Source organism: Schistocerca gregaria, chromosome 8 (assembly GCF_023897955.1).
Source record: "Schistocerca gregaria isolate iqSchGreg1 chromosome 8, iqSchGreg1.2, whole genome shotgun sequence".
Taxonomy (NCBI): domain Eukaryota; kingdom Metazoa; phylum Arthropoda; class Insecta; order Orthoptera; family Acrididae; genus Schistocerca; species Schistocerca gregaria.
Window position 1 is genome coordinate 219,186,313 of NC_064927.1, and position 72,089 is coordinate 219,258,401.

Genomic DNA, 72,089 nt, shown 5'->3' on the forward strand with positions numbered 1-72,089 from the left:
GTTGTTAAATTCAACTGAAATTTCACTAGCTATTTGGTAGAACTGCAGATGTGTATTAATTTTAAATTATAATGCAATAACAGGCAAAGCAGAAGCCCAGGAAGCGTATAAAGCCACAACGGTCATGGCTGAAGACAAAGATGATATAAATTATATTTGAAAGTAGGCTGATATAGAATGCATGTTATAGGCAAGCAATATCCATGAACAATGCAAAAGTCGTGCAAAAAACCGAAAGTCATCAGGGCAGAAGCAAAGCTGGAACTGAATATACATGACATGAATCAAAAGGCTACATTTGAGATGGCATGGACTTCAGAAAGAAACCAAATGTATATAGGAAGCTGAAGGGTTATTACAGAATAATTCGAACAGCATACCAAGAATTCTCAGAACAAACGGCTAGATATAAGTAAAGATTGTATTGAAATTCAGTTTTGCACAATAATAGTTCTATATCAAGAACAAACATTATCTATGGAACATAGTACTTCATAAAGGAACACATAAGATACAATTAAGTACAGGTTGTGCGTAGCACTGAAAACGTTGATTGGACAACAGCAATACAGTTTACAGAGTAGGCCGAGCATTCATTTGTTATCACTGAAATAATACTGTTTCTTTGGCGGCTCACCAGGGTGTGACCCAGGTGGCCTCTACAAGTGCATCTGTGAACTGCATGGATGTACAATCTCTGAATTTGCGCACATCATGAGTGAAGGTACATCAGACAGAAGAGGGTGAATTCAGCATGCGGGGTGCTTGCCGAATGTACCTGTAAGTTAAGATTTGTTCCAGCACAATAAAACCAATATCTTACTCTAGTGACTATGTGATTCATGGGTTACATAACTGTACTGTGTTACTAAAACTGTATAAATAAGCTAAAAGCAACCTGAAAAAAACTCTAAATGTCCAATATATTTATGTTCTCATTTTTAGTTATTTTATTCCAAAACAGAAATTCTGAATATTACAGTTAATTAACATATTAACACCACAAGGTATTTTGGAGAAACTTTTCTGCATAAAATACTCTCAGATGTTAACAATGACTCGGAACTGAGAAGTAACTGAAGTGGAGTGCAATAGGAAATAATACTACATGTGGAAAATCAGAGTTAAAAAAATACATTTATTTTTTTTAAAGCAAACTAATCAAATTAATAACTGCAAGCACAACTCAGCTGTTTTATTATGTTCTTCGACATTCTGTGAAGTTAATATCTCTTGGATGACAGTTCATATTTACAAAAGAACTAGTGTATCAAAACAAGTGCAATGTTTGTTGTTAACAGTAGGAGTGAAACATTTACAAGCATCATATCTTCATGATACACCTATACACACTAACAAGAGCAATTTTTTATACTTTATCTCAGTATAGCCACAAATGACAGTGGCCATACAATCACAGTATACAAATAACCAATTCAGATTATCTCTCTGATGCAGTCGCATAACAAATTTTAAATTCTATTGTGTCTTTATATCAGGATCAAGTCATCTGTAGCGAACACCCAAGCTCTATCTGTGTGTCAGTAACTGAATGTGACACTGAACCAAGACTGGAAACAAGCAGTAAAAGTGGGAAAAGCCCTCAAATTCCCTACACTTGAAACCATATCTTCCATTAGTGCGATCCATAGAAGTTGCCATGGGATATGAATCAAGTCACAGCACACTGAAATTCTATTTGACCATATTCAGTTTCTAGAAACACAAGATACCCTTGTACTTAGTGTTTAAATATCTTCAACTAATAATGGATCAGACAGTCCAAAGCACATTATACACAGGCAGCATGAAACCACTAGAAAAGAAAAAATCCTTACAATACACAGTTTATGATTGTGTTTCCTTTGTAAGGAGCTTTTGTATCAAAAATAAACTGGTAGTCACTATGACAAACTAAACACAAGAATTCCCAAAAGAAAGTGCAGGGTTCAGTGCACCTGTAGATATACTGATAAAAATATTACCGGAGGTCATCTTTTGCCTGTAGCTGTAGTACCTGCAGAAGCACATTGGCCTTCCGCTGAAGAACAAAATGTACACAGAACAAAATTAATAGAAATGAATTTAAAAGATCTATCACCTTAGCAAGTCACTAAAAACAAAAACAACACTCATGCACACACTCAATTATACTCTCTCTCTCTCTCGCGCGCGCGCACTCACACTCTCTCTCTCTCTCTCTCTCTCTCACACACACACACACACACACACACACACACACACACACACACACACACTTATTTCTCCAAAATTTCACTGATAGATTATGAACAATGGACAATAAATGTACAATATACAAAGATATATTGATAGGCAGGGACTAAAAGAGGCACAAGCGATTCCAGCACAGCACCAGTCTCCTGCACTACTCAAACTTGTCGCAGACGAGCCAAGCGCTGAGTTAGTTCATCCTGCTCCTGAGACACTTGTGTCGATGCCCCAACAGAGCCTAACTGACCCTCTGGCAGTTCCATGTTCAATTCCAACCTGTATAGAAGAAAAATCATAAATTCTTTCAGCACCATAAAGACCAATTGTCGTCATATATGCTAATAAAAACCTGCTATTACAATTTTTTTTATTGACAACTTACCCAATAACTTTCACATAACATGACAGCAAAAAATGAGAATACTATAAAATTACAACCATGATAACTAATATTTCTCATGTAGACATACAGTTGAAAATGTAAATTGCACAATGATGGTTTTATAGCATTTGTAAGCTTGGAGAAGTACAAGGTGTGCTCAAAACGAAACCAACTTTTGAAATAGCGCACCAACCAGCAGAGAGAGTGAGGTGCAGCTACTGAGCACACCTAGTAGCAGGTTGACAGCAAACTGCCATTGGCCTCGTGTCATTCGGACAATTAGCAAGCGAACCACAGCCTCTGAAGTAAGCACGTGTACAGCCTGCTCACTGAATTAGGGCAACGAAGGAGCTTGAAGAACAACATGTATGTGTGTGTGTGTGTGTGTGTGTGTGTGTGTGTGTGTGTGTGTGTGTGTGTGTGTGTGAGAGAGAGAGAGAGAGAGAGAGAGAGAGAGAGAGAGAGAGAGAGAGAGTGTAATTCTGCTACAAACTTGGGAAAACTTTCACAGAGATATTTCAAATGTTTACTTAGCCAAGCATATGGGGAGAACTGTACGAGTTGCACATAGTGCTACGAGTTGTTTAAATGTTTTCAACAGGGCAGAATGTTCCCCTGTGATGACTCCAAGTCTGGACGTCCTTTCACATCAACATATGATCAGCGCAGGATCATGCCAGCAAATTTTGAGTCAGTGCCAAATTTGTACCGCATTTGTTGACTGAAGATCAGAAACAGACCCGTGTTGAAATGTGTGAAGAACTGCTTGCTGCTGTTAATGACAGCAAAAACTTTCTTAAAAACATCATAACAGACAATGAGATGTGGGTGTATGGCTATGATGCTGAAATGAAGATGCAGTCATCGCAGTGGGTGGGCAGAGGGTCACCTCGTCAAAAAATTGCATGCACGAGTCAGTCAAAGATCAAGATAGTGATGTTTGTGTTTTTTGACTACAAAGGCATTATCCGTCATAAATCTGTGCCATGTGGTCAGACTGTAAACAAGAAAGTCTACCAGGGAATCCTAGAGCGCATGCGGGATGCTGTGCACAAGAAGAGACCTGAATTGTGGGAAAACCAGAGTTGGATATTGCTTCATGGCGACGTGCCGACTTATGCGTCACTCCTTGTCTGCAGCTATCTAGCGAAACACCACATTCCCATTGTGCCCCATCCACAGTATTCTCCGGATCTAGCCCAAGCAGACGTTTTCCTGTTTCCCAAACCGAAAAATATGTTGAAGGACATTGTTTCCAAACCATAGAGGAGATACAGGACAATGTGATGAGAAACCTGTGCATTATACCACAAATGTGTTCTAGGAGGCGTTCCAAAACTTGAAGAAATGATGGGAACAGTGTATTTCCACTGGAGGAGACTATTTTGAAGGGACAGTGCTTAAAATGTATAATAAGCAATAATCCTGTACAGCTAAAGTTCGGTTTCTTTTGAACACATCTCTTATTTTGGCAATCCCTTCAAAATTCTGAAACTATCAGGGATAAAACACACGGAACAAAAGGTTATCTATAACTTTTACATAAACCATAAACCTAATAATATGAAAAGGAAGCAACACTCAAGGAAATGAGACAGGGCACTAGCTTCTTCCTGAAGTTCAACATGCATAATGAGCTAAATGTGAAGTAAATCAAGGAAAAATTCGGTAAGAGAGTTAAAAACCAGGGAGAAGGAATTACAACTCTGAGGTTTTGTCAAGAGATAAGGGATGAAAGCAGCTGAACAAAGCACAAAGAGTCTTGGAAAAAGGCTGTAAGATGAACATCGGTGAAAGTAAAACGAGGTAATGTAATGTAGTTGAATTAAATCAGGAGATGCTGAGAAAATGGGTTTTGAAAATGAAACCTTAAAAGTAGTAGATGGATTTTGTTATTTGGGCAGCAACATTACTAATGGTGGCTGAAGCACAGAGGCTGTAATCCGCACACTGGCAACTGCATAAAAAGCATTTCTGAAAATGAGAAACTTATTAACACCAAATATAAATTTAAGTGTTAGCAAATCTTTCCTCAACTTTGTGCAGTGGTGAAACATGGACGATAAACAAGTAAGAGAAGATGCTTTGGAAATGTGGTATTTCAGAATAATGCTAAAGATCACATGGGTGTACCAAATATCTAATGAAGAAGTACTTAAATTGGGGGAAATTTAAACCTGTTGCATAATTTGACTAAAAGAAAGAAACAGTTGTAGGACACATCCTGAAGTATCAAAGAATTGTCAGTTTTGCAATTGAGGGAAGTGTGGAAGGTAATGACTGTATAGGGGACAAGGTAAAAACTGTATAGGGAGACCAAGAGATGAAATCAGTAAGCAGGTTCAAATGGCTGTAGGTGTCGATAGTTACACAGAAATGAAGATATTTTCATAGGATTGACTGGTGCAGAGGGCTCCATCAAACTTGTCTTTTACACTGAAGCCCACCACCACCACCACCACCACCACCACCACCACCACCACCACCAACAACAACAACAACAACAACAAATTGCTGGTGAATTATCTGTCAGAAGCACACAAACTAACTTTGCGACATATGACAGGCATAATCCCCCCCCCGACATTGGCTGTTACTATTTTGCAGTAAATTCTTCACAGTGAAGAAGCAACATTAAATCTTTTCTTGAGTGTTGAGTACTATTTACCTTGATTTTTCTTGCTGCGATATTGGTAACAGAGTGAAGTATAAGTCTTTCAGAAATAGTCATTGTTACCACTACAAAATTGGAAAGTAGTAATACCTTCAAGACTGACATAAATGAAATACAACAGTCCATGTAAATTTGGTACATACTTGTAAAAGGAACTGTTTCCATATACAAGCAATATAAGGATGATATTCTTTCTTACAGTGACATAGTTCAAGAATGACACTTGCAGTGATAAATGCCACTTTAAGGGGGTGAACAATGCTTGAAATGGAAATAGGATTATTCTCAGATATTGCCAGCCTCTACATCTGTATGTGCATGTGGAACAATATATTTGGGGACAATGCAACAAGTCTTCAGTGAGAGACAGTAGCCATGGTCACTTAAAAGGGCATGCCAGAAAGAAGTTATTGTTCTGGTGCAGTAACAGAGTCTCTTTGGAGCACAACGTGCTACCCTGGAAGTGTGCCAAGATCCCTGGAGCTTTTATAAAAGATTATAAAGAAAAGAAAATGAGCATGAAAATAACGGACTATCATATATATGTGAATAATCCACACCATTGATTAATCTGCACACCATAATTTCATTGGGGAATATTTGCTTTAATTTATGTTTTGTTTACAAAAAAATTATTCTAACATAATGATTATATTCGTCATCACTTGTGAAAGAAGTGATTCTCACTGCTATCTTCCCACAGAGTGTCTTACTCAGTTTTGTCCAGAGAATTTCCGATACCACACTTGGTATCAGTGGTATCAGAAATAGGTCCCATGCACATTTCAGCCTCACAAATCTGTAACAAATTTGGTCGCTTCATTTTTCCACTCAGCGTGAACTTGTGGCTTTCATCGGCCATCCATTGTGCATGTTGCTGTTTAAGTGCAGAGTCGAATGGCCGACTTATACACACATCTAGTAGTTGCAGAATAGATGTTGGGCTTTCACAGATAATGACCAAGTCAGTTATTCCTTTTTGCAACTTGTCTCGCACATATTCAGTTGTATACTGCAGAAGATGTCCAAGATCAACATATTACATAAATTCAGTAATGCACCTGGACGACACTGCCAAACATGCATCACATAATTAACCACAAGGTCATTGCCCATCCACCATTTGGGATTCACACTCACCAATGTCTTTCACTGTATTTTCAGAATATTTTTTCTTTTAAAAATCACTTGAGGTGGCAGCTTTTGTCCATCGCCAGTTACACATAACATCACTGTACAACTTTGCTTCTTATTCCTACCAGTTTGTACCATGACACTTGATTCTCCTTTCCTGTTCATGGTGCTCTTGAGTGGCATTTCAAAATATACTGGTGTTTGATCCATGTTACCAATTTGTGATGATGTATAGGAATGTTCACAGTGCAAATTTATCACATACTGATGACAATACACTATTATTTCCTCATAATCGCATGGATGCGATTGAGCCATAGTATTTTTCCTCCAGAAGCCTAATCCATTTCGATTGAAAAATCTCGATAGCCACCGCTGACCAGCTTTGAAACTAGTGATGCATAGTTCTTTTGCTAAAGCTAATGCTTTGAATTGGCATATTTGACTAGTTACTCCACATCCATATTTTTGCTTCTCATAAACATAATCGAACAGCCTTTTCTTGAAGTCCAGACGTTTCATTTCTTGGTCGGAAAATGCATGACAATCACCATTCGCTTCTTGAATTTTTTAATACAACGTTAGCTCACATTGCACTTTCTTTCCACAGCCTGGTGTGCAATGTTCTCTGCTTTGTTAATAATTTCAAAGTTTTTCTTTATCTGTGTATGAATGGGAACAAGAACTTGTAGCCATAATTAAGAAGTTAACACTTGGTTAATACTTCATTTCTAACAGGCCACTGACACATCACAGACCGACGCCACAACACTATTTTATAACAGGCTCTATTGTTGGAGTCTGAGCACTACCAACGTTGTTACAATTAAATCTGGGAAAAATATGCATGGATTACTTGTGTATATGTGGTAGTTTGGTCTGTTGACCTGAAAGTAGTAGTGCTGTAGCCCTGCATATGTTGTATTTGTCCTCTGAGTAATTAATATATGAAACATTAGACACAAGCACTGGTGCCTGCCAGTTATTTAAAGAGAAGTATGTGAGATGTTATTAGATGTAGTGTATGGTCAGTGTTACAGTTTTATTTAAGCAACAAGATCATCACCAGAGAAGAAGTTCAAGTATTCATCATAGGAAGTTGTTCAACCAAGTAAGTTTAAATAGTCCAATGTTAAAAGTAAATACATTGTTATATATGCACCTGACCAAGTAACACTGTATATACTTTTTATAGTTTATTGGGAACTCACAGGTACCATTCAAAAATGTGCAAGGCAACCAGATTTAAGAACTGAAGCATTAGTATAATATGAATCAATGTGGACATTATGATCACTTTAAAATTCAGGTACAAATGGCTACTTAAAAAGAAAAGCTGATTAACACTTTAGCATCTCGATGGAACAAACATTACATTAATTATAAAAATATAAAAGTTACAACATAGTTAATGTAATAGTGCTGAAACACACAAAAACACGCTCACACGCTCTCTCTCTCTCTCTCTCTCTCTCTCTCTCTCTCTCTCTCTCTCTCTCTCTCTATAACCAAGCCCCCGTCCCCCCACCCCCTCGTGTCTAAGTACAGTTCTGTACTTTATCAACTGTTGAAGTATTCATGTTATTGTTATGGTCTCTGGAGTCCAGAATGCATCACTTCAAGATATCACAAACTTGTGTATGAAAGTTGCTCCTTGGTATATTCAGGAGACAAAGCCACACATTACCAAACCATGTAAGTCTATGAATAATATGCTTCTTGCCTCCTCCCTCCCCTCACTGCCATTCAATGTAGGGTCCCAGGACTTACAGGAAGTAATTATATCTGTTTTGCACAATATTTTCTTAAAGACCTTCTTCATCTTTTCCTCCTCTTAAAGGAGGGCTACATTGTGGCAAGTGGCACATCATATGATAATATACCTGCCATTTCTTACTCACCCCATTCCTTCTCTAACCTGCATCCAAAGCTGTTTTGCAAGACCTTTTCAGGAAATTGGAATTTGCCCGCACGCACAATGCCTACTGTGACTGTGTTAAAATTTACAATATTGCCAGTTAAGAAGTCAGATGCATTACCTACTACACATATTATGCACACCCCTTTCAAAGAGCACACAACCTTACAAATGAAGTTCTGTGAAATACCAACAAATATCTGCACAGAAGTGCCCAAACTACTGGAAGCATATTAGCAAACATCTTTAGATATAACATCATAACTCTGTTTACTCAAAGGAAAATTGTATAAACTGATATGGACACACACACACACACACACACACACACACACACACACACACACACACACACAAATTATTATTATTATTGCTGCTGCTCGGTCATGCAAGTATGGCACATACACTTCACAAACTACTTGACAATCAAACAAAAATTGTATGACATCCAGAATCGTGCCCTTAAAACAAATCTACTAGTGCTGAGCACTGATACATCAATAAAGTGGAAAAGCACAAAATTAGAATTCAAATAGAACCTTACACTTCCTAGCACTCCCTCATTAACAAAACTTTACAGCTTTTATATGCTCAAAAAGATATATAACAAATATTATTATTATTATAACATCAGGAAAGCAGGCAGATTTAATTTATCACTTGTTTTGAACAAATCAGAGATAATGGGAAGATATAGCAAAATACTGATCTTCCCTGATCACTGTCAGCTTGTAAAAAAGGAGGAGACAATAATAACAACAACATCATCATCACCTCCTCCACCTTCTTCAATTATTATTATTATTGTTAATAACAACAACAACAACAACAACAACATTAATTCCCCATTAAGGAGAGCACTACAATACAATCAACTTTCATCCAATTTTTTTCTGTGTGTCTCTTTTGTTCTTTCCAAAAAAAACTCTCATGTATTCACTGTGTTTCTTCTTTCTCTCTTCTGCCCAATTCTTTCCTGTTTTCTTCTCTTTGGGCATTTGCCAAAATTTCTGTTTTCTGATGTTTTCTCAGTTTTTTCCCCTCTTGAGGTCTCCCATGATTTTCTTTACCCAGTTGGTTTTCAATGTACTATGTGACACTAAGTTAAAAATTTTCTTGGTCAATCTACTTCCGTTCACCTACTTTCGTTCATCCTATGTATGTGTGTGTAGAATTTTGCCCTTCTTTTGCTGATAATGGTTGTAATCATCTGTGTGTTCGTACAGTTCTTTTGTTGGTCTCTCTCTATCCAGATCAGCTCTTTCTGAACTGGCCCATACATCTTTCTCAGTATTTTCTTCTCTTATTTTTCCATTTCCTTGGTTTTTGTTCTTTCCTTGATTACTGTTGTATCTCTGACATATAACACCTCTGGTAAGGCTACTGTACTGAAGTAGTTTTGTAATCCTCTCTTCACTGGATGTTGAAGTGAGTCCTGTTTTCTGTATAATCTCTCCCAGGTATTTGAAACTATCTGCTTGTGTTATCCCCCTTCACAAGAGAGGAGGAAAAACATATGCTAATAACTACAGAGGAATTTCACTAATGCCTGTGACAAACAAAATTCTATCAAAAGCCCTATTAAACCAGCTAGAGCCTCAAACAGAGCAACAGGTAGGAGAATACCAAGGTTGGTTCAGGAAGGAAAGATCATGCAGTGAACAGATGTGGCACCTGAGAACGATACAACAAGAAAGTTCAGGAATACCAAAATAACATTTGTTGACTTCAAGAAGGCCTACATCTACATAGACAGAGAAACATTCTTCAACACACTGGAACAAATGAAGGTGGACAACAAAAACCAGAGAGTTAATCCAGGAAACATTAACAAATGCAGTATACAAAATGAAGTTTACAGGAGAGATCTCTGAACCATTCAAAATCAAGAAAACAGTGAGGCACAGGGAGGGCCTATCACTCATTCTATTTAACTTGGTTTGGAGAAAATAATCACGACATGAGACAAAGGAATCAATGGGGTAAAGATGGGGAGAGACAAGAACCATCAACATAAAATGTCTGGCCTTTGCCAATTATACAGTCATCATACCAGATACCAGAAAAGAAGCCAAGGAAGTTCTAAAGACACTACATGGAATCTCTGTGGAAGCAGGATTACAAATTTCACGAAAAACACATTACATGGACACGAAATCCAAAGACACCCACCCACTGGTAACAAAGTAAGAAAAGGTAACTCAAATAATAATAATTATTATTGTTGTTATTGTTATTGTTGTCTTCAAGGTAAGCAATAGCAAGAAAATTCATTAACCAATAGATATGACAGCAAATATTGGGAACTCATTTCTATTGTTTTGAAACCACCTGTCTTGCCTTTAGTAACATGAAAATTGACTTCCATAAAGCAAATACTGGTCTTTGTACATTGCATACTAACTGGGCCATATCAAACAATTAAAAACATATTAACATCAAAGAATGAAATTATTATGATCGTAGGAATATTCCATTATTTTCAACCACTCACGTTACACTTCACCACTTAAAACAATTTTAGTATGAATTACTTCCTTCACTGCAGTATGCTCCAATAATTAGGTAAAAATACATACCCTGCCTCATCAGCAACCTGCTGCATCAGGTTCTCGACATCACTCTGTGGCACTGTTGTGGTGGTTGTCTGTGACATGGCATTTTCCATATACGAACTTTGAACATCCAGGTCTTCAAACTGACTCTCAAATTTGTCCATAAGGCCTGATATCTTTTCTAAATTCATACTATTCATGGCAGCATCCATTGCTTTGACGACTCCTGCCATTGACTGAGTAACCTGCAAAAAGAAGAAGTGTGATTCCATTTCAACTGTAGATGAACACAGCGAAATTCACAAACTGCACAAAGCAGAAAATTTATGTCCTCTTACAAACAAGCATAAAAAAGAGAAACAAAGATGATGCGACTTACCAAAGAAAAGCGCTGGCAGGTCGATAGACACACAAACAAACACAAACATACAAACAAAATTCAAGCCTTCGCAACCAATGGTTGCTTCTTCAGGAAAGAAGGAAGGAGAGGGAAAGACGAAAGGATGTGGGTTTTAAGGGAGAGGGTAAGGAGTCATTCCAATCCCGGGAGCGGAAAGACTTACCTTAGGGGGAAAAAAGGACAGGTGATACAAGTGCGTGCGCACACGCGCACACGCACACACAAACACACACACACACACACACACACACACACACACACACACACACACACACACACATATCCATCCGCACATACACAGACACAAGTAGACATTTGTAAAGGCAAAGAGTTTGGGCAGAGATGTCAGTCAAGGCGGAAGTACAGAGGCAAAGAAGTTGTTGAAAGGCAGGTGAGGTATGAGCGGCGGCAATTTGAAATTAGCGGAGGTTGAGGCCTGGTGGATATCGAGAAGAGAGGATGTACTGAAGGGCAAGTTCCCATCTCCGGAGTTCTGACAGGTTGGTGTTAGTGGGAAGTATCCAGATAACTCTGATGGTGTAACACTGCGCCAAGATGTGCTGGCCGTGCACCAAGTCATGTTTAGCCACAGGGTGATCCTCATTACCAACAAACACTTCTCCCTGTGTCCATTCATGCGAATGGACAGTTTGTTACTGGTCATTCCCACATAGAAAGCTTCACAGTGTAAGCAGGTCAGTTGGTAAATAATCACGTGGGTGCTTTCACACGTGGCTCTGCCTTTAATTGTGTACACCTTCCGGTTTACAGGACTGGAGTAGGTGGTGGTGGTGGTGGTGGTGGTGGTGGTGGTGGGAGGGTGCATGGGACAGGTTTTACACCGGGGGGCAGTTACAAGGGTAGGAGCCAGAGGGTAGGGAAGGTGGTTTGGGGATTTCATAGGAATGAACTAAGAGGTTACGAAGGTTAGGTGGACGTCGGAAAGACACTCTTGGCGGAGTGGGGAGGATTTCATGAAGGATGGATCTCATTTCAGGGCAGGATTTGAGGAAGTCTTATCCTTACTGGAGAGCCACATTCAGAGTCTGATCCACTCCCGGAAAGTATCCTGTCACAAGTGGGGCACTTTTGTGGTTCTTCTGTGGGAGGTTCTGTTTGAGGGGATGAGGAAGTGGCTCTGGTTATTTGCTTCTGTACCAGGTCGGGAGAGTAGTTGCGGGATGCGAAAGCTGTTTTCAGGGTGTTTGTGTAATGGTTTAGGATTCCAGACTGGAGCAGATTTGTTTGCCACAAAGACCTAGGCTGTAGGGAAGGGACCGTTTGATGTGGAATGGGTGGCAGCTGTCACTTTGTATTCACCTTCTCCTTTTTACCGTAATCTACTATACAATTTTATCCCACCTATATATACTCAGTAATACTTAACCCACTTCCAAAACTCAACCAAAAAAATTTTTTTTCCTCCACTTTCAACACTACCACTACTATAAAATCAACCGTTTCTAGTTCACAAACAGTTCCATTCACTTATTAAACAACCATTTCGGCTAGTTCTAATAATTTTCGCTTTATTTCCATTTCCGTTTTTCCCACGTCACTGATCATTTTTAGCCGCTTCCCACAGGTTTTAACATCATAATTTCTTCGTCAGACAATTGTTAACCTCATTTTCTTAATCCGCCACCACAAAATCACTCCTTTAATACATTTACACGTAGTTTTTTTTTCGAAATTTTCCTGAATTTCTTCATCCTTTAATGTGTTTTGGCGGCAACACAACTACCTAACCCTTATACACATCGTTGTCTACCAACCCAAGTTCACCACAGGATCAACATAGCCCAGCTTTAACCAACACTTTTTCACCTTTTTTCACACCATATCTCCAGTTGCTTTCTAGTTCATCTTTATCTCTCCCCATATATTTTTATTTTCATTTTCATTTCAGCCTCATGTTACACTTCCCACTTTCTAATACCATGTCACCCTCACAACACCCCCACAATGACCTCATTGAGTTTTATTTACATTCCCTCCGCAAACATGCCTTCGCCCTAGCCAGATTACGCTCTCATATTTTATTTTCTCAGGCTTGTCTGACATTTGGTATTACCCCCAAAGGCCTCACACTTAAAGTTCACATCTCCGGCTGCAACCCTTCTTTCCATCAGTCCCTATACCAGTTCCAAACTGAACAATCCATTGCCCTCACCCACCTCATCCTTCACCTACACATCAACTCAACCAATGAACACACCCGTCAACTCCTATCCTTAATAAAAGTCCTCAATCTTTCCTCTCCCACATCCACATCTGTTCAGAGCATCCTCCTACAGGCCAACTGCAAATTAGAACAGCATGCCACCCTCCACTTCAAAAAACTATCCAATCTCCTGGTTTCCCACCTCCGGAAAGGCAACTCACCCTTCACAACATTTCGAGCAAACCTCAACCTCCTCTCATTGCACACAAACCCAGTCTCTCCCATCTACTCAATCTCCCACTTCCAGCTCCACTCCCTCCAAAACCTCAAAATTCCAGTCAACCACAAAACACTAATTCAGTAGTTAACCTTTCCTCCAAACCTCTCTCCCAATCCGAAACCTCTGTCCTATCCAAAGGCCTCACCTTCAGCCCCACTCCCAGATTCAACCAAACAGCCCTCGTCAAAGATTTACTGTCCCACACTCGTATTCTCTGCTGGAAATATCACTTTGCCACGAAGAGAAATGAACGTAATCCTACTCCTAATGAACCAACTCCCCAAGACACTATCCAAATTGAACCCTGCCTGGAACAGTTCCGTCCTCCATCACAGTGGGACGCACCTCCTCTTCCTCAAAATCACCCTCTCAAAACCTTCCAGGAATTTCTGACTTCCAGCCTTGCTTCTCAATCCTTCTTAAAAAACCTTAATCCTACTCCCAACATCACCACTGCTGAAGCCCAAGCTATCTGTGATCTGAAGGCTGACCGATCCATTGTCATTCTTCCAGCGGGCAAGGGTTCCACGACCGTGGTACCTGATCGTCGGGAGTATGTGGCTGAGGGACTGCATCAGCTTTCAGACAACACCACATACAAAGTTTGCCAAGGTAATCCCATTGCTGATGTCCAGGCGGAGCTTCAAAGAATCCTCAGAACCTTAGGCCCCCTACAAAACCTTTCACCTGACTCCACCAACCTCCTGACCCCACCGACACCCCGTACTCCTATCTTCTACCTTCTTCCTAAAATTCACAAACCCAATCATCCCGGCCGCCCCATTGTAGCTGGTTACCAAGCCCCGACAGAACGTATCTCTGCCCCCGTAGATCAACACCTTCAACCCATTACATGCAGTCTCCCATCCTTCATCAAAGACACCAACCACTTTCTCGAACGCCTGGAATCCTTACCCAATCTGTTACCCCCGGAAACCATCCTTGTTACCACTGATGCCACTTCCTTATACACAAATATTCTGCACATCCAGGGCCTCGCTGCGTTGGAGCACTTCCTTTCACGCCGATCACTGCTACCCTACCTAAAACCTCTTTCCTCATTACCTTAGCCAGCTTCATCCTGACCCACAACTACTTCACTTTCGAAGGCCAGACATACCAACAATTAAAGAGAAGAGCCATGGGTACCAGGATGGCCCCCTCCTACACCAACCTATTCATGGGTCGCTTAGAGGAAGCCTTCTTGGTTACCCAAGCCTGCCAACCCAAAGTTTGGTACAGATTTATTGATGACATCTTCATGATCTGGACTTACAGTGAAGAACAACTCCAGAATTTCCTCTCCAACCTCAACTCCTTTGGTTCCATCAGATTCACATGGTCCTACTCCAAAACCCATGCCACTTTCCTTGACGTTGACCTCCATCTGTCCAATGGCCAGCTTCACACATCCATCCACATCAAACAAACCAACAAGCAACAGTACCTCCATTATGACAGCTGCCACCCATTCCACATCAAACGGTCCCTCCCCTACAGCCTAGGACTTCGTGGCAAACAAATCTGCTCCAGTCCGGAATCCCTGAACCATTACACCAACAACCTGAAAACAGCTTTCGCATCCTGCAACTACCCTCCCGACCTGGTACAGAAGCAAATAACCAGAGCCACTTCCACATCCCCTCAAACCCAGAACCTCCCACAGAAGAACCACAAAAGTGCCCCACTTGTGACAGGATACTTTCTGGGACTGGATCAGACTTTGAATGTGGCTCTCCAGCAGAGATACGACTTCCTAAAATTCTGCCCTGAAATGAGATCCATCCTTCATTAAATCCTCCCCACTCCACCAACAGTATCTTTCCACCATCCACCTAACCTTCGTAACCTCTTAGTTCATCCGTATGAAATCCCCAAACCACCTTCCCTACCCTCTGCCTCCTACCCTTGTAACTGCCCCCCCCCCCCCCCCCCCCGGTGTAAAACCTGTCCCATGCACCCTCCCACCACCACCACCACCACCACCACCTACTCCAGTCCTGTAACCCAGAAGGTGTAAACGATCGAAGGCAGAGCCATGTGTGAAAGCACCCACGTGATTTACCAACGGACCTGCCTACACTGTGAAGCTTTCTATGTGGGAATGACCAGCAACAAACTGTCCATTCGCATGAATGGACACAGGCAGACAGTGTTTGTTGGTAATGAGGATCACCCTGTGGCTAAACATGCCTTGGTGCATGGCCAGCACATCTTGGCACAGTGTTACACCATCCGAGTTATCTGGATACTTCCCACTAACACCAACCTGTCAGAACTCCGGAGATGGGAACTTGCCCTTCAGTATATCCTCTCTTCTCGTTATCCGCCAGGCCTCAACCTCCGCTAATTTCAAGTTGCCGCCGCTCATACCTCACCTGCCTTTCAACAACATCTTTGCCTCTGTACTTCCGCCTCGACTGACATCTCTGCCCAAACTCTTTGCGTTTACAAATGTCTGCCTGTGACTGTGTATGTGCGAATGGATATGTATCTGTGTGTGCGCGAGTGTATACCTGTCCTTTTTTCCCCCTAAAGTAAGTCTTTCCGCTCCCGGGATTGGAATGACTCCTTACCCTCTCCCTTAAAACCCACATCCTTTCGTCTATCCCTCTCCTTCCCTCTTTCCTGATGAAGCATCCATTGGTTGCGAAAGCTTGAATTTTGTGTGTATGTTTGGGTATCTATCAACCTGCCAGCACTTTCGTTTGGTAAGTCACATCGTCTTTATTTTTAGATATATTTTTCCCACGTGGAATGTTTGCCTCTATGTATATATATTTCAAAGAATATCCCAAGAAAGCCTAACTAGTTGGAATCTGAGTAATGTACCATTCTTGCAGCAAATAGTACACTCATGCTTCATTTTAAAAAAAGCCATTAAGGTCCTGTACTCACACGCTGTATGGGGATTCCTCAAAATTTGGAACCCTCTGTACATATCAATTGCTGTGCTGCAACAGTCTTAACCTTCAGTTGGCACTGTGGGATCTCCCCAAACTTGATTTTGTTGTTGCGCACTTGGAGCATGAGCTAACCACATTCACTGGCCACATGACTGAGTACCATTTCCATCAGTTGCCAGCCAACTGTGAAAGAGAGCATGTCACTGACCAGTATACATAAATGTAGTTGTTTCAAAAAAATCGGAGACGAGATCATTGTGGAGTCAGTGTGGATCCCACAGTACCTTGTATGGAACTGCTCTTTGAAATGGGGACTGGATTGGGGGGAAACTAATGTTCACAGGCATTTAACCTATCACTGCAAACATGCATTCTCTTCTGGTTGACATTTTCTCTTTCACAGAAAAATGGAGTGCATTTATAAGGACAAAGACAGTAGAAAAGAGCTACAAAGGCAGCAATTAGAAGAACTGTGTGGTAGAGCTGATGATCCTGAAGAGTTGTACAGTGAAGTAGAAGACAATGTTAAAATTCATGATGACAACCAAGATGATCAATTCGATGTTCTGCCTGAGGACGAAATCTCACTCCCAGAACATTTTCCATCATCTCAGCCTTCTCGTCATCCTCTGACAACGAATGCAGAACTTTCAATTTGGTGAAAGAGCAAACAACTATTTGGACAGATAAACTCTATAGCACTAATGGTTATTATCCACCTCCATGGAGCTAAAGGAGATGCTTAAGTTGCTATCACCAAGGTGGACTTTTTCACTTTTTATAGGTGATGCAATGGCTGAGACTATTGTCCTTTACACTAATAAACAGATAACCTGCATGGAATCTACATATGAACCTGGACCATCTGTCAGAGGGCTCACAATTACTACTGAACTGAAAGCTTTGATTGGTTTGTTGTTATTCCCAGGAATGCTGAATAATTCAAATCTAAATGTTTATGCCTTGTACAGTCGGAACTTAAGCAGTTAAAAAAAAAAAAAAAAAAAGGGGGGGGGCATTTGGCCAGGAAATGGTGAACCACCGAAGGTTGATGACAATGGGCATTAAGTGGTGGGGGCTCACCACTTAAACGGCAATGGATAAAAAACCAGTGCCCTATACGTAACCTAGCTAAAATGATCTCCTCACAATGATTGGAGGTCAGCCAAGTTGCTGTGAGAGGTTTAATTCCCCAGAGCTTGTTCCCGTGAACAGGAGACCAGTGGTGATAAACATGTGACACCATCTGTCGAGAGACAGAAACACAGAGATCATGCCAAGGAACAGAAGAGCTAGCAGGGCAAGTTAGAAGGACTACAGCCTTGGCAGCAGTGTCAGCAGCTTCATTTCCCATCACACCAATATGACCAGGAACCCACATGAATATCGTAGTGGCTCCCTCAACAGTGAGCAAATGGAAGCTTTCTTGAACCCACTTCAGTAAGTGATCGACTGTGTACAGCACACAGAGGCTCTGAAGGACACTCAGAAAATAGAGCATATGAAAAATTAAAAAGTTTGTGTCACCAGATGTACTGAGTGGCCTGATAGAGGGCGAAGGGTGCTGCTGTAAAAATTGTGCAGTGTTCTGGAAGCCAATTCTGAAAATGGTCAATGTGAATGCTGAAAACACACCTAACGCCACAGTCAGCCTTAGAGCCATCAGTGTACATGAAGGTGCCATCGCTAAGTTGGGTGTAAAGGTTGAGAAACTTACAGTGATGCATCAAACCTGGATTACTGACCTTACAAAGCAAATGAAGTCCAAGATAAACACCGGCCGCTGCACGAAGGCAAGGCAGCGAAGGGTTCACACCCATTGGGAACATGGCAAGTAGCATGAAGCTAAGCTGCTGCAAACAGTAGATAAAGCAAACTCCAGGACACAACAAAGAAGGAGGGTGCATCCCAAACTGCAGTCAAGGGAGGTATCGAAAAAGAGGACATGGATGGGTGGCCGGGCATGGCAGACAAACGGCATGTACATCTGCTGAGGAAGACATCACACCAGTACAACACTGGTATTTCGGCAGCTTCTGCATAGAAATTCTCAACTGGGCTAGTGTAAGTGACACCAGTGGCCAAACGTTTTCCAGCATGGTGGATTATTTTGACATGCATATCGATGAATGAAACGCCCATGGTCTAGTTTTAAACAGAATAGGGATCAGTACAAACACAGGAAGGTTGGCCAATCGGCACCCCAGGAAGTCCCGCATAGGACACGTAGGACACTAAAGGACTGGGTGCTGCTTGCGGCCAGGTGAGACACATGGAAGAACAAAGAAAATTTCCTATCAAGCATGAGCCCCACAAATTTGTAGTTTCAGCAAGCACAAGAGCAACAGGCCAAAAATTTAAGGACAGTGGAAGAAACTCATTGCACACAGAAATTCTTAAAAACGGTTTTGCCAGTGGAAATGTGAAAGCTGTTGTAGATGCTCCATTAGTAAAGATGATTAAGACATCACTGAAGATGCCACTCAAGGAGACGAGTCCATGGAGATCCGCAGCAGATTGCAAAGCTTTCGATGGAAAGGGAGCCAGAGATGCCTGGTAGGAGACAGTCCTTAACAGGGTTTATGGCTATAGCAAAGTTGACGACATTCAAGACAGATAGTTGAGGCACCCTATTCTCCTGGATAAAAAATTTTTTTTTTTGTTTTTGGGCGCAAAAATACTATGGTCAAAATGCCCATTCTGTGGCTTAGGGAAGGGTAAAAAACCGAATATTAAATCAGCTGCAACGGGAGCGAAACTCAAAGAGGAGGGAAACTAAAAACGGAAGGATATCTTAGAAAACCACTACTGAAGGGGGAGTTGTATTCCCACAAAGAGCTTCAAATGACCGATGTCATCTCACTGACACTGACAAACTCAAGGACGCGATCGGCTGAGCGCATGTCATCTGCTAAAAGGGAAGATATATCAGGTGACTACAGTAAATGGGCACATAGTGGATTAAAATAAGGGCACTGAAGTAAAGGGTGTCTCACCCTTCACAGCTGAGAGCAGTGGGGGAAAAAGCAGGTCAGGATCACCACTTAAAAGATGTCGATGGCTAAAAAGATAGTGCCCCATTGTAGTGCTTTGAGAATTTTGGAGCAAATTCTAGAACCACCCAACCTTCCACTGTTTCGAACACTCGATATTTTAGAGGTAAGTGGGAGAAATGAATACACCCTACTGTGCATCACCTATTTGTATATGCAGGTCAAAAACAGTTACGAGAAAAAGACTGTGTTGACTGTAAAGAGACTAATGAACAACTGAATATAGATTTCTATGTATATTCACGTCTTGGACTTGCTAGAGGCAAGACGTAGTTCACATTTTGTGAGAAGAGGAATGGTTATTAAGCCAACTCTCTCATAAATGTTATTTAATTGGTCTCTGGAAGTTATATATTTAAGTGAACATGAAGAAACTTCTTGTGTTTTGAGTCAACTACATCGTTAATCGACAGTATGTTGACAGTAAAGCTTGTATATGTGATCATCAGATTACGGAAATAAAAAAATATTTTTTGCCACACATGTCAAAAAATGTTAGAACGTGGCGCCCCAATGACAGGACCCAAAGAAAAAAGGTATATCAAGACAGAAACGGGAAGAAGATATTAGGTGTTGCCATAGCAACCAGGCCTAACAAGATACAAGAACTGTTTCCAGTAATAGTATTGAGTCCAATGAATCAATGGAAGAAAGTTGAGCATGCAATACAGTAAAAGATGTGTGGGGGGGGGGGGGGGGGGGGGGGACAGAGAAAACCTCAACCTTTCGACTACGAAGATTGCATGTGGAGAGTAAGCCATCTTCACACACATAAATCGCGCTGACGCTGACACAGTAACCAGCCACTGATACCGACTGCACCAGCTGCTGCTCACTGGTGCTGACTCTACATCTCCTTGCCGACAACAATGCTGTACACTGGTGCTGATTGCACATTGGCTCACCAACGCAGCTAGAACTCTAGGCCGGGTGAGTGAAAAATGATAATTATTTGGTAAAGCTGAGAGAACTGTTGAATGATAAACTGTTAGTATAGTTATTATACTCAGAGGTGAATTTTTTTTTTTTTTTTAATATCACCAGAGCTAAGAGATGGATTAAGATCAACAACTAGCAGAACCAGTCACAGCTATTAAAGCGACTAGGGAAATGCCAGACTCGTCTGAATTAGTGAATTTAATTAAAGCCTAGCGAGCAGATTCTGTAGCTGTAAACGCTCAAATTGGTGCTTTAAAAAAAGAGATAGGCTCAGTACATTCTAGATTAGATGCTAAGTTAGATGACCAGAAGGCTGATTCAGCCACTCTAAGTGAAAAATTTGGTGCTCAGAGAGAAATCTTAAGCAGTTAAAGTGAAACCTTGAACAGTCAAGCAGCAAATATAGTTTTATTAAAGACTGAATTTGACACTTTAAATAATAAGGCAGAAAATCTGAAATTAGATTTAAAGAGTGAACTCGCTAGGTCTTTGAATACGCGCGTTAATAAACTATTTACTGAATTTAACCAGAAACAGGATGAGCAACTTCAAGATTTAACTAAAAAATTAGAATTTGACATTTAAGATAAATATAATAATATAGAATCTGAATTTAGTGAAAAATTAAAATTTTGTAAAAATGTATGTAATGTTAAATTTATTTCCGTAAGACAGGAAATGAATACTTTGAAAGAGATCACAGATTGACCTATGGAAGTAATGTCGATTATTCAATTGAAAATCCCAGGTGTTATTACACGCGTTGTTAGTTCGCAAGTAGATAATATAGAACGAAGTTTTAAAGGAAAAATAGCCAACTTTGACACTGTAAATGTAAGTAGTTTGGCGGAACCATCTGAACTAATAAAAGATCGAGAAGTTAGCGAGAGTATAATCTCCAGAAACTTTTCAACGGTTGCTTTTTCCGAACTTAATGATGCTACTAGGTCTACAACTTTGCTTCTGCCATTTTTTCTCAAAGTTCGGGTTTTATTGTGAAAAACTTACAAAAAAAATTATGATTCATAGTATTGCCCATCGCTGACCACTACATTCTTCCATCTTTCAGATAGCATACAAATCCCGCGGTGCAAGAACTGGGTGTCTTTTGTGGGGATCCATGAATCTATTCAGTTTTGCACTTGTTCATATGATCAAACGTGCGGATCAGACAGACTGTATGCCACTGATCAAAAATAGATGGTAGAGAGAGAGAGAGAGAGAGAGAGAGAGAGAGAGAGAGAGAGAGAGAGAGCAACGTTTGTAGAATACGGCGGGAGAGATAGGACTTCTCATTTCAACATTTCCATGCATATTTTGACAGGTGTTGCGACGTGGGGGTTGAGCACTGACCTGCTGCAAAATTACCTTTGGGTGTCTATCGCTGTATTGTGGTTGTTTGTGTTTCAATGCTGGGCTCAAACACATCAATCACTTCGATAATGATGTCCTGTGACTGTCTTCTTCTTTTTCAGTAGCTACGAAATCGTTTTGTCTTTCCCTGCCATGCCGGTCTTCGACATCAAAATCACCGTTCTTAAGGAGTTGAAAACATTCTCTGCATGTTCTTCCACTAATAGATTCCTCATCATGACCAACCACGTGAACCCCACTTGCTGCAACTGCTGTCTATTGCAAAACAGCGGTAGCAAAGTTGCAGACCTAATACAACATTATGGACGACGTGTGCAAAGAATTCACACTTGTCCATGACAAAGTAGAAAATAGAATAACTTAACCTAATGTTGTGTTTCCTAGCAAAGTGGTAATTGTTTTGCTGTGGAGGGGGGGGGGGGGGGGGGGGGGACCTTCACACAAAATTTATGAGTAGTAATGGTCTACACTTGCTCAAGTGAGGTTAATTTCAGATCCATGGGATCCTGGTGGAGTCACATCTGCCTCCCAGGGACGTTAACATTCTGTGTTAATGGGCGGAGTGACAACCACCGGATCCCAAATTATTTTCGGTGTTTCTTCTATACCTATACTATTTTTCCTGCACCAAATTCCCTTCAAATCTTAAACTATTCTGTAATCTATTCTTGAATTCTTAAACTATCCAATAATTTGAGCTTATAAAAAATCAGATATGACAGAAAAATAATAGACAAGAGAATCACGTATAAAATAAAGTGTAAAGTGATTAACTAAAGAACTATTCGATCGTAGGGTATAATTGTCTATTTTTATAGAATATTTTATGCCTTTTATGAGATATAATGTATAGGGGAGGTTTTGTATTAGTTTTGGAAGGGGTGGGTAGTGTAAGTACAAGCATGACTAACACCAGACACACACCACGCCCTTTCAGACAATCCTCGCAGACATATGTGACTGATTCTTCACCATTTGCCGTTCCATATAAGTTGCTAAGATTTTCTTCAGGTCAGAATGTCCGTTCTGTAGGAGACGATTATTATCATACCTCTTCTGGCTTCTCACTCAAGTACCGACAAACTAGGGATCCTGGGGAAGGGGGATGGGAAGGGTTTCCTTCCTGTCTTTGGGGCTATCCTCTTTCTTCTTCGATCTTAGCAACCATTTCTATTTTTTTCCTTTCTTACTTCTCATCTGAGTACAGGTCTATCTTTCCCTCTTTCCATAAGCATATACTTCTATCGCTGAAGTCATCCTTATTTTCTATGGTTTTCAATAACCTTCAACTTACTTGATATAAGTAGGTTGAATAATCAGGCTACACAAACACAGTTTCCACATACACACACCATAACATGAAGACGCAAACAACGAAAGTCCAGACTAAAAGGATGTGAGAACCGTCAAGTGTTGTAGGTGGAAAGAACGTGCATAGAGAAATATGCACTCATGGTTGTTCATTGTGAAGGTTCTACATCGTCTAGGTACTTGGGGGGAGGGGGGGGGGGGAGAAACTATCATGTTGATAAGGAGCATAACTAATGAGCATAAGTCAGGGAGCAGCTAATTGTCATAATTATCCAGGAATGTCAGTCTAACAAATATTCTGACGACTTGTAGGATAGTGGGACTCTTATAACCTAAGTAAGTACATTGTATATTAAACAATGTATGTAGGCATGAAGTAGATGCTGGAAACACAGAAGTTGATAATTAAAGGAGGACTCTAGGGTATAAAAGAGAAGTATGAAAAAGCGAGTGTGAAGGGTGAAGTAAGTTTTAGCTTTTGTTATAGTGTGCATAAAGATGTATACTAGGGCAATGAACCATGAGGCCTACTCAAGAAGGATAAGGGGGGACGCACCCAGCATGTATTGAATGAGAAGGGCAGAAAGGCATACCTTATTTTCCGTGGTTTTCAATAAACTTCAACCTGTGTGGATAGAGGCACCAAGATGGGGGCTTGACCTGTACTATACTGAAATAGGAATTAAAAAAGGGGCGCACCTACCAAAACAGAAGGAGAAACAGTACTCTTAGGATAAACCTGTATGTGAGGTATAGGTACTGTTTCTAGAGGGGAAAGGGCAGTATCGTGACAAAAGTCACAAAATTTTGCAAAAATTATTCTGGTAGCATTACTATGTTTTCTGAGTGTCAACAGGAAAACCTTTATTTTTCCCAGTTCCTCCAGACAACAAAAAGTTTATAAATAATAAGACCACTGCATGATAAAGAAGTAGTACAAAGACTTGGAATAAAGAATAAAGTATTTAAGTGTCATGAACACGTGGAGTTTGCAACTGTAATTTGAGACAGAGTCCTAACAAATCCTAACTATTAGATAAAATTACCAGATCACGATGGAATATTCGGGGTTGATGTTAAAATAGAGTGAGAGTAGAAAAAATGAAAGATTAGCTAAAATTTCTTCTAAATCAGTACAAAGATCTATGTTGTAATGTATATTGTTAGAATTGTATGTGATATAAATTTACATAATGACTGTATAAAATATTGCGTGTTTGATTTAAGGGGGAGAATATATAGTGCTTAGAAAGTGCTTTGAGAATTTCAGAGTAAATTCTAGAACCACTCGGCCTTCCACCGTTTCGAACACCCGATATTTTAGAGGTGGGGGGTGGGGGGGGGGGGGGGGGAGAAATGAATATGCCCCACTGTGCATCGCCCATTCGTGTGTGTAGGCCAAAAAACAGTTACGAGAAAAAGATGGACCCCGCGGCCAAACGGCAGCAGACAAGCACCTACTGTATGGTCCACAGAGAAGAACAAGAAAAGTTTATATAGTATCCTGTGCTCTTTAGTGTCTGTGTTGATTGTAAAAAGACTAATGAACAACTGAATATAGATTTCTATGTACATTATATTAAAAACAAAGATTCCAAGACTTACCAAGCGGGAAAGCGCTGGTAGACAGGCACAATAAAATAACACACACACACACACACACACACACACACACACACACACACACACACACACAAAATTTCGAGCTCTCACAACCGGCAGCTGCTTCGTCAGAAAATAGGGAAGGAAAAGGAAAGATGAAAGGATGTAGATTTTAAGGGAGAGGGTAAGGAGTCATTGCAATCCCGGGAGCGGACAGACTTACCTTAGGGGTAAAAAGGATAGGTATATACTCGCGCACGCACACGCGTGTGTGTGTGTGTGTGTGTGTGTGTGTGTGTGTGTGTGTGTGTGTGCGCGCGTGCGAGTATATACCTATCCTTTTTCCCCCTAAGGCAAGTCTTTCCGCTCCCGGGATTGGAATGACTCCTTACCCTCTCCCTTAAAACCCACATCCTTTCATCTTTCCTTTTCCTTCCCTCTTTCCTGACGAAGCAGCCGCCGGTTGCGAAAGCTCGAAATTTTGTGTGTGTGTGTGTTTGTGTGTTATTGTATTGTGCCTGTCTACCGGCGCTTTCCCACTTGGTAAGCCTTCGAATCTTTGTTTTTAATATATTTTTCCCATGTGGAAGTTTCTTTCTATTTTATTTCTATGTACATTCACATATTGGACTTGCTTGAGACTAGAGACTTTTAACTTACTTCATGTCTTCGCTGTGAATGAAACAAGACACACGTTTGATGTTTATAAATTATTTGGTTATCAAACCAATGATATTTGAATATGTGTAAATGAGTCTGATGTTTAAGGACTAAGTTAGCTTGCCGAAGTTGTTGTTAGTAGAAGTTGGAAATATAAAGTGATTGAACTTCTATGAGTATCCAAATTGTTTCAAGGATAGAGAAGTAGTTTAATAAATTCCTTTTTAACCAGCTATAGTCTTCGGAGAAGCAGCTTTTGGGAGATCGACATAGCTGATTACCCAGAGAAGAGGATCGGCTACACACAATGTACAAGTTAACTGACTTGAGAGATGTGTGAGCCTTGCAACCCAATACCACACTGCCTCTTGTCGTCCGAAAAACGTTAGACTATCCAGAGTCTAGTTAAAATTACCTCCTCTCGATGATGAGACCATGAGGAAGAGAACCAAGCACAGGGAAGAGGTTTTACATCCCGTAATTTATTATCTGGGAGTGTAGACCAATGTGTGTGCCATAAAAAAGCAACACGACAACATAAAATGCTCTGTAACCAACTAAGGGAACCATGAGAGCACTGGCCAAGGAAGAGAGACTGCAGCCTTGGCCGCTATATCAGCTGCCTCAATTCCAGGGATACAAACATGCCCTACAGCCAGAGGAATGCCACAGAGACGCCCCTGAAGTGGAGCAAGTGGAGGCTGTCCTGACTCCGGTGGACCAGAGGGTAGACGGGATAAAGAGCTTAGAGGTTGAGAAGAGAGCTGAGCGAATCTGAGCATATAATATACTGTAGCCACTTATGGCTATAGATATATTGGACAGCCTGGAGAGCAGATGAAAGCTCCGCAGTAAAAACCGAACACTGGTCAGGAGGCCGAAATCTATTAGGGGTGTCGCCAACAATATAGGCACTCCCAACACCAAATGTGGTGTTTGAACCGCCAGTGTAAATAAATGTGGCATCCTCTATTTGGCCCACAAATCAGCAACTGTCTGACAATAAACTATGGGGGCGGGGGTTACTACCCTTTGGGAGCTGACAAAGGTCAAAGAGAAGGCAGGTCTAGGAACGAAGCCAAGGTGGCGCCGTACCCTCATTTGTCAATAAAGTTTTAGCAAAGTGGAAGGAAAGAGAACATAACAGTTGACGGAAGCGGACTCCCGGTGCTAATAGAGAGGAACGGCAGCCTGCATACCCTAAATCCAAGGAGGCGTCGAAAAGAAGGTTGTGCGTCGGATGGGCAGGCATGGAAGACTAGCATAACAACTCAGTAGGACAGCTCACCGATTGGACAGCGGAAGTTCAGCAATCTCAGTGCAAAGGCTCTCCATGGAGCTGATGTAAAAAGCTCCAGATGCTAAATGCAGTCCACAGTGGTGGACAGAGTTGAGATGCCAAAGAATAGATGGCTGTGCAGAGGAGTAAACTATGCTTCCATAGTCTAATTTTGAGCACACTAAGGCACAATATAGGCACAGGAGAACCACTCTGTCCACTCCCCAGCACGAGGTACCACTCAGAACACGGAGAGTGTTGACAGATCACAGACAGCGAGACAAAAGATATGAAACGTGGGAAGTCCAGCACAGTTTTCTGTCAAACATAAGTCCCAAGAAACTGGCAACATCCGAAACAGAAGGTCAACAGGACCTATGTATAGGGAAAGCGGAAGAAACTCCAGACAATGCCAAAAATTTACGCATATGGTCTTACTGGGGGAAGATCTGAACTGGTTTCAATACTCCTTGAGTGGAAGCTATCGAGACATCCTTGAATACATCATTCAAGAAGGCTGGTCCATTGGTGGGCATTGAAGTTCCCAGCCAGCTAACAGGAGGGGTGGAGGGGGGGAGCTAAGCGAGGAGATGAAGGAGATTGGCTGTTGCCTTTGGTATGGACAATAGACTGTATACAATACAAAGAGAGAAGATGTATCCAGACAAGGAAAGACGTACGGTGACAATGTGGAAGGAACTGTTTAAGGGGTTGGGTGATAATGGACAGTATCATGGAGAAGAATCTTAAGTCCCCCGTGTGCCGGAGTGCCATCAACAGAGGGGAGATCAAACAGGACAGATTGGAAATGAGGGAAGGCAAAATGATCATACAGATGTAGCTTTGATTCCTGAAGACAGAAGACGACCGGAGTGTAGGATCGTAAGAGGATCGACACTTAATCCCAATTAGAGCAAATTCTGCAGAAATTCCAATGGATAATTGACCTAGGGTGGACAGAAAAGGTAAAAACTCTCACCATGGTTACCATCAACTCAACGACCACTGAGAGCCGGCGGCTGATGGTATGGGATGGTATTCAGCCAAAGGCAGAAGATCCTGTTCCATATGTTGCTCGGAGGCATCTCCTGCCGACAGTGATTGGCTGGTTGATTGGCTGTCAGTGGTATGTCTCGGCGACACGGAAGACGGCCAAGGGCGGCTGCCACTGGGTGGCGCTGTAGATGAGACATGCCATGGCGGAGGAGAGGAATTTTGTTTCTTTTGAGCCTTCTTGGAAGCAGGGTGTTGAGAGGAAGGGGGAACCAACAGTTGGGAGGTCAGAGTATGTAAAAAATCTTTGCAAGTATGTTCTTTTTTGGAAATCGGGGCGTCTGATTTTGGGGCCCGTGATTTAGCAGGATCCAATTGAGGGTGAACCTTAGAGTGAATAGTGATAGTGGGGAAGTCGAACGGGCGATCTTCGGGCTGGCCAATCTGACGACCTTGACGCCCTAGGTGAGATCTCAAGCTGTGTCGAGGAGATGCAAGGACAGTGCTACATTTACCCCCTGGGAGTACAGTGGGCTTTCTACTGGTGAATAACTTACAAGCAGCAAATGTGGACACCTTTTCCTTCACTCTGATGTCCAGAATAATTCATTCATCTTTGAAAATATGGCAATCTCTAGAGGAGGCAACGTGGTCGCCCATGCAGTTGATGCAACGAGGGGATGGAGGTGGACAATCACCCTCATGGGCATCCCTGCCACACGTAAATCATTTGGCCGAATTGGAACACGACTGGCTAGTACGATTAAACCGCTGACACCGATAGCCGATGGGTTGGGGATGTAAGGGCGAACTGAAATGATCTCATATCCCACTTAAATGTTTGATGGAAGTTGAACTCTGTCAAACGTCAAGAATAGAGTACGGGTCAGTACCAAGTCCTTGTGAAACGTTTCCATGACTCGATGTACAGCCATTACTCCTTGGTCAGACAGGTAATTTTGTTATGTCCTAGTTGGATAAACCACCAAGTGAATGGGTTTAAACCACCCTGCATCATGAATTTAAAGCATGGTGCACTTCCTCCTGGACAGGTAAGGTGTGTAGCAGTGTATTTCGCAGCAATTTTTGTGCCTGGAGGGCACTGATTGTTTCTAATAAGGAAGAGTCATTTCATAATCGGGAACAAGACTTTAAAGCACCTGCAATTGCGTTGACACCTTTCTGAATAATGAAAGGGTTGCTCAAACAGTCCACGGGTGTACTGCTGGTCCATAGTGTCCAATGGGCACAATATTGTGGTGATCAGACATGTCGCCATAGTCAGGTGCACTGATGAACTGAGCTCCTGAGGGCAGGCAGCCATCTTAAATTCCCTGCCCCTGCAAGGTGTGCTCTCTGCGGTCCGTGGTTGCTGACACGCTAGCGTTGGCGTTTGTGGTGGCGTCGGTGTAATTGCCTGGTCTGCCCTGGTCCCCCATTTGTTTTCTTTGCTCAATGTTTTTTTTTTAATTAGACTCAATGTTGGATCCCATGCCTTGCTGAGGTTATAACTGCAATCTCGGTTGATGAGTCTGTCCCTGGTACGAATTTTGATAGCCTCTCTAATAACGTTATCTCAGTATTTAGATGTCTGTACCAAGACCCTGGTATGTTGGTAGCCCATTTCGTGATTTTAGGACAAACAGTGCTCTGCGACTGCCAACTTGAGGTACCTAAGTCGAGTGTGCCTCTGATGGTCTCGGCAACGGTCTCTGCATTAGAGATGGTGCGTATCCTGTGCCCTAGTGGTTTTAGCACCCCATTCCTCTGCGAAGGGCAGTGGCACCTATCCGCATGCAAATACAGGTCGGTGTACGTTTTCTTCCTGTTACCTTGTGGCCCAGGCTGCCATCCGCTCTTCTTTTGACCACGGCATCCAGGAATGGTAATCTTCCTTCTGTTTCAGTCTCCACAGTGAATTAGATGTTCAGGTGTATGAGGTTCAGGTGTGTAAGGAAGTTTCTTAGTAATTCTGCCAGGTAAGGTCAGCAAATATGTAGGTGCCCTAATGTTGCTGACAATTGGGCGTAATGGCACCACTTTTTTGTGGACTTAGGGAGTCCATGAAGTCTTGGCGGTACAGGTCCTTGATGTGTCAATTTCTTGGCGAAGCCCTCTGGTAAATCTGCACCCTTGAGAAGAGCCCTAGTCCTTTTCTCCACTTTCTTTGTGGGGTCAGCATTGATCTACCTGTAAGATTCGTCATTCAGCAGGCTCTGCATCTTCTCAGTGTAACCCTTATGGGAACGAACAACTGTAGCATTGTCTGTCAGCCAGTAAGGCAACGATCTCAGGGCTCTGTCTCAGGTGTTGAATGGCTGCCCTCTTCCTGCTGGTAATATTCGACTTGATCGGTTTAGTTCCCGTCAGAGCACGGCAGGTTTCCTACCATACTTCTTCAGCTGCTACAGGTAGTAGTCACGCAGCAACCTGTCAAACTGCACTGACAATGTCCGCTATCAGCATGGGAGCAAAATTGTAAGTCCCTTCTCCAGAACAGAAACTGCATCCCCAGTTGGCTGTGTCTGTGAGATTGATGACCATCTTGCGTGGGGCCTCCAGCAATGGTTTGTCAGAGAGACAAGAGAATTTAGATATCTGACGTCCCGAGGCTTTCTTAAGTGCAGAATCAACGGTCACCCAGGTAACACCATCAGTCCAATACCAGGACCCGGAAATAAAATGATTGGCTAGCTGTAGATATAGTTTATGTAGTTCCTGGGAGTTGTACACAAGGCTGCAACTGGTAAAGTGCACGAACCAAGGCAAGGCTAGCACACTTCTTAATTCTCTTAGCTGGTGCAGGTTCGATGCGATGCGTGACCTTAGCAAAGTTTGGCACAACCTGATCGGCACGATATCTCTTCAGAAAAGCAAGAGCGGCTCCTTCGGTGATGCAGCTTGTCGAATTTTTTCATGCTGTGATACATCTCCTCCCCGTACAGATATATGATGTGATTCTTAAATTTCACCAGGAGAAACAGAAGAATCACATCAATGAAAGGGTCAACTGCGGAGAAGTCTTGACCTTCGTCAGACTGAGAAACAACTAGGAACTTTGGCACTGATGGAAGAAGTGTCTGTGGCTGAAATTCATCTAGCTTTCTCTTGTGGGCAGAAGTTGTAGAAGTAGAGAAAACCATTGCAAAAGTATCCCCCATGATTAACAGCATCTCCAATGGCGCACTTCTTCCTCTATGAGGACACTCCCACCATAGGTGATTGTTCACACTTCAGGTCACACCTCCCGAGAAACAGACGGAGGGACCAATCGGCACATCCGGACGGTACCAGGTCAGGCATTCACCCCTCCCTGGACCTGGCTTTTACCAGAGGGTACGTAAGTGTCCTACTTGTCTACCTGGGATGGTGAATTACGCGTTACCCCATCACCGGCTACGCGTGGGAATGCATAGGTCAGCCTTCAGACACACACAAGGAAGAAAGAGAGAGAAAAGGATGAACAAAGAAAAGGAAAGGAGTGAGGACTCAAACGCCCCAGTGGAGAAGAGGGTAACGAGAAGAGGCAAAGGAAACTGAAGAACAAAGGGAGGACAGAGACTTTCCAACATAGAGACCAAAGAAGGGAGACTATATCTTACAGTCTTAAGCATCCATCTCCAGACGTAGGCACAAAACATACTCCCAAAGAGAGGGAGAAGGGGAAGGGATGGGGCGGATGGAAGGGGGGAGGGAGATCGGGAACAGGGAGGGATGTCGAAAAGGAAGGTATGCAGCCCGGGAAGGAAAGAGAGCTGCACTAGCTCCAGGTCTCATGCTCGCCCCAAACGTATCCACAAAAGAGTTGTGGACCCCCTGGGGGACTGGATGAAGGTGTCTGACAAGACCGAACCCACACATACCTCGAAAGCTCTGTCTTAAAAATTCCAGTGGAAATCTACATCTACATTTATACTCCACAAGCCACCCAACGGTGTGTGGTGGAGGGCACCTTACGTGCCACTGTCACTACCTCCCTGTTCTGTTCCAGTTGCGTATGGTTCGCGGGAAGAACGACTGTCTGAAAGCCTCCGTGCACGCTCGAATCTCTCTAATTTTACATTCGTGATCTCCTTGGGAGGTATAAGTAGGGGGAAGCAATATATTCGATACTTCATCCTGAAACGCACCCTCTCGAAACCTGGCGAGCAAGCTACACCGCGATGCAGAGCGCCTCTCTTGCAGGGTCTGCCACTTGAGTTTGCTTAACATCTCCGTAACGCTATCACGGTTACCAAATAACCCTGTGACGAAACGCGCTGCTCTTCTTTGGATCTTCTCTATCTCCTCCTTCAACCCGATCTGGTACGTATCCCACACTGATGAGCAATACTCAAGTATAGGTCGAACGAGTGTTTTGTTAGTTACCTCCTTTGTTGACTACATTTTCTAAGGACTCTCCCAATGAATCTCAACCTGGTACCCACCTTACCAACAATTAATTTTATATGATCATTCCACTTCAAATCGTTCCGCACGCATACTCCCAGATATTTTACGGAAGCAACTGCTACCAGTGTTTGTTCCGAAATCATGTAATCATACAATAAAGGATCCTTCTTTCTATGTATTCGCAATATATTACATTTGTCTATGTTAAGGGTCAGTTGCCACTCCCTGCACCAAGTGCCTATCTGCTGCAGATCTTCCTGCATTTCGCCAAAATTTTCTAATGCTGCAGCTTCTCTGTATACTACAGCATCATCTGCATGTTACATCTGACACTATCTACTAGGTCATTTATATATATTGTGAAAAGCAATGGTCCCATAACATTCCCCTGTGGCATGCCAGAGGGTACCTTAATGTCTGTAGACGTGTCTCTATTGATAACAAAATGCTGTGTTCTGTTTGCTAAAAACTCTTCAATCCAGCCACACAGCTGGTCTGATATTCCGTAGGCTCTTACTTTGTTTATGAGGCGACAGTGCGGGACTGTATCGAACGCCTTCCGGAAGTCAAGGAAAATAGCATCTACCCGGGAGCTTGTCTCTAATATTTTCTGGGTCTCATGAACAAATAAAGCGAGTTGGGTCTCACACGATTGCTGTTTCCGGAATCCATGTTGATTCCTACAGAGTAGATTCTGGGTTTCCAGAAACAACATGATACTCCAAGCAAAAAACATGTTCTACAATTCAACAGATCGACGTCAGAGATACAGGTCTATGTTTTGCGCATCTGCTTGACGATCCTTCTTGAAGACTGGGACTACCTGTGCTCTTTTCCAATCATTCGGAACCTTCTGTTCCTCTAGAGACTTGGGTACACGGCTGTTAGAAGGGGGGCAAGTTCTTTCGCGTAGTCTGTGTAGAAACAAACTGGTAACCCGTCAGGTCCTGTGGACTTTCCTCTGTTGAGTGATTCCAGTTGCTTTTCTATTCCTTGGACACTTATTTCGATGTTAGCCATTTTTTCGTTTGTGCGAGGATTTAGAGAAGGAACTGCAGCGCGGTCTTCCTCTGTGAAACAGCTTTGGAAAAAGGAGTTTAGTATTTCAGCTTTACGCGTGTCATCCTCTGTTTCAATGCCATCATCATCCCGGAGTGTCTGGATATGCTGTGTTGAGCCACTTACTTATTTAACGTAAGACCAGAACTTCCTAGGATTTTCTGTCAAGTCGGTACATACAATTTTACTTTCGAATCCACTGAACGCTTCATGCATAGCTCTCCTTATGCTAACTTTGACATCGTTTAGGTTCTGTTTATCTGAGAGGTTTTGGCTGCGTTTAAACTTTGAGTGAAGCTCTCTTTGCTTTCGCAGTAGTTTCCTAACTTTGTTGTTGAACCACAGTGGGTTTTTCCCGTCCCTCACAGTTTTACTAGGCACGTACCTGTCTAAAACGCATTTTACAATTGCCTTAAACTTTTTCCACTCAACATTGTCAGTGTCGGAACAGAAATTTTCGTTTTGATCTGTTAGATAGTGTGAAATCTGCCTTCTATTACTCTTGCTAAACAGATAAACCTTCCCCCCTTTTTTTTATATTCCTATTAACTTCCATATTCAGGAATGCTGCAATGCCTTATGATCACTGATTCCCTGTTCTGCACTTACAGAGTCGAAAAGTTCGAGTCTGTTTGTTATCAGTAGGTCCAAGATGTTATCTCCACGTGTCGGTTCTCTTTTTAATTGCTCGAGGTAAATTTCGGATAGTGAACTCAGTATAATGTCACTCAATGCCCTGTCCCTACCACCTGTCCTAAACATCTGAGTGTCCCAGTCTGTATCTGGTAAATTGAAATCTCCACCTAAGACTATAATATGCTGAGAAAATTTATGTGCAATGTATTCCAAATTTTCTCTCAATTTTTCTGCCACTAATGCTGCTGAGTCGGGAGGTCGGTAAAAGAAGCCAATTATTAACCTAGCTCGGTTGTTGAGTGTAACCTCCACCCATAATATTTCACAGGAACTATCATCCACTTCTACTTCACTACAGGATAAACTACTACTAACAGCGACAAACACGCCACCACCGGTTGCATGCAATTTATCCTTTCTAAACACCGTATGTGCCTTTGTAAAAATTTCGGCTGGATTTATCTCTGGCTTCAGCCAGCTTTCTGTACCTGTAACGATTTCAGCTTAGGTGCTTTCTATCAGCACTTGAAGTTCCAGTACTTTACCAATGCAGCTTCGACAGTATACAATTACAATACTGATTGCTGCTTGGTCCCCGCATGTCCTGACTTTGCCCCGCACCCTTTGAGGCTGTTGCCCTTTCTGTACTTGCCCGAGGCCATCTAACCTAAAAAACCGCCCAGTCCACACCACACAACCCATGGTACCCGTGTAGCCGTTTGCTGCGTGTAGTGGACTCCTGACCTATCCAGCGCAACCCGAAACCCCACCACCCTATGGCGCAAGTCAAGGAATCTGCAGCCCACACGGTCGCAAAACTGTCTCAGCCTCTGATTCAGACCCTCCACTTGGCTCTGTACCAAAGGTCCGCAGTCAGTCCTGCTGACGATGCTGCAGATGGTGACCTCTGCTTTCATCCCGCTAGCGAGACTGGCAGTCCTCACCAAATCAGATAGCCGCCGGAAGCCAGAGAGGATTTCCTCCGATCCATAGCAACACACATCATTGGTGCCGACATGAGCGACCACCTGCAGATGGGTGCACCCTGTACCCTTCATGGCATCCAGAAGGACCCTTTCCACATCTGGAATGACTCCCCCCCGGTATGCACACGGAGTGCACATTGGTTTTCTTCCCTTCTCTTGCTGCCATATCCCTAAGGGGCCCCATTACACGCCTGACGTTGGAGCTCCCAACTACAAGTAAGCCCACCCTCTGCAACTGCCCGGATCTTGCAGACTGAGGGGCAACCTCTGGAACAGTACAAGCAGCCATCTCTGGCCGAACATCAGTATCAGCCAGAGACAGAGCCTGAAACCGGTTCATCAGACAAACTGGAGAAGCCTTCCGTTCAGCCCTCCGGAATGTCTTTCACCCCCTGCCACAGCTCGAGACGACCTCCCACTCTACCACAGGTGAGGGATCAGCCTCAATGTGGGCAGTATCCCAGGCAGCCACAGTCTTAGTCTGATCGGAGGATGTGTGGGGCGAGCTGGCCATCCCCGACAAACCCCCATCCGGACCCCCACAGTGATGCCCATTGGCAACAGCCTCAAGCTGTGTGACCGAAGCCAAACTGCCTGAAGCTGGGAGCGAAGGGATGCCAACTCAGCCTGCATCCGAAGACAGCAGTTGCAGTCCCTATCCATGCTAAAAACTGTTGTGCAAAGAATGTCTGAATTAATCTACAGAGAGCACAAACAAATCGACACAAAATTTAAATGGTTATTAAAATACAAGATTGCCTAGTAAATGCAGTAATGCTGCTACTTGCGCAATGCTGACACACTGCTTGGCGGTGGAAGGAGACTACGCGATTTTACACTATTCAGGTACTAAAAATGCGATGCTACAACTCTCAAATACTATAATACACCCGTAAATTTATGAATTAAACAATGCAAGTACCAAAAACACGCAAAGAAATTAAGAATTAAACTATGTAACAAATGAGTGAGCTAGGAGTATACGACTTTCTGCTGGCAGCTGCTTATCCAACGGCGGCAGGGAGCACACTGGCTGTGACCAACCGACACTGGCCGTTCAAAACAAAAACAGAAGACAGACGACTACGCGAATTTACACTATGCAGGTACTAAAAACGCGATGTTACAACTCTGGGGCAGGTAGCCTCTGAAGTCCCATATGTATAGATTACAGAGGATACCAATTCTCCAGCAGATCTCGTTGGCTTTCTGCAAATCAAAAAGCATGGCCACAGTCTGGTATTCCTGCAGAAAACTGTTCATGGCATGCTGGCAAAATGGCATGCTCAAAATCCACACTGTGCAGTGTTTAGTAGAGCATGAGAGTCAAGCCAACAAACCAGCCAGCCATGAATCATACATTCATCATCAGATGAACTGCGAGGGATGAGACATTCTACAGTGGTAAGGATAACGTTTATAAGATACTTTAAGTTGTCATCACAAATTCATGGCTTTGGCAGAGCTGTCAATATTTTATTTTGTAGATGGGTACGAATATTTTCTGTAGCATGCCTAAAATGATGTTTGTATAACCTGAAGAACACAATTACGCTACTGTTTTACTGATTTGTTTATTTCTCCTAAGCATGTTGCCATGCCCCCACAGCAGCTTTTACTCACTGCAATGGAGTGGGGTCCACGAAGACCCCATGGTACCTTATGTGTCATGTTTTCCTGTTGTACCATCAGAGGGTTAACTAAAAGGATGCCACTGTATGATTTGCACAGTTTTCAAGGTACTAGCTACTCACTGTAATCAATTCACATTATTAAAGCACGAAACTTTGTCAAAATCACCCTTCTCTTTCTTACTAACAACTAATATTTTTTGGCATCTGCTCATTAATTGTTCAGTCAAAGACTCTCAGCATAGTGACTGAAGAGAGTAGCTGTATGGACAGAAGAGCAAAGTGTATAAATTCCTGACCTTCATTTGTTTACAGTTGCAACCAACATTATCTTTCAGTGTTATTTACTAACATGCTGACATTTTTAGGCCATATTGTTTAAGTGTAATTATGGTCTTGTGACTATAATGACAACAGAAGTCATACGTAGTATTTGATGCTAATAACAGTTTCGTTTGTTAGTATGTATGCACACCAAACACAAAGTTTCCAACTAGTTAAAGTCAACCAAGTTGGCAGTACCAAGAAAGCTGTCAGTACCAACTGACGTGATTCCATTTCTGTCTAAACGGCTACTCACATCAGCCATCAAACAGAGTTTTCCTAAAGTGAACAATTAATAGAAGGCTGTATGTTGACACCTACCAATGGATCCGCCATTTCACTGATGGCTGAATATTTTATCAACATTTCTGGGGATGAATATTACTTTCCCTTATGAAACAGAGTAGCTTTCTCTTACCCCTATCTGTGCAGCATTCTAATAAGACAAAGACCTTTACCTATCATCACGCACCATGTTGCTTGTAAAACAATTTTCTTGCCATCTGGATCACATCCTTGACACTGCTCGTGTCTCCTTCTAATAGCAAGATTTGTCCTTGGCTTTTTCAACCAGTAGCTACAGATCATAACATAGCAATGCCCATTTCATGAATAGAAGAATATTCTGTAAGATGATCACTCATTCCAGCAGACAGAAACGGTGAGTGGATACAAGCAGAAAAATCAGCTGCGATATCACAATATCCTAAACATGGTATACTCAGTAACATATTAAAAATGTCCTTGGTGTTAGATTGATCAAGTTTGAACTGTGTTCTCTCCCCATCATAGTTTCAATACTTTTCTACCTCGTGTGCTAGTTTCTAACAACACCTTGCAGTAACCTTGCAGCATTATTCCCAGCATTCATTTTCCTCATTTCATATTTCATCGTTCCTCAAGCTATCTTTTTTTCCACTGCCTTCTTAACAGCTTACAACTTTTCTCATCTGTCCCTACCCTCTCAAATGCCTGTCTCATCTATGCTTTCGTTTCAATATCCATCTTTTGCCCCATGCAAGATCCTTAGTTTGCCATCCTACTTTTCTACGATACGCATTAACTTTAATAACTATTCCAGAAATTAGGCTTTCAAACTCATATCATGTCCATGACACACTCATCCCTATTTTGCAATAATACACAATGAACTGCTCTCCCTTGAAATTTTCCGGTGTCCTCCATCACTCTTATCTGATGCAGATTTCATAACATGCAGCAATACTCCAGAAAAGATTAAAAAGTGAAGTACAGCCAGTCTCGTTAGTATACCTGTTGCATCTTCTACCTGTCCTGCCAATAAAACAGAGTCTTTCGTCCCCTTTGCCCAAAATATCTCTATGAGACTGTTCAAATTTAAGTTATGAATAATAGTAATCCCTAAATAGTTAGTGGAAGTGATTTATAGGATTCACCATGTAACCAAACTTCAACAGATTCGTTCTATGATCATGTGAATGACCTCACTTTTTTTCATTATTTCAATTCAATTACCACTTTCCACACCATACCCACAGCTGCACTCATATATCAGTAGTTTTGCTATAACGAGTAGCATTGCTATTGAGCAGTATATGCAGAGGGTGATGGGCAGGAGCAGACACCTATGCATTGTGTTATTAAAATAGTTATACATTATAAGTGCATAATAATCAACAAATTGAACAATTTTTTTAACATGGTTTATGTACACTGGTGAAAAAACATACCATTCCCTACTTCACTCTCTTAGGGGTTTACTACTACCACTACTACTACTACGACCACCACCACCACCACCACCACCACCACCACCACCACCACCACCACCACCTTAATTAGCATTTGTTCCTCCTCAGGGTTTAAGCTACCTATCTCCATGCCAAATTTCATCACAATCTGTTCAAGCAGTTTAGTCGTGAAAACTTAACACACACACACACACACACACACACACACACACACACACACACACACACACTCTTTAGCGTTTATAATATTAGTTTGGATTAAGTAACAGGTTCCCTACTTTTGTGTTCAGGAAATTGTACTTCTCACTTCAGTATGTTGCAGAAACACACATAGGAAATGAAGTTTTGGGTATGGACAAAGTACATCATACAATAAATCCACCACTGTCACTGTCTAGCATTCTGAATTTATCATATTTATATCAAGACAGATGGGCAAGTAATGTTTAACATCCATCTATTAGACTTTTACATTCTGCCCTGTGTACTTACAAGTTTAAACTTTTTGTTTCTGATGTGGACATGGAGAATCAGCCTGAAATTTGCCAAGACAGATGTGAGATACCAGCATTACAGAAGCATCAGATTCCATCCACCTGCTTTGACTGATGATGTAATCATTATGGCAGAAACGGTTTCTTCCAGCAAATACAAAATGACAATGACGTCATTACATACATATGCCAACAAGCACGAACAAAAATAAAAATGACACAGTAATGTCTCACTCCAGAAATAAAACTAAACTAATGGGACCACCACAGGAAACTGGTGGTTTACGAAGGGGACAAGGTAAAAAGTATATATATAAAACATCGCACCATCCCAAAACATAGTTTACATCCACATTGGAGCACTAAAATCAAACATAATAAAACAGAGTCTACAATGATTAAGTTTAGGTCTTAGCAGTCAGCAATTTCTTTATTTCCCAAAATTTCCTCATTCGCTGTGATCTGGCTGCTCGTTATTCTGCAGATATGACATACTTCCTCCATTCTGATGGTTTGAATGTCAGCCGTGTGTATTTGTTCTTTAGAAGAAGTTTCTCTTCTCTGTGTTGAATTTGGTGTGTGGTGATGTTCAGTTCACCTAGATCAATTTTTGCTTCTTTAAACCTGATGTTTTTGGTTTTACTGTTCCAGAAGTAGTCAAAAAGTTGCTTCAGGATTCTAGTATTTGGAAGGCGAGATATGTGGCCGAAAAATGCAATCCTACTTTTCCGCATTGTATCAATAATGGATTCATTTTCTTTATACACTACTGAATTGGGCAAACGTCTTCACTGCCTATTAACTTGATGTTTTTTTTTACTGATAATTGTTTGGAGTGTTCCTCCATCTTTCTGCAATTTGTCAGTTGTTGCTTGAGTATTTGGTTTGAATAATAGTGTTTCACTTGCATATGTTGCTTCTGGTTTAACAATGGAGGAGTAATATCGAAATTTAGAATTTATTGAGAGAGATCGTTTTCTGTAGGTTGACCATGTGGTTCTCTGTGCTCGCTGTAGTTTTAATGTACTACTATCTGTTGATGCTCTTTCACTGGCATTCCAGGTGATAATGTCACCAAGATATTTAAACTTATGGGATGTGTCAACTGGGAAGCTGGGCATAATTTCTGTTTTCTCAAATGAAATTTGCAATCCAACCTTTGCTGCTAATCATCCTAGTTGTTCTATCTGAACCTTTGCTTCATCTATATTGTTTGCTGACAGTGTCAAATCATCTGCAAATGCAAGGCAGTTAAGTTGAATCTTTCTTCAAATCTTAACAGATGGTGGGTATATCTTTTCCATTCATGCATGATTTTCTCCAGCACACAACTGAACAATAATGGAGATAATCCATTGCCTTATCGAAGGCCAGTATGAATCTCAAAAAGTCCAGAGAATTAATTTCTGAACTTTACCCTAGCTCTGATATTTCAAGGGTGACTGCAACAAGGTTGACAAGCTTCTCATGTAAACCAAATTCTTTAAGAATTTACACAGAGATTCACTATGGATACTATAGTAGGCTTTTTTAAAAATCAACAAAGGTAATCACTAGCTTCTTATTCCTGACCCTTTGATGTTTCATTATCCATTTGAGACTAATAATTTGATCAGGACAGCTTCGTCCTGAATGAAAGCCTCCTTGATATTCACCTAGTTCACAGTCAAGCTGTTCATGAATTCTGAAATACAGAAACTCGGGAAAAAAATTTATAAGTAATATCCAGCAGGCATATACCCCAAAACAAATAATACATAAAAAAATTAAATTACAGCCTTCTGTTACACCAACAAACTACAGGAATATGACATTTCCCTTGATCTATATATCTCAATCACAGCCACCAATAACAAAAAACCAACACCTACACCTCAGAAAAGTGGAATCGGACATATCCCTTGACCTTTATAGCTCAATCACAGCTATCAATACCAAAAAATCAACACCTACAACCCCAAAAAGTGGACTCTGACATTTCCCTTGGCTTATATAGCTCAACTACAGCTACAGATACCAAAAAATCAACACCAACAACCCTATTTCTCTTGACCTATGTAGCTAAACTGCAGCTATTGAAAAAACACAACACCTACAACTCCGTAAAGTGGGACCAAAACCCCAGCAATTCACAAACCTAAATACCCCATATTAGCTACATCAACTGAAACACAACTGAGCTACCATAAATACACATCTAGGTTCGCCACACACCCACACATACACGTGTGTGCTATATTCAGCAATAAGAATGAACATCTGCACAAACTTTATGACAGACATCATATCATCGCCCGTCTCAGAATGATAACAATACACTCATGAAATTCAATGTCATATCCATACCTAAGAAATTAGCGCTCTCTCTCTCTCTCTCTCTCTCTCTCTCTCTCTCTCTCTCTCTCTATCTATCTATCTATCTGTAACTCACTGAAAACACTTCCTCAACCCACGTTACTCCGCCAACTATCTAAACTCAAAACCACATTAGCACAATGACGACCAAAACTTAACATAAACCCAATACCACATGTTAAACTCAGCACATCCACATCCACCACCAAAGGGCACCATCAGATGCAACAACACGACATCTACAAACACAACCAACTCAAAAACTCCACACTGTAGTGATGTCACACACCACTATTCCATTACGTCACTAGTCAAAGCAGGCGGGTGGGGTCTGACACTTCCATTAATCCGACACACCAAATTTAGTAATACCCGTATAACGCTATGTGCTTTACTGTTTACCGTGATGAGCTCTGTCAACATTTCTGCAACCCTGATGTGAGATGAATAACGATACAGAATACAGAAAGTTAGCTATACCGCATGAAACAGAATATAGAAAATGAGCTGGACTGCACAAAACAATCATTCGCTAAAGTCATTTCAATTCTGACAAAGGTCCACTTGGTCTTAAGAGAATCTGGCATTTCAAAGCTCTAAATGTGTTTCTGAAAAATGGAGTAAAGACATGCATAGTTCTGCCACATAGCTGTCAGATTCATGCCACATATGAATTGTGTCACATTCCTTCATTGGATAGCTTGCTTTACACATCCAATGGCCAAAATACAAAATTTCCCCTAACACTACTGTAACAGCACAACTGCCTACTGAGCAATCACATCAATCAAGTTAACTAGTACACACCTTCTAGAAATACACAGAATGTTGGTGATCCAAGAAGTATGATCTTTTAACTGAATTAATTCCAAAAAAGGACTAACCTTATTATCACCAGTAGTCTATGGTTGTTCCGAGTAAGACCCTCAGCTGTGAATTTTGTTCATAATTATGGATCAAATCCACAGTTTCACAAAATGATATTAAAATCGACACTTACCCGTCGGGTTGTGAGAGCTGACTGTACACGGCTGGCAACAGCATCAATTCGGGCACTCATCCGGAGGTAGTTGAGTGCCTGGTTCTTCTGCCGAATAGCATTTTCAGCATGGATTCGTGCTCCTTCCATATTGCCCTTCTGGATGGCCTTTTTACATTTAGTCTTCTCAACTCGTTCTTCCTTCTCACATTTTTTTGAGTTTCTTTCAAGCTCTTTGACAGCAAACTTTAAATTGAATAAATGCTCTGTTGTGATCTGTTAAGGCTGCATCCAGATATTCAAATTTGCTTCAACTACACATTGTTTTAAGTAATGCATTCAAGACAGATAAACCAAAATAAATTACTTTTCACCATTTATAATCCAAAAATGAAAATTTTCTTCACAGTAAACAGATTATATAACAAATTCACGGCACGAGCAAAAATCATGCTTTATACATTGGAGAGAAAATGTATTCACCACCCAGATTCCACAAGGACACGCAGATAAAAGAAGTCTATAATTATGCAAGGTTTCGGAGCCAGTGGCTCCTCCTACTGGCAGAAGGGTTGAAAGGGAAGGAAGGGAGATGAAGGAAAAGGACCGGAGAAGTCTACTGTCAAAAACTGATTGCTTTTGTTGTTATGCTACACATATTGTAATATTAAATGTAAAAGAAAGGTTCAACATGATGTTTGTATTCATATAGTTCGTTACTAAATTGTAAAATTCCACAAAAATTATGAATTAACATTACTGTGCTAATACAAATATTATTAGAGTAAAAGCTATCATTTTTAAGAATACTTGTGAAAGTATTATTCTTCAATGGAATAGACTTTCGCAAAAATTTACTTAATTCACACACATGTACTGGAAAAAAAGGTCAGAAACAGCTCTGATACAAATGCTATAGATCACTGCAAAATATTGAAGATAGTACTACAAACATCACAGCAAATATATAATCAGAAAAGGATAGTCAGAGCAGATAACAAACTAAAGATTTTGATAGATACACTGAAGGAAGAGACTAGTGGAACCAGAGATGAAGAGGAGCACACAGCATCAAGAGTAAACGATGCACGAGTAATAGATGTGTGCATTGTTGCTGAAATTTTCAATAAAGCACTTGATAACTGTTACTGAAAAGATGCGGCTTTCAGGGACAGTGGATGCCGCCATGGAATATCTCAGACCAGTCATGTACAAATAACTATGTATAACCCTCACTACTCCAGTAGAAGTAATGCCCAACATAAAATTCTTCAGATTAAGCAATTCTAGTGGCTATGAAAATATGTCATCAAAGCTGATTAAACAGTGTGTCTCAGATTGTAGTGACATTTTAAGTTATTTGTGTAACCAGACTTATCAGTGGAACATTTCCTGAATGCTTGAAAGATGCTGAAGCCTTCTCTCTTATTGTTACATTCCATGTGGATTTCCCATTATAGGTAAAAAGTTATTTTTGTGACTTCTCCATATACAGTATTGAAAAATGCTACCTATTATTTAGTACACATCTGAAAACAGAGTTGTAGTTATGAATGAGACCACCTAATAATTGAGAGGTAACAGTTTCAAATCATACCCCAAGCACACTGATCTTGACGGCTTACTTTTTCTGGATGGCACCATGCAAATTTTAAGATGATTTGTGTAACAAAGCTCTTAGTCACTCACCACTTTACTGAATGAACCAATGCAATGTTTTTACTGTGGCTAAATATTACAGCATATTTACAGAAATATCTGTCCATGAATCAAACACACATTTTTTTCATTATTTGTGAATATTTTATGATTCCATGGCAATAAACTTATAGTGACCAAGTATCAGTCTATTTGAACATAGGACTGAGAAAGAGACTTGTGACTGGTCATAATTTTGTTTAGAAAGCCATTTCAGCATCATCATAGGTGATTTTGTGCAACAACATTCAGAACACACAAATCAGTCAGTGAAGGTTATCATCATGCAACTAATATAAAAACAGCTTACGCATCATTGTTGTAACATTGCCGGCATTGATTTTTCATTTCCACTGCATTATAAAATACAAAAAAGTTAACAGGACATTATGGATCTTATACATTCATGTGCTAAAGGATTATGCTGAAGTGTCCACAAATCCATGTCTCAAATTTTTGTTCACAAGTAATTTTATCCGGTATCACTGTTCTGAGGCAACAAATACATGTCCTATGTTTACTTACTCTGCTACTAAATCAGCATCATTTGATTACAGACACACAATTTTCATGCTGTGTATTCTTAGGTTTTTTCACACTTAAGCATTTTGAATGGGTATTTCATGCGACGTGTCGAATCCACTCACTGTCCTACATTTGCGGTTTTTTTTCCTTTGTGCGGGTAAAACAATGAGTTCATCCTGCTGAGTCTGTGTAAACCACCCAAATACCTTTTGCTACATATGTGCAAGTATACACTGCCAAATCACAGTTAAAAAATCACTGACTTTGTGAAACAGGCAGATCTCTGTTATTTTGGTACAGCTTAGACACCAAGATAGCTGGGGATCTCCATAATGTATGAAAACATGTGGAGTGTTTGAGACAGTGGAAAATTGAGAAAAATGACATTTACATTTCAGTGTGCCTATGGTGTGCAAAGTGTCCATGAAACACGACAAAGACTTATTTTGTGTAGTGAATGTGAAAGGGTTCAATAGTTACAAAAACAAAAGGGGGAATACCCAGATTTGGAATCTGCAAGACGACCTCTGCTGCAAAGCGAAGATGTCTCCACACCACTGTTTACTAAGTTGTCTGATGTACCCTTTTCAGAGAATGAAAAAATGCAACACACAGATATGGGAACAGTGGAAGTGAATGTGAGGAATGCACAACAGCTCAGCAGTTCTGCCACTGATTGATCCAGTATGAGACGTCAATTGCCGAAGTTCTAGTTTCAACAGTAAAGGATAAAAACTGTCTACGACCAGCCATCAAGATAACAGCTTATCACACGAGAAAAGCAACTTCTGCAATACTTTGGTCAAGATGATGAACTTTTATACTGCAACATTTCAGGATGACACCATGAACTGGTATATGGACCAGAACAGGTCCATCAAAAGCTTAAAATGCATTTTACTGCATATCAGTAACTGTTATGCAAGTCTGCTAACTGTGCACTCAACACAAATTACCAAAAAATATGAGAACATCAGAATGGTCAGGTAGAAGTTCTCTTTCCAGGAGCACCAGTGCTTTATGCACATTGATCTCAGTAAAGTAAAGCTCTTGCTTGGCCAGAAAGTTGGACATGCAAAATACCCTTATCTCATCTGCATGTAGCACAGCAGAGCAGCCCAAGAACAATGGGAAAAAGTAGCATGGCCCTCGAGGAAAAATATGACACTGGATGCACAGAATGCCATCAATGAGCCATTGGTTGACACAAGGTACATCATACTTCCACCTCTTCATATCAAGCTAGGAATGATAAAGTAATCTGTTGCAGCTCTGACTAAAGATGGCAGTTGGTCCAGATACATTTGTGAATCATTCTTTGGTCTAAGAAATGCGAAGCTGAAGGCTAATTCCTTTATTGTCTTCAAATTCAGAAACTCACAAATGTCCAAATTACACCCAATCTGTTACAGGAGCTTCTGCCTGGCGTGTTTTTGTTGTAATTGCCAAAAACATCTTGGGTAACATGAAAGCAAGCAATTATGAGGAGCTTGTTATTACTTTTAAAAAAAATTGGGTTGTAATATGAGCATCAAAGTACACTTTCTTTATAGTGATCTTGACAAATTTCCTGAAAACCTGCATGATTACAGCGAAGGACAATGTGAAAGGTTTCACCACAGCATAAAAGTTATAGAGGAAAGGTACCGTGGTAGCTGGGATATGGATAATGTGATGGACGACTGCTGGCACCTACAATGAGTCTATTCTAATGAGCCACTTAAAAGAAAACTGTACACACGAAGCTTTACCATACAGTAGTCATTACAATGTGATTCAGATTACTGTGTATACATATAGTTCTGTCCTCTCTAGAGTTGTGATTTTTTGTACATTTATGATGTATTTCACTTTTATTTATGTGACTGATTATTACATATAAATGTATAGGGTAATTCTGAACGTTTTACACTGGAATCTTTGATTAATGCAGAGTCTCATTACTTCTAGGTGGAAGTGACAAACATATCCTATTAAATTATTTCAGCCACTCTCAAGTCAACAAGTAGTTTCCAATCTGGAATAAAATGCACTGTTTGTGCATTATTGGATCTCTCACTTCCAGATTACAGGGACCGTGTGTGTGTGTGTGTGTGTGTGTGTGTGTGTGTGTGTGTGTGTGTGTGTGTGTGTGTGTGTGTGTGTGTGTGTGTGTTTTTTGAGTACAATTTGTTGTATTGGATTTATTTGAGCCTTGGTGTTGGATACATGAAGCCGTTGGCAGTGTCTGTGATTCCAACGTAAGGTTTGGAAGTTTTTCCAAAGCGTCATCAATTTATTTGGTAATGTGTTTGGCGTTTACATTAGATGTTATTGATTTGTAGCATGGTAAGATGTTTTAATTTGTGTGTGTGTGTGGGGGGGGGGGGGGGGGGAGGGGGGGGGAGCGAGGGGGGGGGGGGGGGGGGGGGGGAATGTAATAGTTTTCTTTCCTCTCTTGAGTTGTGATTTTTTTGTGTATTTATGATGTACTGAAGTTTTAATTTATGTAGGGATGTTTGATTTGAGGATTGTTGTGGTTTTGATTTATTTTTCGCAGTTGTGGGCGTTGGTTTCTTGGTATCAATAGTTGTGGTTGACCTAAATAGGTCACCGGAAATGACTGGTTCCCATTTTCGTAGTTGCAGGTGTTGGTGTTTTGGTAGCAGAATGTTGTAAAAATTTTTTTTTGTTCATAAGTTTTTTTTGTTTTGGGATCTTGGTGTTTTTTTTTACTATTATATTTAGCTTATCCTCACCCTAACACTCCCAATTTCACACAGATGTTCCATTCGTTTGATTGTATTTTTGGGAGAGAGATGTTATTGTCTTATTTACATGCATTTCGGTGTTTGTTAGCGAGTGTATGTAGTGATGTCATAGGCACCATATAGGAGTCTCTTAGAATAGCCATTTCTGCCATACTGACGATGGCGTGGGTCAAAGCAGATGGGTGGAATTGGACATTTCTGTAATCCATTAATTACACTTAATTACATTGCTGTTTTATCTCAACAGTGATAATCTTTTCCTTTTTCTTGTGCCTTTGTCCCACATTGTTGCAGGGCTGACATGATTTTACAGATTTCGCATGGCTAGTTTAATAGGTGGCTGGATGCCTTTCCTGTTGCCATCCTGTCACCCCCAGAATGGAATATGTATAACCTATATGAAACTTCCTGGCAGATTAAAACTGTGTGCCCGACCGAGACTCGTACTCGGGACCTTTGCCTTTCGCGGGCAAGTGCTCTACCATCTGAGCTACCGAAGCACGACTCACGCCCGATACTCACAGCTTTACTTCTGCCAGTATCCGTCTCCTACCTTCCAAACTTTATAGAAGCTCTCCTGCGAACCTTGCAGAACTAGATGTCTGCATGCAGTGTCATTCACATAAAAGTGGGCAAAAGTTTTCTAAATGTTTGTAAATTGTGTAGGTTAGGTGGGACTTGGCAAACAGACCAGTGGTCACCTAATGGGAATCAATACCAGGGACATAGGCTCCATCTGCAGCACACACTTTGGCCCATTCCTCAGACTCTGGCAGATGGGTATGTTTTAGTCACACTTGCTGAATTAGGAGTTGCTTGAAAAGAAGTCCAGTGTGAGAAAATAGTGCACCATTTGTCACTTCAGACTGGTACATTGGCAGCATATGCTCAGAGCTGTGCAAAACTGAAATTGAAACTGCGTACAGCAACAGCAGGAAATCACCTGACCAGTTCAGAAACTGTTGCAACTGGCTATTGAGGACTATACACAGTGGAGAGGCTGATTGTAAAAGACTTTTCTCTCTCTTTTAAGCATGGCTGTATTTCTTGGAGTATGTGACCTCACAGAACAATTAAGAATATAGTTCTAAAAATCCTCATCATTTACATTCAGTGCCTCTGACAGGTGTGAAGATAGGAGTGTTGTGCACAATTAGGGCAGCATGAATTACTGAACTGAACCGATTTACCAAACCATAACTTCTGATAGGTATGTGATGAAGAAAAGTAGAACACTTTTTTTTTTTTTTTTTTTCAGAGAACTAACAACGAATTTTCTAACATTTCATGTAGGGCAATCATAGAGCACATAACAATGCGCCTATGAAATTGTTACAAAGGCTAATCGCACTCAAAAAACACACACACACACACACACACACACACACACACACACACACACACACATATCCTGATAATAATTTAAAAATAGTTCTCTCTACAAGTTCATCAATCCCCAGCTTCACAATGTTATCGACAACAATTATATGCATCTGTTTATTTTTAGTATCACGCTTTTTTTTGCCGAGAAAAGATGTGACAACACTTTTGCTGGAATTTACATACTGTTCTTTTGTTTAACAATATTATACCTTCAGCTAACGTGGAAATTCTTAGAAAACTCTGCCTAAAATTCAATCGCGACGAAATGATTAACTAACTTCCTCGGTTAAATACATCTCTATGTGATTATGAGTCATCGTACGTCTGATGACATAACGATAAAAACATTTAAAGTAAGGAAAACACAAATACATGTGAATGTTGGTTACAGTAGTTTGGTTGACAAACTTTTATGTACAAATACATTACTATGTAAAAATAAAGGATACTTTCCATCGACGAAACAGACATTGCTACCGTAAATGATTGGACGAAGAGCTATACCACGTAAAGATAATATTATAAGATGTACTGTCAGATGCGTTGGTTCTTCTGTCTCTCGTCTGCACAACAAGCAGACGTCTTTAATTAATGAACAAATACACTTCAAATACTAAAAAAAACACAACTGTCAGCTCGCCCAAAGAGTACCTTGAGTAAAAACTATAGCCCAAACCACAGTACAATAAAACCAGAGTAAGTGTGGTAGAATTCTCAGAACTGCTGTAAACCAAAGTCAATATTTATGCGCTCATTTTATGAACGGCCTACAAAGTAAATTTTTGTGTATATTTCACATTATAAGTTTTAACTGATCGAAGATTCATTCATTTAAAACAAATGCAGTCGTAATAAACTAAGCCATGCGGTCGATCGGCAACACTATCTGCTGTTACATCCTAAACGAAACCATTACGTATTGGTGGGTTGAGATAGAGAATAATTCCAGTTATGTCGTTTGCCATAAAGTATCATTGATAAAACATTCACCACGTTTACATGGGGCTCACAAAACCGGATTTCGTAAACCGCTTTCTCAGTACCGCTCTGGGTTGTCATGTTAACACCTCCGAAAAACGGTTTTCGAAATTCGGTTTTCAACTTTCGGACTATGCGTCGCATCTAAACGTAGTGATTGACTGCAATGTATACGCGTAAACAGAGTTTATGTCGTGCTCGTTGTCGTTATTGCACCGGCAGTGATTTGCTCTTTCGCCTTATTTCGATAAATTTTAGTGTGGTTTGCTTTTTGAATGAAAAAAGTAATGCAGCTGTCTTTGCATGTGAAAGGTCTCATACGCTGAGACACGTTATTTTGTAACTCCAGAGAATATCACACTACACGGGAGGATCATTTGTGTTTTAGGGTTGAGAATGAAGTTTTATATTCTTGTGGAAAAGCGTCAAACAGGTTGCTGGTCTGCACTGACAGTACCTAGAGCCGCCCGTGCTCATATAGAAATTAAGACTTCAGTCGTCTACAGACACTGAAATAAATCAGTGGTGAATGTTGAAAATATATGCTGGGACTCAAACCCAGATGCTATACTTCTTTGGAACGATTGCCTTAACCGTATCTGACATATGGACACACTTCCCATCTGACTCAACTGCTTAATCTGTCACACATAAATAGCACCCCCATCCAGTAGCCCCACTGTTCATAGGACTCGCGAAGACCCGCAGTGGCTCAGAGTATATGGTGCATCTGCACTGAAGGTACCCAAAGCTGTCCTTGCTCATGTATATATGGATGTGTGGTGTCTGTTCTGTCAGACACGTTCACTGGCCCTTCCCGCTGACACTAGGCATTCTTTAGTATTCGCTGGCCATGGTATGACGAGACTTCTTTCAAACTAACAGGGTCTACTATCCAGGCACGCAGTGTTTAAGCTCCACTCTCACAGCCTCTTACATTGGTACTAGGGGGGCATCCGCTTCACTGATGTTGCCGACTCATTTTGTATGTGTGTCATGTAGTGCAGCTCTGTAGTGACCCAATATACCAATCCAGAACATGACGATACTGTCTTTACATAAGGACTGGCGAATGGCAATGGGTGGGTGGCAGCAAGACTGTACTGGGAAAAGTACCATTGCCAATAGCAATCACACTATAAACTATTTACACCAGCATTTCGTTATTTGTGCGAGGCACGCTCGTTTATGTAAATGTGTAATCATGAAAGACAAATGTGCCCATTACAGATCCAAGTGTCGAACACGTTGGAACATGACAGCACCAGGCAAGTGGCGTGCCAGCATAGGGTAAGCCAGACAATATGTGGAACATTCTCCACAGCAACTGCCATTATCCTTATCACTTACAGCAGGTGGATAAAAATATGGAAAAACAACACATTACCATGGCTGATATTGTTTGGGGAATATACAATACTCCTCATAGCACAAAACATAAAATCAACACACTCACGTAGAACCAAGGGACCTACATTACCGTATACAAAGACATATAAGTTGATCGAGTTCCTCACACGTGACATGATTATTAAAGCTAGTTCACATCAGCCCTCCCTTTTCCATACGGCAAGCTCTATATTATACGAGGGTAATCCCAAAGGTAAGGTCTCCTATTTTTTTTTTTTATAAGTACAGAACTCTGTTTGTGTAGCAGTTGGTCACACTATTATGAAGAGTGCTTCACGCGCTGTGTGTAAACATACTAACGCCGCGCTGAGGCGCTCAGTCCTGGCTTGGTAGCCGTTGAGAATAGATTTCCTGTTGGATGATACCGCCAAGTGCGAATTGCGCGCAGTTACTCGGTTTTTGAACGCAAAGGGCACTGCGCCGATTGAAATCCATCGTCAACTGGCGGCAGTGTATGGTGAGTCGTGCCGCGCGGGATTTGCCGAGCGGCCGGCCGCGGTGGTCTCGCGGTTCTAGGCGGGCAGTCTGGAACCGTGCGACTGCTACGGTCGCAGGTTCGAATCCTGCCTCGGGCATGGATGTGTGTGATGTCCTTAGGTTAGTTAGGTTTAAGTAGTTCTAAGTTCTAGGGGGCTAATGACCACAGCAGTTGAGTCCCATAGTGCTCAGAGCCATTTTGATTAGCCGAGCGGTCTCAGGCGCTGTAGTCATGGACTGTACGGCTGGGCCCCGCGGAGGTTCGAGTCCTTCCTCGGGCCTGGGTGTGTGTGTTTGTCCTTCGGATAATTTAGGTTAAGTAGTGTGTAAGCTTAGGGACTGATGGCCTTAGCAGTTAAGTCCCATAAGATTTCACACACATTTGAATGGTGAGTCGTGCTCGGATGTCAAAAATGTTCGTAAGTGGTGTAGACAGTTTGCAGCTGGTCGGACCGAAATTCACGACGAACAAAGGAGCGGGAGACCGTCAATTTCTGAGGAGACAGTGTTGAAGGTTGAACAAAGCATGCGTGAAGATCAGCGGATCACCGGGGATGATCTCTGGGTGGTTACTGAGGTTTCCCGAAGCACTGCTCACAGAATTTTAACAGAAACATTGAACTACCGGATGGTGGGCGCAAGATGGGTGCCACTCGTGCTGACTGAGGACCACATGCGGCAACGAGATGATGCTTCCCGCGCATTTCTTCACCGCCTTGCAGCCGAACAGGACAACTTTCTGGACTCAATTGTCAGGGGTGACGAAGCCTGGGCATAGCACTTTACACCTGAGACCAAGCAGAAGAGGTTCATAACTTTCTGAACAGCATGGCGGCGAGCTGGCATGACATGGGCATACAAAAACTGCCACAGCGTCTACAAAAATGCATCAACAGAAATGGTGATTATGTCGAAAAATAGCTAAATGCTCAAGCTGTAAACTGATGTAAATGTACTTATAAAATAGGAGACCTTACTTTTGGGATTACCCTTGTATAATACAAACAATTTCATGATAGTTTACTTACACAGTTGAAGTAGGTCTAGTAGATCCAGGGTCCCCAGGCACTACCACATGACAACAGTGGACCGCTGTAACTTAAATGGTTCAAATGGCTCTGAGCACCATAGGACTTAACAATTTAGGTCATCAGTCCCCTGGACCGCTGTAACACATGTGAACAATTGATGATTGACATATAACAGAAGGGGAGTATTTTATATACAGGGTGAGTCACCTAACGTTACCACTGGATATATTTCGTAAACCACATCAAATACTGACGAACCGATTCCACAGACCGAACGTGAGGAGAGGGGCTAGTGTAATTGTTTAATACAAACCATACAAAAATGTACGGAAGTATGTTTTTTTAACACAAACCTACTTTTTTTTTAATCGAGCCACGTTAGTTTTGTTAGCACATCTGAACATATAAACAAATACGTAATCAGTGCCGTCTGTTGCATCGTAAAATGTCAACTACATCCGGAGATACTGTAACCTAAAGTTGACGCTTGAAACCTACGACACTCAGTTGCGTGTTGTAACAAACACAGGCCACGGTCAGCGAGCAGCTTCTGCAGGGACATGTTTACGATGACGACCGTGTTTACGAGTGTGGCTGTAGTGCACTGTTGTGGTTTGGTCTAGCTGTCGCAGTGTCCGCATGTAGCGCTTGCTGCTATTGTTATTCTGCATTTGTCTCCGGACGCACACCAGCTGTAGTACACCGTGTTACCAGACGTCTGTGATAGTGTAGTGCTGTAGGAACTGTGACCATGATGTATTCGAGCTCTGAAAAGGCAGAGATGATACTCATCTATGGCGAGTGTCGACGAAATGCAGCTGAAGCCTGTAGGGTGTATGCAGAACGGTACCCGGACAGAGAGCATCCAACGTGCCGCACATTGCAAAACATCTACCGCCAACTGTATGCAACAGGTATCGTCGTAGCACGCAAACAGGTCCGTAACAGGCCCGCCACAGGAGAAGCGGGTGCAGTTGGTGTGTTAGCTGCTGTTGCTATGAACTCACACATGAGTGCACGGGACATTGCGAGAGCCGGTGGACTGAGTCAAAGTAGTGTCATGCGCATACTGCATCATCACCGCTTTCACCCGTTTCATGTGTCGCTACATCAGCAATTACATGGTGATGACTTTAATCATCGAGTGCAATTCTGTCAATGGGCAGTAACAGAGAATACGTTGCAGTCCTACCTGTTTACCGATGAAGCGGGTTTCACAAACCATGGGGCAGTGAATCTACAGAACATGCATTACTGGTCCGTGGACAATCCTCGCTGGCTCAGACAGGTAGAGCGACAGCGACTGTGGACTGTAAATGTATGGTGCGGAATCATTGGCGACCACCTCATTGGCCCTCACTTCATTGCAGGGGCCCAAACAGCTGAACATACATCGCGTTTCTACAGAATGATCTGCCAACGTTGCTCGAAAATGTCCCACTGGAAACGCGTCCACGTATGTGGTATCAGCATGATGATGCACCTGCACATTCCGCAATTAACACTAGGCTGACCCTTGACAGGATGTTCGACGGGCGTTTCATAAGACGTGGAGGACACATAACTTGGCCAGCCCATTCACCTGATCTTACACCTCTGGACTTCTTTCTGTGGGGTACGTTAAAGGAGAATGTGTACCGTGATGTGCCTACAACCCCAGAGGATATGAAACAAAGTATTGTGGCAGCCTGCGGCGAAATTACACCAGATTTACTGTGGCTTGTACGATATTCATTACGCCAGAGATTGCAGTTGTGTGCAGGAAATGATGGCCACCACATTGAACATCTATTGGTCTGACATGTTGGGACACACTCTATTCCACTCCGTAATTGAAAACGGAAACCATGTGTGTACGTGTACCTCACCCCTCATGGTAATGTACATGTGCGTCAGTGAAAAAGACCAATAAAAAGGTGTTAGCATGTGGACGTAATGTGCTGTTCCAGTCTCTTCTGTACCTAAGGTCCATCACCGTTCCCTTTGGACCCCTACGTAATTCGGTGCTCTCCGATACACACGATCGAACAGCGGAGGAGTGGTATTCAAGCGTCAACTTTAGGTAACAATATCTCCGGATGTAATTAACACTTTACAGTGCAACAAACGGCACTGATTACGTATTTGTTTATATGTTCAGATGGGTTAACAAAACTAATGGGGTTACATTTAAAAAAACGTAGGTTTATGTTAAAAAACATACTTCCGTGCATTTTTTTATGGTTTGTATTAACCAGTTACACTAGCCCAGCTTCTCACGTTCGGTCTGTGGAATCGGTTCGTCAGTGTTTGATGTGGTTTACGAAATATAACCAGCGGTAATGTTAGGTGACTCACCCTGTATAATACATGATTATTAGGGGCTACACTCGCTACCTCCGAACTGTCTTTGTAATCGGCAGGTTTCAGCCGATCTATTGATACTGTGTCCATCTTGCCATTTGTCTCCACACTGAAAAAATCCTTAAAAGAACCCAGTTAATGTGAGGAAAGTAGCAGCCTTGCTATATTGTCTCTGATCCAAAGCGACATGTATTCAAGTCATATGGAAAAAGATGGGACTTACACCACGTCTTAAAGTTTTTTGGTGCCAGAAAATGCATATGCATCAATAGGTTGCGCAAAATACTTTACATAGTCTCTGATCTGCAGACTAGAAGGGAGTGAGGTCAAGAAGAAATCACTGGGTACTGGTACTTTCAACACCTCACTGTACACCAGCTGTTTGGCAGACCATCATGTGCCCTCTTTTATAACTGTGTATAATGCTACTAATATCAGTGGTAGTGTAGAAGACTAAGATTGCACATAGCAAGTTAATGCTGTCTTCAAAGATTGGTGCCTACATTCCACTATTCTGTTGCTCGTGAGACAGTGGCTAATAGTGCAGAAATGTTTCGATCCATATATTCACAACAACTCTGCATATAATTGGCACTCAAATTGACGATCCCTTTCTCAATTTTTTATCTGTGGGATGCCAAAATGCGAGACCCAATTAGAAACCCAAACACGAGCCACGAAGATTGCCAGATATCCTGTGCAGGCATTGCCTCTGGCCTCCAGTAACACCCATCATTTGGAGGGAGAGGGCCTGTGATAACCACATGCAAATGAGAACATCTCCCAGAAGGAGAGAGGATATCACCAATAGGAATCGAGATGTACCTATTAATCTTGTACTTTTGACACTAGGAATTCACTCACCCATTGCCAGCAGGCCTGGTCACACGACTTTATCTGCTATGAATCACACAGTTGCCCTAATTCGGGGGTGTAGAAAGGTGTGAAAATATTCAAAAATAACATGTCACCAATTAGCAGGAATGAAAAGATGTGCCTTTCTTCCCAGATATATCACACCAGATACATCGATTTGAACCATGCAGCTGTAGGTGTTTGATGAATAAACTCGCTGAGGCCAGTCCATCTGCCAGTGGACAAGGACCTATTCTGCAACCATGTCTGCCCAGTCAATAGTTGTAACCACCACACAGGAGCATTCTGCCACCAACCACATTATCTTGCCCTGAGATATCTACACCTACATCTATAATTCGCAAACTACTGTGATGTGCATGGCAGAGGGTACATCCCATTGTACCAGTTAGTAGGGTTTTGTCCCATACCACTCACATATGGAGCACAGGAAGAATGGTTCTTTGAATGTCACTGTGCATGCAGCAGTTATTCTGATCTTATTCTTACGATTCCTAGGTGATTAATGCAGAGTGGGGTTGTAGTATATTCCTAGAGTCGTCATTTAAAGTTGGTTCTTGGAACATTTTTGGTAGATTTACTCAGGATACTTCACGTCTGTTTTCAAGAGTTTGCCAGTTCAGTTTCTTCAGTGTCTCTGAGACATCTTCCCACAAATCAAACAAATCTGTGACCATTTGTACAGCCATTCTTTGTATGCATTAAATATCCCCTGTCAGTCCTATTTGGTGCAGGTCCCACACACTTGAGCAGTATTCTAGAACCTGATGTATAAGTGATTGGAAACAATCTCCTTTGTAGGCTGCTGCATTTCCCCAGTATTTTACCCATAAACCAAAGTCTATCACCTGATTTCCCCATGACTGAGCTTATGTCATTATTCTGCTTCATATCCCTACAAATTGTTATACCCAGGTATTTGTATGAGTTGTCGAATTCCAACAGTGACTCATGGATCCTTCCCACCAACACCAGCTTTTTTTAATTGCACAGGTGGGAACTTTCCCTGCAATACATCCTACATTCCTGTAAACGTCTTGGCTTCAACCTTTGTTAGCGCTGTCCTCACCCATCCAGCCCCTTTCCTGCTCCCATTCCAGCACTACAGAGCCGTTACTCCATGACCACATCCAGCCTCCCCCCCCCCCCCTCCCCACCTCTCCCCTGGCTGCCGTCCAACCTATAGTACTTCAAGTACTTCACTATCCACCATTCCCACCGTACTATCCCTCCCTCTTCCTATCGCCATCCCAACTTCCTCCTTTCCGCCACACAGTCCCCACTTCCATCATGCACTGTTGCTGCTGCTTGGAGTGGAGTTTCAGTTGCCTGAGACTGCAGTCGTTTGTGTGAGTTGCTTTTGCATGAGAGTGTGTGTGTGTCTATTATTGACAAAGGCCATTGGCCAACAGCTTTAAATGTGAAAATCTTTTTGTTGTACCTATCTGCGACTCAGCATCTCCACTATACAGTGAGTTGCAACTTTCCTTTCCATAATATTGTTTCATTCATATTACAGTCATAGAATACCATAGCTTTTCGTTTTATGAAGTGCACAATTTACCATTTTGGAACATTTAAAGCAAATTGTCAGTCTTTGCGCCACTCTGAAATCTTAACAAGATCTTACTAAATATTTATGCAGCTAACTGCACCATCTGCTAAAGACATCAAGTTACTATCAATATTTTCTGCAAGGTCATTAATTTACGACATGAACAGCAAGGGTCCCAACACACTACCCTAGGGCACACCTGAAGTTACTTCCTCCTCCGATGAAGAATCTCCATCCAAGATAAGATGCTGTGTCCTCCCTATCAAAAATCCCTCAATCCAGTCGCAAATTTCACTTGATACCCCATATGATCATACTCTTGACAATAAGTGTAGATGTGCTTTTGAGTCAAGTACTTTTTGGAAATCAAGATACAGTGCATCTCCCTCACTGCCTTGATCCAAAGCTTGCAGTATGTCATGTGAGAAAAGTGTTAGTTGGATTTCACATGACTGATGTTTTTGGAAACCATGGTTGGTATGGAGGAGGTCATTCTGTTTGAGATACTTCATTCAGTTTGAGCTCAAAATATGTTTTAAGATTCTCCAACAAATCAATGTCAAAGATACTGGATGGTAGTTTTATGGATCACTTCTACTTCTCGTCTTGTAGAAGGGTGTGACCTGTGCTTCATTCCAAGAACTGGGCATGGTTTTTTTGTTACAGGGATCTACAACAGATTATAGTTAGGACAGGGGCTAACTCAGCTGGAAATTCAGTATTACCCAATACCACTGACACTAGTACTTATTTCATTCATCTTGTCAGTAGTACAAGGTTTAAATTGGGGCAATTCTTCCAGGTTTTCCCTTGTAAATGAACATTTGAAATTGGAATTAAGCAATACAGCTTTTGCTTTGTTACCCTCAATTTCAGTTCCAGTTTCATTTGCTAGGGGCTGGACACCAACTTTTTGACACATTACTCTCTTGACAGTCAAATGTATGTCATTCACCATCCCTCTGTTTATAGCTCTATGATTTGTTTTACACCTGTTATGCAGTAATCTCTGTTTCCTTAGAAGTTTCTTTGCAGTGACTGTACGCTGTTGACAGTCCTTCCCATTATGAATTGTTCTACTGGGGTCATATACATCCCGTGCATGGTCAATTACTCTTTTAAACTCGTGCCGAATTCCTCGACATGCCCCTGTCCTGAGATATGATGCCACTGATTTTTTATCTAGTTTACTGTTTTGGTTGACCTCTGTACTTTGGTAATCATTGTTGTCACAACTACATCATGATTGCTGATTCCAGTTTTGATGTGGACGCCCTTAAAGAGGTCAGGTCCATTTGTTGCCAGTACATCCAATATATTTCCATCATGGATGGGGTTCCAAACTCTCTGTTCTAGGTAGTTTTCACAGAAGGCACTTAGTTCTGTTTCCATGGATTAGTTATGTTTCAATGGATGTCTTATCACACCCACCACTAATAAGACCATAATTTTCCTAAATGATTTTTGAATGATTAAAATCTCCACTGATGATTACAATATGATTATGTACAAGTGAACTGAGGTTTTCTCTTAAGTTTTCAGTTACATCAGGAGATGATTATGGTGCACAATAGAAGGATCCAATTATCATTTTGCACCCACCTCTGATACTGAATCTTGACCAAACAATCATAAACGCTGAATATCAGTCAAAAATTGCACAATGAATCCTGCTTGGCATACCTTCTGTGGGAAATTAAGCTCTGTAACTCATCTGAGGGTAATATCACTTGAGGAAAATAGAAAAAAATCTGATCTTTGAACCATAGACGAAAATGTTTCACTATTAAATAAATAGCTAGAAGCTTTCGATCAAAGGTGCTCCATTATTGTTCAGCATATCTAGAAAAAGGTGAAGCCCTTTGAAATTATCCGGAAGGGGTATTTGCATAATGTCATATGCTTTTCCAGATTTGTAGTCTCCTTTGTCACCCATAGTTTGTTTAGTGAAGTCAGAGAGAGCCACACAGTATTCCAGATCCCTAAAACTTGGCAGCGTCATACCAAGCGGAAGCCTGTTTCTCAAATACTGGTCTCAAGAGTTAGCTTACTGGTAGCCAGTTTGGCCAGGCTATCAAGTTCATTCCCCATGAGCCCAAAGTATCTCTAGGTCCAGATGTAGCTCACTGGGCATCCACATTATTCGAGGGCATACAGGGAATCCTGGATAGCCATGGCCAAGGGTTGGCAAGGGTGACACTGGTTGAGAGCTTGCAAACTGCTCAAGGAGTCATTGTAGATGAGAAAGGACTCATTGGTGCAGGAACAGATGTGGTCAAGAGAGCAGGAGATGGCTACCAATTTCACTGAAAACACTACAGCCATCCAGCCAGGAGTGCAGTTCAGCATGTTCTGTGTGAGTACAAGCAAAGCCTATGTGACCAGCAACCATCAAGCCATCAGTATAGACTACTTCTGAATCCTGGGATGCACCAAGGATGGAGGAAAAATTGTTGGTGGAGGGCCTCAGGATGAACTGAGTCCTTCAGACCTTGTGATATGTCAGGATGAAGCTGTGGTCGAGTAATGCACCATGGAGGTGTATGTGTGTGGGCCGAGAAGAGAGGCAGTGAAGATAACAACTGGAGTTCAGATGGAAGGGACTGGACACAGATTCCAGTCATAACCCCTGACCTGAGCCACTATTGTGGGAGATGTATTTCCGTTTTTGGGAAGAGGAGATGATAGTTTGGATGTTTACAGAAGCATAATTGACAAGCTGTTGGCACTTGATCTGCACTGGAGGGTCCCCAGCCACCACAAGTAAGCTGTCGACAGGGCTAGTTCAAAAGGCTCCTGTTGTAAGTCAAACCTTGCACTTGTGTATCAGATCCAGCATCCATAATGCTGAGGGTGATACTGAACTGTATGCCAGACCCCAATAATCAAGATGGGATTGTATCAGGGCTTTGCAGAGTTGCAAAAGGATAGTGCGATCTGCACCCCTGCTGGTGTTACTCAGGCAGTGAAGTCTATTAAAATGCAGGCAGCACTTTCACTCAAACTGCCAACGATGGGAATCCATGCCAGCCAACCATCAAAGACACTTCAAAAAAGTGATAAGTCTTCACCATATTGAGCAGTTGGTCGTTGAGGTAAGCTCTGGTTGTGGGTGAATGGTATGACGTTGACAGAAATGCATGAAATGAATCTTGGTGGCCGAAAACTGAAAGCCATGAGTGAAGGCCCATGCCTGTGCCTTGCATATGGTGCTTTGCAGTCAATGTACAGTGACACCCACACTAGAGGAGCAACAGCAGAGGCAAAAGTCATCAGTACACAAGGGGGGTGATACTGAGGGACCCAAAGCTGCTGCTGGACCATTGATTGCTACTAGAAAGAGAGGGACATTCAGTGCAGAGTCCTATGGGACCCATTCTCTTAGATATGGAGGGTACTGTGGGAAGCACCAACTCAGACCTGGAAAGTATGGTGCAACAAGAAGTTCTGAATAAAAATCGGGACCGGACCCTGGAGACCTCACTCATGTAAGGTATCAAGGATGTGGTGTCACCAATGTGGTTTCATAAGCCTTTTGCAGGTTGAAGAAGATGGCTATAAGGTGTTGACATTGGGCAAAAGCTGTCCAGATGGCAGATTCTAGGTAAACCAAATTAACATTAGTGGAACAGCCTTGGCAAAAACCACCTTGGAATGTAGCGAGAAGACCATGAGACTCGAGGAACCAACACAGCCACTGGCTTACCGTGTGTTAAACCAACTTACAGAGAACATTGAGGAGACTAATTGGGTGATAACTGTCCATCTTTAGAGTGTGCTTACCCAGTTCCAGTACTTGTGTGATTATGCTTCCTCACCACTGTGAGCCGGCCGTAGTGGTCGAGCGGTTCTAGGCGCTACAGTCTGGAACCGCGCGACCGCTAAGGTCACAGGTTCGAATCCCGCCTCGGGCATGGATGTGTGTGATGTCCTTAGGTTAGTTAGGTTTAAGTAGATCTAAGTTCTAGGGGACTGATGAGCTCAGAAGTTAAGTCCCATAGTGCTCAGAGCCATTTAAAGCATTTTAACCATCACCATTGTGATCGGAACTCGCCCTAGCTTCAGATGAGGTTAAAGGTGGCAAGGATACGATGCTGACAATCCACAGTTAGATGCCTGATAATTTGGTTGTGCGTGCTGTCTGGCCCTGGGGCTGTATCAGGGCAGTGGCTAGGGTACTGATGAATTCCCATTCACTGAATGGAGCATTTTATGGCTTCAGGTGGCATGTAGTAAAAGATAATTGCTTTCACTCCCCCTGCTGTATTGCTGAAAGGCAAGTTGGTAATTCTCATTTGCAAGGGCTCAAGCATAATGCAGAGCAAAATGTTGGGTGACTGTGTGTGGGTCAGTGTAGACAGCACCAATCAAGGAAATACCAGATACACCTGCAGGTGTCTGGTATCCGAAGAGATGTCTTATCTTTGCCCTAACCTGTGAAGGTGAGGTGGTCTGATGGTTGAAATCTATCATTCACAGCTTATAAGAATCATGCTACCTATGAGAAGGTGTTGGGTGGAATTTGCACATATGTTCTGGACATTCGGTTTAGTGAACTTGTGTTTCTTAATGTGGCTTTGGAGGTTGTGGATGTTCAGGTAAGGGCATTTCAGGACATTACCATCTGCAGTGCTTCCCTTCCTCCTGATGGTGAAGTGTCTCAGAGAATATTGCCTGCAGTGGTTTCTCAGCTCCTTCCCTAATCTTGGATGATTTCAATGCCCATAACCCTTTGTGGGGTGGAACAATGATCACTGGCTGTGATAAAGACTGTCATTCTATTAGATGGTGGACCTTGTCACAGAGTCACTTAGTCAGTTAGGTGGCTGCTGCTTATGGCATTGGAGAGTGTGCCTGCAATCTCTAATGGTCTCTGTGAATTCTGATGACTGTCAAGGTACTGTCTTCTGTAGGGGCAGTCACAAGGAACAGGGGATCACTAAATCAGCCACCAAAAGAGTAACTGTAGTAGTAGTCTGGATTGCTTCATTGATGTCTCCATGCAGTGGGGAGCCAAGGGCGACAGTAGAGGTGGAAGCACCCCAGTCAACACTGTTGAGAGCTCATCTGGGCAGGCATCTAGGGGAGTGACATTGAGGAAGAGACAGGAAGATTGGGAAGTGGTCACTATCACACAGGTCATCATGGACTCTCCAGTGGATGGATGGGAGAAGACAAGGACTGCATATGGAAATGTCAATGGCTGAATTATATGTGTCACACTGGAGTGTTCAAATGACTCTGAGCACTATGGGACTCAACTGCTGCGGTCATCAGTCCCCTAGAACTTAGAACTATTTAAACGTAACTAACCTAAGGACATCACACACATCCATGCACAAGGCAGGATTCCAACCTGCGACCGTAGCAGTCGCACAGTTCCGGACTGCGTGCCTAGAACCGCAAGACCACCGCGGCCGGACACTGGAGTGTGTGGGGGAACTAGTATTTGAGAGGCAAAGGTCAAGATGTGCCTGCAAGTCTTTATCGGAGCCAGTGATCACTGTCCCACCCCCAAAAGGGTTGTGGGCATTGAAATCATCCAAGATTAGGGAAGGTGTGGGGACCTGAGAAACCACTGCAAGCAATATGTTCTGAGACACTTCACCATCAGGAGGAAGGTAAGCCCTTAGCCGAACATCCACAAGCTCCACAAGTATATTAAGTGACACAAGTTCACTAAACAGTGTCCAGAACATATGTGCAAATTCCACCTGACACTTTCTCATAGGTAGCTTGACTCTTATAATTTCTCCAGTATCCATTAAGGCCTGGGGTTCATGTTGCTGAGAACTAAGTATCTTGAAGGGTAGTGCAGAAGGCAGGGGAAGTGCTCAAAATATGTGTAGCTCACCCAGGCGGTGAAAAAAACCGCTACAATTCCACTGGAGAATAATGTTGTCGATGTACTGTGAGGCCATGAAGGGGTGAAGGAGGCAGGTTATGCCCTATGATCACCTGCTGCCACTGGGTTAGGTGTTACGGCATCAACAGACATAGACTGATTCTGTTGTGTGGTGCAACCTGCAGCCTTGCAAGCTGCCAGAATCTCCACCTTGGTCACAGGAGTGGAACAGCTGGGATCCAAAGGTGTGGGGGCCACCAGAATCTCCTTTTTCTTGAAGAATGCCATGTTATCTTTCCTCTACTTAGAGGTGATGCTCAGTCACAGAGAGGCACAACAAAATGACTGTCACAAAAAAAAACTTTGGCCAGTAAGGTCTCTGTCAAAAATAGATGACACACACACACACACAAGTGTAGCTCACACATGACTGCAGTCTCAGGCAACTGAAGCCACACTTTGAATACAGTACCAGTGCGTGACGGGAGTGGCAACTGGGTGGGAGTAAGGAGGAGGCTTGAGTGGGAAGGAGAAGGGTTAGTAGGGTAGGGGTATGAAACAGTGAAGTGCTGCTGGGGAGCACACTGAGATGAAGTGGAGAGAGGATGGGCAGCGAGGTTAGATGGAGGGCAGGGGTGAGGAGGAAGGGGGTAGCACTCCCCAGCAGGACTTCACTGTTCCATACCCCTACCCTACTAACCCTTCTCCTTCCCACCCAAGCCTCTTCCTTACTTGCCCTACTATCCCTCCCCCTCTGCACCCCAGCCTCCTCCCCAGTCACCACTCCAATCATGCACTGGTTCTACTGCTCGCAGTGTGGCTTTAGTTGCCTGCGACTGCAGTCGTGTGTGTGTGTGTGTGTGTGTGTGTGTGTGTGTGTGTGTGTGTGTATGTGTGTGTGTGTGTGTGTGTGTTCGTCTACTTTTGACGTAGGCTTTACTGGTTGAAAGCTTTATTTGTGACAGACTTTTTGTTGTGCCTATCTGCAACTCAGCATCTCTGCTATATGGTGAGTAGCAACTTTTCTTTTCAAAATATTGCTACATTCAGTCCTGGATTTTGCATTGTTTGATCTCTCCTTAGAGGATTTAGTGATTGCTTTTCCAAATCAGTTTCAGGTAATGAAACCTTATTATCTTTTGGCCCCCTCTGGACACAACTGACAAGTGTAGATCCCCTCACTCCAAGATGGTGCATAGCTCATCATCAGATTGCAAGACCAGGTCTTGGTGGAAAATGATGCCCTGAGCCATATTTAGACTCTTATGGGAAGTGACAGTCACTGGTATGTCACCCAGCTTGTTACATGTGAGCAGACCCTGTGTCTGGGCAGGGGATGCTGCTTTGATTAAAACTGACGCACTTTTCATTTTAGAGATGGCTGTCACTTACCCAAACTTGTCTTCTATGGTCTCCACAAAGAATAGGAGCTTTGTGGCCAAGAAATAATCTCAATCAGTTCTTGGGAAAACCGAGTGTTGGAGGGAGTATTCCTCTGCTTGCTGCATATCCCTACATTCTCCCATGGTGTAACCAGGGAAGGGAACATTTTAGGACCATATCTCTCTGGATTAAATTAAGATTTTCCATAGAGATTGCTTGGCCCATAGGGCCACCAGCAGCAGATAACTTCATCCATTTCATTTGCAGCCGCAGTGCACCTACTCTGAATGGGAACTCTACCTACCAGTGCCACCCAGCTTCAGCAATGGCCATCTGACCAGTAATCTGTTGTTTGGAGTCCCTATGCCCTAGTCACGGTGGGCACATACTCCTTGGCATACATGCAGAGTTTTCAGCTCTGGCAGCAATTGTGTGATCCCTGCATAGTCAGGCAGCTATCACTGTGCAGGTACCTTACAACCCCCCACAACAGGATGGCTACAGTGCTGGATTTTGGATGTACTACCTTATTGAAAGAAAGAATGCAAAGACAGAAAGGCACAAAAATGGAGCATACACTGCATTCGGTGACCTTCCCTGCATTATATTCACTTCTGGAGCCTTTTTGAAAATTGGTGCCAGGTCAAACCCAACAATGGGGATCAGGTATTTATTTAATGAAAAGTTGTAGAAAATTTTGGAAGTGGTAACTCAAGTCCCAAATCATGAATCAGGTCCAAGCAGGGTCTAAACAAAGAAAACCATCGAATGGAGAGGCAGAGGGCAAAAGGGATAGTGAAAGTATAAGCTTGCAGCATGGACAGGAAGTAATGCTGCAAAGGCTGGGGTCCCATTGTGGCCAAGCACATATTCACAAAAGAGTAATGAGTCCCACGAGGATGCATTGCCTTGCCGCTGCCCCCAAGCGTTTGGTGTAATACTAGCACCAAGGATTGTTTTGCTGTTCTCTGTTTCATTCTCAATTAGTGGGAACCTGTCTGTTCAGTCTCATATTTACTCATGCCAGATTGTTGGCCAAGCTCTCCATAGATGGCTTTGTCGGTGTGAGCTGCTTGAGGCATGAGTGCGTGCACTCTAGCATTAATGAGTGGGTAGGGGCATCCACTCATAACCTCCTTTATGGTTGCACTTTGACTGTTGTCTGCACGTGCAATAGCTACTGTATCAACTTTTCTAGCCAATTCATCAATTGAAAGCTCTGTTAATGCCAACAGAACCGTTCTCACATTTTTTGGAGTCTCCACATCCAAAATATATCTAAAGATGCCCAAAGTTTGGTACCTGCTAGAGCATGTAGTGACCAAGAACATTAAAATCCTAATGGTACAGTAAACTGATGAAGCATTTGCCACAAAGTGCCAGAGTCTGAAGCACTCATGATAAACAGTGACACTCCTGTAATACTAGGTACAGAAAACTGGTTGAAACCTGAAGTTGATACCAGTGAAATTTTTTGTGAAAATTTAAGTGTATATAGAAAGAACAGGCAAATTGGAAAGACCTGACCTCTCTGAGGATGTACAAATTGAATCCGGTATCAGTGACCATGACACAGTTGTCGCAACAATCATTACCAAACTGCAAAAGAGAACTAAAGCAAGCAGAACAATATATATGTTCAGTAAACTAAATAAAAAAATCAGTAGTGCCATATCTCAAAACAGAACATGAAACTTTCAGCACAGGGTAGGAGCATGTCGAGGAACTCTGAATCAAGTATAAAAGAATAGTTGACCATGCACTTGATAGATATGCACCCAGTAGAACAATTCATAATGGGGGAGAACCTCCGTGGTATACAGTTACTGTAAAGAAACTTCTGAAGAAACAAAAACTACTGCATAACAGGTGTAAAAAAAAAACATAGTGTCACAGACAGAGAGATGCTTCAATGACTATCATAGAAAAATATTGTCAAATGATCTTTAAAAAATATTGTCAAATGATCTTTCACAAAACCCAAAGAAATCTGGTCATATGTAAAGGCTGATAGTGGCACCACAGTTGGTGTCCAGTCCCAAGCAAGTGAGATGGGAACTGAAATTGAGGGTAGCAAAGCAAAAGCTGAATTGCTTAATTCCAATTTAAAATGTTCATTTACCAAGGAAAACACAGTAGAAATGCCCCAATTTAATCCTTATACCACTGAGAAGGCGAATGAAATAAGTATTAGTGTCAGTGGTGTTGAGAGACTACTGAAGTCATTAAAACTGAACAGAACTCTAGTGTGTGATGGAATCCCTGTCAGACTATATACTGAATTTTCAGCTGAGATAGCCCCTGTTCTAGCTATAATCTGGCAAAGCTCCCTCAAAAAAAAGGGTAGTTGAGTGATTCACAAAACTACCATCTAATATCCTTGACATTGATTTGTTTTAGAATCTTAGAACATATTCTGAGCTGAAAAATAATGACGTACCTTGAACAGAGTGACCATCTCAATGCCAATTAGCATGGATTTAAAAAATATCAATCGTGTGAAATCCAACTCGCAATTTCCTCACGTAACATACTGAAAGTTTTGGATCAAGGCAGTCAGGTAGCTGCAGTATTTCTGATTTTTGAAAAGCATTTGACTTGGTAGCACACATATGCTTATTATAAAAAGTATGATCATGTAAGGTATCAAGTGGAATTTGTGACTGGATTAAGGACTTTTTGGTAGGGAACACGCAGCATGTTATCTTGGATGAAGAGTCATTGTCAGATTTAGAGGCAAATTCGAGTGTGCCCACGGAAGTGTGTTGGAACCTTTGCTGTTCATCTTGTAATAAATTACCTTGCAGACAATATTATCTGTAACTTCAGACTTTTTGCAGATGATGCAGCCATCTATAAGGAAGTACTATCTGAAAGAAGCTGCAAAAATATTGTCAGGTCTTGATAAGATTTCAAAGTCGTGCAAAGATTGGTAACTTGCTTTAAATGTTCAGAAATGTAAAATTGTGCTCTCCACAAAACGAAAACTCATAGTATACAATGACTATAATATCAATTAATCACTGTTAGAATCAGCCAACTCATACAAATACCTAGGTGTAACACTTTGCATGGATACGAAATGGGATGATCACATAGGTTCACTCGAAGGTAAAGCAGGTGGTAGGCTTTGATTTATTGGTAGAATACTGGGGATGTGCTATAAGCCTACAAAGGAGATGGCCTATAAAACACTCACACAATTGGTTCCAGAATATTGCTGAAGTGTGTGGGACCCGTACCAAATAGAGCAGCACAAATGATCACAGGTTTGTTTACTTCACAGAGATACTGAAGGAATTGAACTGGAAGGCTCTTGAAGACAGGTGTAAACTACCCTTAGAAACTCTATCAACAAAGTTTCAAGAATCGGCTTTAAATGACGACTCCAGGAATATATTACAATCCCCTACATATCGCTCATGTAGGAATCATGAGGATAAGATTAGAATAATTACTGCTTGCATAGAGACATTCAAACAATCATTCTCCCCAAGCTCCATATGTCAATGGAACAGAAGAGACCTTAATAACTGGTACAATATGATGTACCCTATGTCATGCCATGGTGATTTGCAGAGATAGATGTAGAATGATCTTGTGGTATCAGCACTGTCTGTTAGGCTGCACTTTCAAGCAAGTGTGCCGCCAGTCACACCACCATGTGTCCTACAGCCACCACCATGATGCAAGGGCACTGCCACAAATGATAACACCACTGCCAATGAGATCAAGCATACCCTCTCCAGAGCTCCAGTGACAGGTTTTCTTATGTCTGAACATTCATGCGCTGATCCCATTTTGTGAGTCTGCCTGCTGATTACAGACTTAGATAGTACCCAGGAGTCAACATCTTCTGAGTAGACATTGTATTGAAGTGTGACAGATTTATAAATCTTTTGCATCTGTATATATTTCTACATTCAGATCTTCTGTTAGCAACTGACACTGCTAATTCAGCAACAAAGTTATGAATTATTTTTATTATTTGATATCTGAATAAATTAATATCTGAATTCTCTGTTCATGAATGGCATCTGTTCCTCACTTCCTCACAACTAGAGAACCACACAGAGTGCAAAGGGGAGAGATGGGCATTACCTGAATGTCTCACTGTGAATGATTTTCTGAAGGCGCGATTCTGGCATTAACAGAAGCTGCTGGAGGGCAGCCTGTTCAAACACAGTATAAAACTGCTGATGTAAAATGTCACTTGCTGTTTAACCACATTCAAGTCTAATTGACAAATGATCAACGTAAATTGCTCCGAACCTGACATGAGGCCATGTAACTTAAATATTGCTTCAGTCTGAGTAAGCCACAGCTGTACCCTTGTAGGGCGAAAAGGAAGTAACTTTACATTCAAATTCTTATTGGAGTTGCCAAAGCCAGAGGTAAGAGGAACAGCAGCTGTCAGAGAAATGATGTTGTTTGCTGCAGCACAGATGAATTTCTGTTTTCATTGTAGTATTTGTGAAGGGTTCCATTGTGTCGCTCTGAAGACACCAAGAAGTTAAGCATTGTTCATAATCAGGGTTACCATTTTGGAGAATTTATCAAATCCACCATGAAACATAAACTGATTGATAATACTGCATATTAGCAATCTAATACAATAGTCTTCAGAGAACGAAAAATAGAACATTAACACTCATTGCAAAACACCAAGGAACCTAAATTACCAAACACAAAAATATATCATTTAAATCTTAGTCATCTCCAATCAAGTTCCTGACACTTCAATCGATTATTAACTCAAGTCCCCTAAAATGGTGTATTAAAACCATTGGTGTTCAAAACAGTTTCCATTCAACTGGGAATAAATAAATACAGTTCCTGGATGGTTTTCATGGTAATCTTATCTTATATTTCCAGCAAAATAGTGTCAAGTTCAGATAACAATGGAGGTGGATTGTGATCCTGCACCCTTCTCTCCAAAGCAGACCACAAAGGATCAGTAATATTAAGATGTGGTCACTGTGGTGGTCCCAGGAGAAGCGACAATTCAGCTCTGTGCCTTGCCACTTTGACTCATGGCAGCAACTCGTCCTGGCCACAGATGAATCGGATGTGGGTGTTGGCACAGTTTTGGCGCATTGATTCCCTGATGGCTCTGAGTGCCCTATTGCCTACACCTCTAAAACGTTTTTGGACACTCAGAAAAAATATTCCCAGATCGAAAAAGAGGCTCTTGTCATTGTCTTTGCAATCAAGAAATTTCACATGTTTCTGTATGGGACTAAGTTCCGCTTAATAATGGATCACAAACCTCTCATTGCTTTGTTCAACTCTGTCTCCAAAATTCCGGATTGGGAGGCTCATCGTTTGCTTTTATGGGTGATCTTCCTGGCCCATGATCAATATGACATTCACTTTTGGCACACTTCAGAACATGCTAATTATCGATGCCCTCTAGCACCTTTCCTATGGCCCCAATTCTGAATTTGACAAAGAAAAGCTTCTCTGTTTTAGGATCGGTGACACAACCCAAGCAGTGGTGTATTCCTTCCCACTGATTGGTTGCTGAGGCCACAGGTCAGGATCCTGATCTCCGGTGGGTTCACAGTAGCATTCTCCATGGATGGCTAGTGAGGCAAGTGCCTTGCACTTCTCCCACTTGCCAGCACTGCTTTACCATGCGTCACCAGCTCACCACTATAGACAGAGTAGTGTTCCTGCTCTCTGAGGATGGACAACCGCAGATGGTCATTCCAGACTCTCTGCACTCCATGGCCCTGCAACTGCCTCATGTGGGCCATGGGGCATCACCTGCTCCAGGCTCTTGCGTCACCATTATTTGTTCTGGCCTGGCATGAGCCATGACAGTGAAGAGATAGTGTGGGACTGCCCATCTTGCCAGCACCAGCAGGTGGCACCACACAAGACTTTTTGTTCTTGGCCTGCCTGCTCTTGCGCATGATTTTGCTGGCCTGTTTTTTGATGACATGTAACTCATTTTGGTGGATGCTTATTCCCACTTTCTGTATGTCACCCATTGTCCTTCCATGACCACATCCATTACTGTGTCTACCTTGAAACATATCTTCACCACTGAATGCCTCCGTGTAGTGATGGTCACTGACAACGGCCCTCAATTCTGCAGCCAAGAATTTCTCACCTTCTGCATTCACCACGGCATATGCCATATTCCTACACCCCCTTTTCATCCTCAGTCTAATAGCAAGGCAGAATACATAATGGGACTTTCAAGACCCAACAGTGGCAAATATCTCTAGGACCATTCCACAGTTAATGCACTCACATGATTTCTCAGGTCTTGCAGGTCTACTCCAATTGGTGACAAGAGCCCCACTGAGTTCTTGCTGACACCACATTTCTGTCCTGGAGCTTCCATTTGGGCTCGAGGTTTCTGTTGCCAACCAAACTGGCTGTCGGGTGTGATCCTCCAAGAGAGGGGCCACAAGGTTTTCCGTGTCAAAATCCAGGATAGGGTCCTGCTCCGGCATGCTAATCAGCTCTATCCCCAATCAGTGCAGCAACCATCAACTGCCTGCCAGCCAGATCCTCACCAACGGTCATCGGATCACAGGCCCATCAGCCAGATTCCTCTTTCACCTGCTATGGACCTGCTGGTTCCAGCAGGTGGCATGATGGGAATCCCGCTGCCTCTGGTCACTGGCCAGTCACTGTCTCCTAGCCCTGAGGGTGGTTCGGCCATATCTGATGTCCGGAGCCCATCTGGACCTCACCTGCCTCCATCGGGAGCATAACCTACAGTGGCAGACATTTCCCCTGCACCACAATGCACCCTTCCTGGACATGGGTGCCAGATGACAAGATGCCTCTCCAGCTGCCTCTGCTACCTCAGCCCCAGCAGGTCTTCTGGCCTTCCTGTCTCTGCCATCGCTGGGGACACTTTCGGCCTTACTGCATCACTCTCCCGCACTAATCTGATGATGAACCCATGGACATCTCCTGCATCACCACCTTCCTGTGGGAGGAGGAGTGTGGTATCTGCCATCACTCAGCCACCGGCCAACAGCCTCGGACATGAACATGCACAAAGCGCAGCCAGCTGCATGTGGACCTGGCATATACAGTAGATTCACCAACCAGCTGCATTGTCCTTTTTGAGGTGACCTCTAGAGGGCTAGTGTTGTGAGATCGAAGCGAGTCTTCACTCTGTCACTGACACCACCACATTCTGTATTCCCGTACTACCAGAATGGTATATAGGCCACTGTTAACAGCTTTGTACAGCCAGTTCTACACCTGCCTTCACTTGTACTTGTGACTAGTGACTGCACGTACTAGGAAACCTGTGGAACTTAGGATAATGTCTCAACTAACTCGGATGTGAACTGGAGTGCCCTGGTCTTATGTAACTGCTATGGATTGTGAAATGCTATTGTGAACCAGTATCATTGTGAAT

The 72,089-nt window shown here is 42.2% G+C and overlaps 1 protein-coding gene across 1 annotated transcript; it reads right to left on the bottom strand.

Annotated features, from left to right (window-relative positions):
- Positions 1–1,118: 1,118 nt before the first annotated feature.
- LOC126283938 (charged multivesicular body protein 1b) lies at positions 1,119–49,635 on the bottom strand. Its single transcript, XM_049982326.1, has 4 exons — positions 49,248–49,635; positions 42,464–42,708; positions 10,920–11,140; positions 1,119–2,508 (listed from the first exon to the last, which is right to left on the bottom strand). The coding sequence occupies exons 1-4, from the start codon at positions 49,267–49,269 to the stop codon at positions 2,391–2,393; spliced, it is 606 nt and encodes a 201-aa protein (XP_049838283.1). The 5' UTR covers positions 49,270–49,635; the 3' UTR covers positions 1,119–2,390.
- Between the last annotated feature and the right edge of the window lie 22,454 nt (positions 49,636–72,089).

Coding starts and splice junctions, on each gene's coding strand:
- LOC126283938 (XM_049982326.1), bottom strand. CDS start 49,269: ATGTCTGTTTCGTCGATGGAAA. Junction 42,709..49,247: donor GTCTGTTTCGTCGATGGAAA/GTATCCTTTATT, acceptor AGATCACAACAG/AGCATTTATTCAATTTAAAG. Junction 11,141..42,463: donor CAGCTCTCACAACCCGACGG/GTAAGTGTCGAT, acceptor TTCTTTTTGCAG/GTTACTCAGTCAATGGCAGG.